At 38.0% G+C, this 64,048-nt stretch overlaps 1 protein-coding gene across 1 annotated transcript; it reads right to left on the bottom strand.

Moving 5' to 3' along the window:
* Positions 1 to 27,844: 27,844 nt before the first annotated feature.
* On the bottom strand, positions 27,845 to 57,367 carry LOC139122945 (substance-P receptor-like). The gene is made up of 4 exons (XM_070688833.1): positions 56,666 to 57,367; positions 38,713 to 39,120; positions 35,588 to 35,803; positions 27,845 to 29,169 (listed from the first exon to the last, which is right to left on the bottom strand). Exons 1-4 carry the CDS (start codon positions 57,092 to 57,094, stop codon positions 28,999 to 29,001), a joined length of 1,224 nt encoding a protein of 407 aa, XP_070544934.1. The 5' UTR covers positions 57,095 to 57,367; the 3' UTR covers positions 27,845 to 28,998.
* Positions 57,368 to 64,048: the final 6,681 nt, after the last annotated feature.

Genomic DNA, 64,048 nt, shown 5'->3' with positions numbered 1-64,048 from the left:
CCGCACTTACAATCTGTAAGCTACGCCCAGCACACGGTTTGCATAGTAAGTAAAACCATTGGACAAGTTAAGTGACTGCACAGTGACATCAAATTTGGCTCAGTAATTCTTAAGACACAGCCCATTTCGCAAACTCATTACTTGTGTTGTGCAAATAGCTGTTAACTATGCAGGTCATGTATACCCACTTAAGGTGAAGTACTACGAATTACGTCAAAATTAAGCTGTGGTGTCATTTTCTTGAAACTTTGCACAAATATTCTGGGAAGTTGTGCAAGTGTAAAAATGAAATAAAAAATGGGGGTCACCACGCTCGTTTCCATGGAAACGGACGTTAAAATGGCGTCGTTAGAAATAAATAAAAATGAAATAATTCACTTAAACTAAAGAAAGCAATTATAAAACGCTTAGCAAATGAGTTAATTTTAATAAATACCAAGAATTAAGATCCATATCTATCGAATGTATAGTTTTCATGATGTTTGAGAAGAAATTTTAACATAAGTATCGATTACAAAATGACGATATCGAAATTATATCACTACATAATTTTCGAACTTTCTTCCTGTCGCTTTGAATGGTGTCATTTTGACCAAACTTGGCGAATAAACTCCTGACATAATACCATTTAGTTTACAATTTTAATAAAAGGGTGTCACCACGCTACTTTTTACAATATCTCCAGGTGAATGGGTAATTTGCGCCATATAAATGGGAGAGAAATGTTAATTTTTCGCTCATATTGAATAAAAACCAGCTTCCTAGGGGTCAAAATATGACAAGGTTATAGATCACATGTATTTCTAAGTCACTGGGTCAAAAAATTAGGTAAAAGCGCAATTTCAACAATGACTGGTGATGTTAAATACATGCGCTACAAAATAACCCATTTGCGGCAGGCTGGAGTTAAATCTGCGCAGAAACGTTCTAAAGCGTGTGCGCGTCCGAATTCGTCGCCCTTTACACCCACCACTTAAAATCTTACCATATCTAGTTCTTACCATGATAATGCTATTGGCCAAATTTCCTGACGTACTGCCCTTCGATTTTCAAGTTCTGATTACGGATAGGCCAAATGACACGTATAGGCAAACACGCGAAGCTTGTGGCAACATTTGACAACTTTCTGCAACGACCTACTGTGTACAAAATGACACTTAATACTTCCATAAGATTAATATCCTTGCATGCCCTAATATATGTACTAAGACTCACCAAAATTGTGCAGCTTATGACCTTATTAATTGATGTAATTCCTTATTGGCAAAAGTTTCTGAAATATACGCAGCACTATGGTGCTTTAAATAAAATTCTTTTGTTTGCCGTCCGCGTGCTGGTAGGTTTTCAGATAAAATTAAGACGATGTTAACACTAAATCGGATGAAAATATCATTTTTCCAAAGAAAACCGAATAAAAATTGAATGTACGTTAACACACTTGTATATTTTGTCTGTGTTCGTTTTTCTCCCTGGCTGGCTGGTAGGTTTTTCAAAAATCCAAGACGGCAAACAAAGAATTTTCTTTAAATGGCCTAAAAAGTTATTCACAGTCATTGCGTATTCGTAGGAGCCAGATTACAGAATTTCACTGATTTTTCTTTACTGCTTTCGAAAACAAATGCAATGCTTTTAATTTCAGTATGCTTAGAATGGGCACTACACCTTTGAAAGGGTACATACATCGTCAGTTATCACGATACTACCAGAAGAGTCGGTAAATCAATGCATAACGCGCCAGTGAAACTGACATTTTCTAAAAATTGAGTGAGAAAAGCTTGTCATAGTCCGGGACAGAAGCGTGTGAATATCTACGAAAAACACGGCCGTGACGATTGGAAATAATTTGGGACAATTGGATCTTCATATTTTTCAAATTTGTCAAAAAGTGTTAGGTGCCCTATATCTGAATGTTGCAATATTGCAAATCATGAGACTACGTTTGCAGATTAAATCGACATTACTTTACGATCAAATTATCCCAAATTAATTCCAATCGTGTTTGAAATTGATTTTTAAATTTTACTGAGGAGAAAAATCATCGCTACACATTTTTTCGACCATGAGAAACTATCATAATGCCATTTCTGGCCTGCGTTGTCAATATTAGCTTCCTTCAATTAGCTTTATTCAGAGGCGTATTCAATCAAATGATCAATACTTCCGTTATGAATAGAGATGAGTGATAAAGATTGCCAAAAGCTTACCTTACATTCATAGAATACTACTAATCACACATTGCGTTGAGCCTTTAGACGTTTGTTCATTTATTTTCATATTGCATGCACTGAAGTCTGAAGTAGAAGCATAGCTATGCAGTTTTATGCAGTGTTTTGCTATTTAATGGTGTGGATATCGAGGCACAAGCTAAGTAAAGTTGTCTTTCAGATCCTACAACATTCCCTGCTTGCACGATGCAAACATTTGATGTATTTTAACTGAATAAAACGAGGGATAGTGTCACCTTACCATCGAAGACAAAAATGAATTAAAAGAGGTGAAATAATAACTTGTACAGATGGACGTGATGTCTTTCACGTAGTGTGCTGTGTGGGGCGTATCGGCTCTCGAGTTCTCGAGTATTCTTTCCCCAAGAAAGGCATTTTGAAGCTTCCAACCGACACAGAAAGCTGTCTAAACTGACAATGGTACCAAGCTATCATCTGTGTCATGAAGAAGAAAAGCACAGTTGCGAGAAATAAGGGAAAGAGGTTGAGCAAAATCACAGACTTCACAGTGGGGTCCAAGATGGCTGCCGGAAACGGCGACGGACAGATAAAGGACACGATACCTGAACTTGGTGAAAGTGAAAGTGTAAATGAGTTATCTGAAGATATTACTTTGGCATCCTTGTATCGGTTGATTGGAAAAATGGAGGAAAAGATGGACAGAGGTTTCCAAAGCGTAACTAGTATGCTTCATCGGGTCGAGGTGGTGGAAAAGAAACAGTCTGAACTGGAAAATTCCATTGAGTTCACAGCTGCCACGTGCGAGCAGAATAAATCCACCATTGAAACGTTGAGAAGTGAAGTTGAAAAGTTGAAGAAAGAGTCTGATGCCAACAAAGAAGAAAATCTACGGTTACAAAGATTTTACCGAAGTTTTAATCTCAGAGTTTATGGTATTCCAGAAGACGGAGATGAAAAGGAGGGCGAATCACCTATTCAAAAGGTCAGAAAACTTTTCAAGGAGAAATTTGATGTTGACCACGTGTTGATAGAGAACGCGCACCGTGTGCCAGCACGTCGTCCTCCGGGTCAGACGAGAAACCTTCGCAGTACTAAGCCCCGACCTATTCTAGTGAAACTGATGCACCGTCCAGTCAAGTATAAAATCCTGATGTCTGCTCGTCATATTTTAGAAGGGTCTGGTATCCAGATAAAACAAGATCTGTGTCCACAGGACTATGAGAAAAAGAAAACTTTGTTGCCGATAATGAATAAAGCCTATAGCGAAGGAAAACGCGTCAGATTTCAAAATGGTACCGTGTTTATCAACGGCCGAAGATATAGCAACCACGGAAGTGACGGACAATACAGAGACGGCTGAAGGTGAAGGCGATAGGTGTTTTTCTCAGTGTGTTGTGAGACAGTTTTCGGATTCCTGTGGCTTTGTCTCTACGGACAACCTCGTCTCGTAGTATTGAAAACTGTATTTCAAAAACCAAGCGCACGGATACTGTGCAGTGCATAGTCGGGACTGTACATGTCAAGATGGACACGACCCATTCTTTGAGTTTGGAGAAACATTTTGAAAACTGGTAGGGTAAAACATGGAACATTGTTTAATGAGATAATGGGGAAGAGAATCTTGATTTCAACTTTTCATATTTATATGTTTTGAGAACCCGAAGCCGGTATGCCCACGGTGGGTTTTGCTGTGGCTGTGTTTGATGGCCTCGAGTTTGATGGGCTTCTGTGTTTTTGTTTGTCCATTTGTATTTGTTTTTGTGTTTTTGTACTTTGTGTACGTGTATATTATATATAATGCAGTCAGTGTAAGTTTAATTTTATTTAATTGCTGGAAGGTGGAATTTTCGATAAGTTTTTTTGTTTGTTTGTTTGTTTGTTTTTTGTTTTATAAGACAGTATAGATGGCAAACTCCCATGTCAAATTTTTATCATTGAATGTGAGAGGGTTAGGTCTTCCCAGAAAAAGGAAAAACATCTTTCAGTGGATTTCAAAACAGAATTCCAATGTGGTGATGCTACAGGAAACACACTGTACCAGAAATGTAGAACATTTCTGGGCTAATCAAATTAGAGGCACTATGTACTTTGCTCATGGTACGTCCAATAGTAGAGGAGTCATTACAATATTGCGTAATATAGATGCTAACATTCATAAAGTTATTTCTGATGTTAATGGGAGATATTTGATTGTAGATTTACAGTTGAAAGGTAAACATTTTATGATCGTCAATTCTTATGCCCCTACAAATGAAGAACACCATAGAATTTTTTTGAAAAATCTTCTTTCTGACATTTCAAAAAACATTTCAGATCCTGAAGTTTCAATAATTTGGGGTGGTGACCATAATTTTGTTTTAGATGTTAATAAGGATAGGTTTGGTGGTAATCCAAAAGTGTGGAGGCATTCTTTAAATATGATGTTGGAAAGTATGGAATCTTTAGATTTATGTGATGTATGGAGGATACTCCATCCTGATGACTCTGCCTTTACTTGGAAACGTTTTAACCCCTCTCTTGTTCAGAGCAGGATTGATTATTTTTTGACGTCAAATTCTCTACTGAACAGTATTAGTGAAACAAGTATCATTCCTTGTGTTTTGTCAGACCACTGTGCAATTTTATTATCAGTGAGTTTCGAAGATACTGCAAGAGGTCCTTCCTATTGGAAATTTAACACAAGTTTATTGTATGATGTAAAATATAACGATTTAATTTATAATTCTTTTCCAGATTGGGTTTCTGAGGGCTCTTCTTTATCTGATCCATCTAATCTTTGGGATTGGATTAAGTATAAGATAAAGCAAGTTACAATCCAGTACAGTAAAGAAAAAAGTAGGAACCACAAAAATAAGATTTTAGAGCTAGAAAAAAAGATTCATACTTTGGAGAATAATTTGGCAACTTGCCCTTCCCAAGATGTTATTAACCAGTTTGAGAAGTGTAAGCAAGAGCTTCAGTCAGAATATGATTATGTTACTGAAGGTGCCATCATTCGGTCTAGAGCAAATTGGACAGAGTATGGGGAGAAAAATTCAAAGTATTTTTTCCAGTTAGAAAAAGCTAATGCGGCAAGGTCACATATTTTTTTTGTATTAAAAGCAGATGGGAATATGGTATCCTCACCAAAAGGTATTAATTCAGAGATTAAGTCATTTTACCAGTCTCTGTATTCTTCTTCTCTCGAAAGTATACAAGTAGATGATCATTTGCAATATTTACACAATAGTTTTTTAGATAATTCAAATATCCCAAAATTAGATGGTGAAAAGGCTGGACTTTGTGAAGGGTTGATTACTATGAATGAAGCTTATGAAGCTGTTAAGTCTTTCCCATCAAATAAGACACCAGGAAATGATGGGTTGCCAGTTGATTTTTATAAGCATTTTTGGCCCCTTATTAGTGACCAAGTTCTTAATTCATTAAATTATGCTTGTGAGTCTGGTCAGTTTTCTATATCTCAAAGACAAGGTGTCATAACTTTGTTGGAAAAGCCAGGTAAAGATCGTAGGTATATTCAAAATTGGAGACCTATTTCTTTGCTAAATTCAGATTATAAAATTGCTACAAAGTGTTTAGCTAGAAGGTTGGAAAAAGTTCTTCCTTTGATTATAAATGAAACTCAAACTGCTTTTGTTAAAAATAGGTCTATTGGTGATACAGTTAAGTTGGTTGAAGGCATTTTAGATTATACAGATGATAATGATATCCCAGGTATTTTATTGACTATTGATTTTGAAAAAGCATTTGATAAGCTTGAATGGATTTTTTGATATCAGCCCTTGACGCCTTTAATTTTGGTCCCACTTTTATTCAATGGATAAAATCCTTATACTGTAATATTTCAAGCTGTGTAATGAATAATGGTATTAGTACTGGATATTTTAATCTTTCTAGAGGGGTTAGACAAGGTGATCCAATCTCACCTTTGTTATTTATCATTGCATTGGAAATTTTACTTGTTTCTATGAGAACAAATCAGCATATAAATGGAATAATGTGTGATGAGATTGAGTTGAAAAATGCCTCATATGCCGACGATTTAACATGTTTTCTGAAGGATGTCTTGTCTATGGAATATTTATTCGGGCTTTTAAAACATTTTCAATGATTTCTGGTTTAACAGTAAATAAGAATAAATGTGAGGCTATGTGGCTTGGAAGGCTTAAGAATAATACTTCCAAACCATTAGGGTTGAAATGGCCTGATGGTCCAATTAAGATTGTTGGTATTTATATTTCCTATGATAAAAAAATTGCTGCACGTCTGAATATGGCTAGGCCGATTGAAAAGTTAAAAACCTCTCTTAATTTTTGGAAGATGAGAGGACTTTCACTTTTAGGGAAAGTACAGATCATTAAAACTTTAGGTATTTCACGTTTTCTATATGTTCTTAATTTGTCTGAGCCACATACTGATCACTTAAAGCAGGTTAATAAGTTACTTTTCTCCTTTTTGTGGAATGGCCCAGATAAGGTAGCACGCAATACTGTTATTGGAACTATTAAAGATGGTGGAATAGGTATGCCAGACATTTATGCTATTTATAAAGCACAAAGAATCAATTGGCTTCGTCGATTCTGTGATGATGATGTGTCCCACCCATGGAAATTGTTTTTGTCAAAAAAATTAAAGGTTATTGGGGGTATTCACTTTCTTTTGAAATGTAATTTTGACATTAAGTTTTTGCCTATTAACTTGTCTGAATTTGAGCAAAGCATGCTTCAAACTTGGAGAGAGATTACTTTAGTCTGTAATTCCCAAAAGAATTTTATCAATCAGTTTGTCTGGAACAACAGTCAGATTCTCATTGAAGGTAAAAGTGTTTTCTATAAAGAATTTTATGAAGCTGGTTTTGTTTATGTCAGAGATTTTTTTGACAGATCCGGTAAAGTCCGGGATTGGAATTCTGTAAAAAATAGTATTTCACAGTGTAATTTTATGAAATGGTGTAGTATAATTTATTCTATTCCGAGGCAATGGAAAGTTAATGTAGATTTTTCTAATATCATAGAACTTGACACTGAAGAGGATACAATCTGTATCACGTTCTCAGGAGTCTCTTATAGTATAAAAGATTGTAAAACAAAACTGTTAACGCAGGTTTTTGTTTCAAGATATTTTATTCGGCCAAAAGCACAATATTACTTCGATCATGTTCTTCAGGCCAGACATGAAAATTGGGATTACATCTACAATCTTCCCTTTAAGCTTACTTTAGATTGTAAATTGAGGAGTTTTCAATGGAAATTGACTCATAATGTTCTTATGACTAATAGTCGTTTGACTAAGATGATTCTTTCGAAATTTCCATCTGCTGCATGTAAATTTTGTGGAAAGGAAGATGAAACAATAGTGCATTTGTTTTATAACTGTGAAATCATTTCAAACTTCTGGCAAACTTTCTTGATGAGTGGGGTGATTATTTTCATCTTTATGCCATGCTCACTTTGGAACAGATACTTTTTGGTGATAGCTCCTTAACTAAATTATTGAATTTTATGTTGCTTGTTGGAAAACGTTTTATTTATATTTGCAGATGTCAAACAAAAAAAACTAGTATTGTACACTTTAAAATTTTTTTGTGTGATATTTACAAGACAGAAAAGTATATTGCTACACGTTCAGGTAAATTAGATAATCATGTTAAAAAATGGGGAGATATTTTGAGCTTTCATGAAAACTCTAGAATGGGAACATAACTGCCATTTTTGGTAATTTTTTTGTGTAATTAAATTAATGTGTTTAAATATGATTTTCCACCTTCCAGCATCCCCCGAAAGGAATGTCGTGGGGACGATTTGTATGTGGATGTTTACATTAAAGTTATGACTGCAATAAAAAAAAAAAAAAAAAAAAAGAGGTGAAATAATAACTTGTACAGATGATGCAGCAAAACATTAAAACAATAAACACAAAGTTGTAGAGTGTTTAGGAGGTGTAATAAAAGCAGTAAAGCTGTCTTTCAACTTTTCCAATATTATATCCTGCAGCATTCCCTGCCTATCTAAAATAACACCAGAAGCAGCCGTTAACTAAAAACTTGGTAAAACATTCCATGAAAACGCGTTCCCAGCGTATGGTTCACCCGTATGGCCCTTTTGTTTTGTTGCATTTCTACCCAATCGATGGTAGCCGTAGATTCATTTTCCCCTTTTCAATATATACCTGCCTGTCTCTTCGCTGTTATGAAACCTGCTGCTATTTATATTGAGGTTAACGATGTCATCCAATGTAGAAAGTACACGACCATTAATATGCAAAAGATGGACGTATTGTGTGATAGTGAATTTGGAAACATTTCTTTCTATGATGATTGAAAGCTTAGAGGAAGAAGTGCTTGTTGAATTGAAACACATATCGTAACAGACAATAAAACCAGAATGTTTGTAGATGTGCAAAAATCACAGATTTAAAAGGACAAAGTCGGCCATTTTATCATTAATTTTGTTTGATACGAGATACTAATTATATTGTTTGATATGTTGAAAGATACTGCATGAATGGGTGACCATGCATATATTTGACCCCGGTTTTAGACATGATACTTGAAACCATTGCGAAAGTGTCATGGCCATTAATTCATACCGCAAAGGTCAGTCAGCAATTTCGTACACGGGTGCTTAATTGTGAAACTCATTGCCTATGTAATCAAAGCACATACTTCAAGGTGTAGCTTCACAAAAGCACTGAGACGCCTTATTATGAACTAATTAAGTCACAATAGTCGTTATGTAATTTAGTAATCGATCATTAAAGCAATTACAGGTGTAATACCTCAGAATATGAAATTTGTTTTACAGGAATACCTTACGCTATCAAACCTGCAGTGATCTATACTCTGATTCCGACTAAGGTTGAATGATTCAAATGATAACTCAATTAGTCACCTTCCAAATGATCACAATATTAAAAGATTCACAGTTTTGCCAGTCGCTCTGCCTCTCCTTCATTGATCTGATTCTTAAACGTAGAAGACGACATTTTTACAAACAGTATACACTTGTCCGCTGTTTTTGATACATTTTTCCATAATTTGCCGTGAAAATACTGAGAAGTTAAAGAATGGATACATGAATAAATCGCATACTTATTTCATTTCATGATGTTTGAAATTCCCCTTCACTTTATAAGTATACTTTGACCTTACAGTTTTTTTATTATATATTTGACAATGTTAAGGAAAACTAAGGAGGTATACGTAACATACATCTTGGAAAAATTGAATTTTGAAAGAAATTATTTTCTGCTCTTACACATTAATGAAAGGCAATGCCAATTTATTTAGTGGCGCATTACAGAATAATCTGCAGTGCATATGTAATACAACACTGTAATACAAGACAGTACAATGAAATAAAAATATTGAAGTACTAAATTGGTTTGCGCTTACCTTAGGAAATGTGAGTTCACTTATCTGTCTGGTTTGTTATGCTACTGAAGCTGACTCATAAGTTGTCTGGTGTAAGCACAACTTTAGATCTTTGTTACAAGATGGCATTGTCGTGATGGTCCAATTCTCGTTTCTTCTTCCACACTGCTGCCAAGACATGCAGATGCAGATCTAATGTGGCCATCTGACGATCCTTTGTTTTAATGTTGTCTGTCCAGGACCATTACTCAGAAATTCGTGGACCAATTCAATAAACTTGGCACAAGAGGATAGTGCCATAATGTACTGATGCAACGTCAATTTCTTTATGTGATATGATCCAGTATGGCCACCCGGCGGCCACTTTGTTTTAATTTTGGTCCTGCTGGCCCCCTTAACTCGGACATGCAGAGATCAATTTCATTTAAACTTGGCACTCAGACATTGAGATGTGACATATAGCAATGACTATGATCACCAGTCACATATTCGAATTGGTGCATTATTTTTACTCCACTTCAGTTACATTTCATTAAATCACATAAACTACAGGTTAGGACTGTGTCATTTACAATGACATGTTTCTATGAAACTCCTTTATTGAAAGGTCTAAATGTGGTATTCACGAGAAGGAATAAGTAGGGAAATAGTGTAAATGAAAGATAAAATCCGCTTTGAAAAGAAAGTTACTAATAGATTGTGCATATTGTCATTGAAAGAAACGAATATCTTTGAACATACAGCTACAGACATTTTGTGCATATTTTCAATGGCAAGCAAACATGGATATAGTCAATAGTTCTTTATGCGAGAGTCACGCAACTACCAACATAAGCAATTCAAAAACCTTGTAGGCTTACGGAAATGTTGCATCGTATGGTTGTTGTGCCAATACTGTTTGACATTTGAATGAAAAACGATAGGTGATCGTGATCATCCGTGCAATTCTTTGATGATGCAAAATGTGATTGTGTTAGTTTGATTTGAAACTGCCCTGCCTGTGACAGTACGTTTGAGGCACCTTATTTCATTACTGAGAGCAAGTAGGTCTACTTTTGCCAAATGCATGTAGTATTATAGTTTAATTCTAATAAGTAATCCGTAACTTACTCCACCTTGTTCTATCATTTTTCTTTGCACTGCTTATGACTAACTTCAGGCATAAGGCTCTATACCAGAGTTGTAGTCATTGGTACTAGCTACACCCATCGATGGCCTAGCCGGAAAAGAACTAGACAGGCAGTAGACCGAGGTTTTGTTCTTTGCACATCACAACTTACTTTAATACATACAAAATTAACTGGCGTAACTCAAACTGTAAAACAATTTACAGGAATTACACTTCCATTGGTTACAAAGAAGGAAAACTATTGATTGATATAAAAGAAAGAATCTGACATACTTGATTGGATTACAGTTCTTAAGGAAGAACTCGCCTCGCGGACAAATCGTCGGATTCTCAAATTTCTACAATTCTTTTCTGATCTGCCAATTATGAGGGCTCATTTCAAAGCTGTAGGAGAAAGAAAAACTTTCACTGTCTTAATTTTTCAAAAATCCAAAATGTAAAATGTCCCCCGTAGAGTTAAACACAGGAATGGAGGCCATTTTGAATCTTACATATCACTAAATATTGGGTAATTTATTTCGCTAGTTCAAAACTTTGCGCGATGATCCCCGATTTTATTGCTGATCTGGTAAGAGAATGGTTGAAAGTTTCACTCAGGAAATTTTAAGCAAAAGTTTAAGTCTTTCACTTCGAGGCGCATACAACCTTAAATTTACGTATTCATGCTAAAATCATGTATTATCAAGTTACGCTTGTAACGTGCTTGTGTACAGGTGATGGTTACATCTAAAATAATTGCACCGTCAATTTAACAAGAGTGGTACCTCTGATCAAAAGTGACATCATCAAGACTGATGGAGCCAAAAGTTCAGACTATTTTCGCCCTTGTCTAATTGAAGAGCTAAATTGGTTTGCTACCTGAATGTGTGTTCAGTCATATTAGTCTGGTTTTTATTTTAATAACTGAAGCTGACTCACAAGTTGTCTGTTGGAAGCACCACTTAAATCTTTGTTGCAAGAACACACAGCTACCAACATATTGCGCATATTTTCGACTTAAATGAAAAGACAGATGGAAAGACTCTGCAGTTCTTTACGCAAGAGTCACGTGGCAGGTATGGCTCAAACGCCAACAAACTCATTCACAAACCTTATTGACTGACAGAAATGTTGCACTCGATGAGCTAATATTCAGTTTGAGATATGGTGATCGTGATCATCCGTACAATCACGCAATATGTGATTCTGGTGGTTTAATCTGAGATCGCACTGCCTATATCAGTGTGTTTAAGGCACCTTAGTTCATCCAAAAAGATAGAATCTCGCATATCAGATCGGATGAAAAATCTGAATGTTTACGTATTCATACTAAAATAATGTGATATCAAGCGGCGCTTGTAAAACGCTTATGTATATGGAATGACGACATCTATTAAAACAATAGCGCCGCCAAATTCATAAAAGAGCGGTAACGTTGATCGAAAGTTACGTCATAAAGACAGGTGGAGCAAAAGTTTATTTAGGCTATGTTCTGCCTCTGTCTACATGAAGTGCTAAATTGATTTTCTTTTGTTTCTATTACGTTATTGAGACTTCATCCATTGTCAAGTTCAAGTATCACTTCAAGATCTGTAAACACCTTCGTATTCGTCCATGTTCAATCTAGCCTACCATTTATGTTCTCCTGATCTACTTGGTAATTGAAATTCAGGTTGATTTACTTAACTTATTTGCCACTTACAAATGTGTTTTCCACACACACAGTTCACGTAAATTTACCATGACAAGTACAGTCGTAATAGTAAGGGATGTAAATGGCAAAGTGTTCAGGCCATAACATTAACCCTTTGAGTGCTATAATTTTTCCCACCAAAATTAGGGTGTAACATTTTCCAATTTTTATGAAGTTTTCTGTAATTTTGTTGATAATTTTAGACCAAACGGACATCACATTTCATTGGCTACAGTTTTTCATCAAAATTTTAGCAAAAATCTGAAAAAAATTTGACTGGGGTACACTTTACAAAGACGACAAAAATTTACTTTGGCCTCAAGGGTTAATTTGTACAATGGCGAGTTGAACAATTATGTGTAGATCTATTTGATATTTCTTCATATTTTCCCGAACTCTATTTGTCTGAATTTTTTTGTAAATCTACAAGCGTTTTGGTTTTATTGCATCGGATACACCATATCTTCAAGCGCAAAGAGCACTTTCTCCAAGCTTTCAGACCATACGCAGCTCAATATTTTGTCATTTGAATGGCCATTTGAGTTTTACATTTGATAACATCAGTCAGCTGAATATGAATGAGAGTGGCGCGGGTTTGCTGCCTCTATAGAGACAGGCGTGTATTTCGAAAAGGGGAAAGTGAGGCTATGGTTACTGTTGGTGGGCAGAAATGCAACAAAACCAAAGAGCCCTGTGGCTGAACCATATGTTCATGAGGAAGCTCTTTCAGGATATGTATTATCTGGATATGAGTTAATGCAGCTTCTCGTGTTATTTTTTCACTGCTTTTATTATCTCCTCCTAAATACACTCAACGCATTTGTACACTGTTTTCAATCTACTGCTGCATTGTCCGTAAACTTTCCAATGTCACCACTTTAAATCATTTTTCTCTTCGATGGTACGGTCACATCACCCTCACTTCGTTTAGTTTAAATACAGTAAACTTTTGAATTATACAGGAAATGATGTGAAATATAATATTAGAAAAATTGAGAGAATTACTTTTATAAGTGCTAATTTCCTGACAACTTTACTGTTAGCTTTCACCTCGGTATCATATGATATCCACAATATTGAATAGCTAGATAACCACATCTCTATGTTTCACCTCCAGACTTTAGAGCATACAACATGAAAGTGAACGTCAAAAGGCTCAAGGCAGTGTGTGATAAGCCGAGCCTTGAGCATATTATGGACGTAGGTAAGGTAATTTGTGGCAACCGTTTTACTCATACGTTTTGATCTTTTGGATGAACACACCTCTGAATGAAGTTATGCTAATTGGCCAATATTGACAACAAAAATAAGATATGGCATTATCATAATTTCACATCCGAGCAAAACGCATATTGATAAAATTTCTCGCGATAAAATTCGGAGATGTATTTCTTAGACATTCACTGTGGTCTGTGCCAGGATGTGGCGAAGTTTCCCCGTTCGAACTCTAGAAGACTGCAATTTCACTGGCGCGTCATGCATTGAAATACCGACTATTCCGTTGGCAGAGTTAAAAAACGGCGATATGTGTACCCTGCCATAAGTGTGTTGTCCATACTCAGCATGATCAAATTCAAGAAAATCATATTTATTGCATTAATTTTTCGACGCTGAACACAAAGCTTTTAAAGCAATCATCAATTCTGAATATTATCCCACGAAGTCTTAGAAAAACGACCTGTGGAATTCTGGCGGAATCCCTGATCTCAGCGAAGTTAGAGTCGGAGGAATCTCGAACGCTCGTTGGATTTATTCGAAATTTGTTCAGAGATGACTTGCATTAATATGTTTATCAATAAAGGTTGTTCAGAATCTCGACGTTAACAGAGAATAATCCATCTTTACAGAGAAATCAAATAAGCGGCTCACCTTCCAACACTGACAGGCTTTTGTGGATGACATTGTCATTTTTCAGGATAAGTATAGATCAGCCCATGGTAATATAGTTAAGTTGAAAAAATTGTATATCTACAGTTATTGCTAGTACATGATAGACATAATGTATTACATCGGGTTTAGTGAAGGCCGGTGCAAAGTCAGAGAACTCGAGGTAAGCAATTTCGAGGAAAATCCCCGGATTTTGTGAGATAGTAATCAAAAGTGTTTCTTCTTTCTTTACAAAACGAGAGTTGGTCTGGTTTCAGATGACATCATGAGAAAAGCAGAAAGCTTCTTTGCTCGCAAAAGTTGGTTGGCACCATATGGCAGCTGTTAAGGTAGAACGCGCCCCGGGGAAATAAAGACTTGGAAAATTATAACAACTGTCCTTGTTAATGCGTAGTATATCACGGTTGTATGCTGACAAGCACTCACTCATTCCAATGGACGGACGTAGTCTGCTTTCGTGATATCTATGTCAACGTCGTTTCCAACGAAGGTAACGATAAAGATTAATAATATAAAATGAGAGTGAAACAGGTAATGCAATATATTTTATCGGTTGTATTGGCTGGTTTTATTCAAGTAAAGTACATGATTACTCATATTGCATTTCCCGAAGACATATTGAGTTTCCCCGAAGGTTAGGTCAAAAACATTTAAATACCCTTCGTCCACATTATGTTTGTGGAAGAAATTCTATATTACCGTACAAAATGTAAACCTACAGCTCCGCATATATTCCTATTTCTGGGACGTTATTTTCAGTCGAATATCTAACAAAACAAAGTACACTTGATATGATTATGTGCCGACTTGAGTCGCCCGAGGTTCCGTCAAAAGAGATGATATCTTCGACAAATGGGTATGCATGCATTTATTATCATATCGTAAGCGATGATTCGATTCGTCAAAACGATGCTTTTTCGTTTTAATTTTGTATCTCCCCGTGATTTTGGGGAATTGTCAATTTTCGTTCAATAATGTACTTTTCATCTAATGAAATACAAAATCAGCCAGATAAGACATTTCACTTATTATACAGTAAAACGTCCAGCTGTATCTAAAATGTGAAACGAACACACGAATCAGTTTACTCCAGGCAGATTTCATATCAAAGACATCGGCTGCAGTAAGGCTGACGGCTAACATTTTGTGACTGTAGAATATTCGATCAGAACTAATAAAATATGTAATAAAGTTCTGCGTATGAAAATAAGCGAACAACAAAGTTGTCATTTTAGACACGATCCAATGAAGCTGTTGCACACAAGAGCGTTCATGTTAGAGGTCAGTGTTTATTCTTGGCGGTTTTACTTTGAATATACGAACAAATATTAGTACAAATCCGTCAATTTTTTTTAAACAAAATTCTTACTACATGGAGTTTCATTTGTGCTTACTTTTTTCATAAAAATCGAGTCTTGCAGCCAAAGCCTTAATACGTTGACCTACAATTGCTAATTATTATTCAGATAATGGCAGCCCGGAGTGCCATTCATACCTCTTTCTGGAATCTTTGCAATGCCTTCTCTTTGAAAAGATGATATTGTGCTCCCTTTGGCCACTATGAATTGTCAACAAGGGCGTCGGCGGTCCCATGTCGTCTTAGCAAAGATGCCTATGGTAGGATTATGCACCGAACCTGCCCCACATACACAGTGATAGATATGTCGGGACAGAGCACACTTACCAGCAATAATGGTACATTATCCCCCGCCGGTACAATTAGCGAGTGCTAGTTTTAGACTGGCCGTAAGAGGGAGTCGTTCAAGTTCTGTTGAGGGCGCTCGCCAAATGTGCTCATCGTCGTTGGGTGTACACGTATGAAGACAATATCTCACTAAACTCTATGTAAGACTCAAAACCAGGACAGCGTGTCCTCGTCATTGATAGTTAGGACAGACATATTAAAGTCTTACTGAAGTATACTATTGGGCTTGATACACAGGGAAAGACAAGCAAACCAAAAACAGACAAGAACAAAATGTTCCCAGCGCCGTTAGCCGAACGGAAATATAAGCAAGTATAGAAGGTTACGTGTATTATTAATATTTTTATTATTGCCCGATGGAATAAATACCCCAAATTTTTCAACTGACGACAACAGTAAAAGAGCGAGACATAAAGCGTTTGAAGTAGCCAAAATCAAGTGCATACTTTACAAATAAAGGAGTGCCAATCATATATTCAGGATGCAAGGGTGATATTCATCAACGAGGCTTTTTAGTAAAACTTAAATTTAGATTTTCAGAGGTAAGAATTTCCTTGCAATATAACCATCTCTTCCGAATCATGCACGGCTGCTATTCACAGATGATGATAAAACAAGGTCTCCATGGAGCATCTGAATAGTATTATTACTGTATCTTTCCTCAAAAGCGCTGTTGCGACTGTCATCGTACACTGTTACAGAGAAGATAAGACGACTGCGCACATTGTGTATAAAAGTTCATTTCACACACAAGTACGAATGTGTTAATGTTCTTAAGAGGGCGTCGCTGCACAATGAAATCGAAAATCGTGACTTTCTCATCATCTCATATCCTAACACACACACACACACACACACACACACACACACACACATTCTCCTCTCTCTCTCTCTCTCTCTCTCTCTCTCTCTCTCTCTCTCTCCTCTCTCTCTCTCTCTCTCTCTCTCTCTCTTCTCTCTCTCTCTCTCTCTCTCTCTCTCTCTCTCTCTCTCTCTCTCTCTCTCTCTCTCTCTCACACACTGAGAATTATATTCGTTGATATCCGGAAAGACTTAAGTGTTTACTAAATACTGATGAACTATGAATGCGACGAGGAGGCGTAAAAATTCAAACAGCGCCATCACAATTCTTTGAAACGGCAACCAATTACGGAATGATCAGGTCCGTTCGCAGAAGCTTTTCACAACCCATGCATTAAACATGTGAGAGTTGGTTCTATGACACTGAAGAATTACAAACTTGAACTCGGTGCTCATACATTTTACTCACAAGTCCAAATATGTTTACATTTGCCTATACTGCATTTCCATGATATATTTTCAGTGTTCTCTCACTGACGGAACGTGCGGATAACCGACGGTCGTATGTACACAATGCCCTATTGAGTCAAATATTCTTTATTTTTCCCCATAAAGAGCCGGTCAATAGGAAATGTGCGATAACCAGAAACTATAAGGGCATGAAAAATTAAAAATAGCAAGGTCTGCAAAGACGATGGATAAGGCGGGCTTACATACAGAGAATAGATAGAAATGCGAAACGAACAACTGATGGTAGTACGAGTAAGACGTATGCTTCGTTCATTAAATGCCTTGGCATCAAATCACAAAATATTGGTTTGTAAATAAAGGCCAACTTCTGAAAAAGGGCCTCGAGAAAATATTCAGTGTGTTGCTTTGTGTCCACAATCGCTGACTTTACGCTGTGTGCACCATATACCCGCTTATGAATGTGCATCTGATGGCAGTCACGTGCCTATGTTAAAATGAACAGTATACATACATGTTCAATTTACTACACTCGCATTCAAATGAGCTTTACAACCATCTGTCACGTTTATATGATCTCACTTTAGAGTCAATTGTGTGTTATACTCCTTTTCTCACCGTAAAGGCAGCTCTTATAAAGGTAATCCTTTCATGCCAATATGCTATTGACATCCCCATTCACACTTTAGGCCTGATACAATGGACAGCGAGTATTGCAAAGGTTTGCTGCATCACGTCATTGTAAGAAATCCGCGATAGAGTCTCTGTGTCGTTTTCAGTTGACACCCAATTCATGCTAAATACACGTACAATCCTACAATTTTGGAGATTTTCATAAATAATATAATATAGTTGAATGCGCAGGATTTGAAAGATTCGCAGACATTTTCATGCATGTTTGGCGCACTGATTTGGGCTAAATTCAACATGTTTGAGTTTGTATTTCGCCCGTTGTTGTCGTGAAAAATTAGGCAATTGCTGAACACAGTTTGGTGGCTGTGCAGTCACTAGTTCCATTGGCGACAAGAGCAATTACACATGTCGTGTTTCATGGGATCGAAATTTCTCGATAATTGACCAACTTGAATGCAATGAATTCAATCCAGACAAGTGTATCAACAAGCATTGAAGTTGGACCACATCCACAAGAGAAGCGTTGATCCGGTGTAACTGTACTTTTACACTATAATTGAAGACTACAAAACACGTAGTGTTTACTTGTAAAATTTTATCGCAGCCGTGAAGAAAATGGAATTACCTGTAAGAGAGCCATATTCTGACCGCGCGATGTAGATTCCTTTGAAGATCTGCACACGAACACGAGGTGACCATAACGTAAACATGTGACTTATTGAAAATTTTCGGGAAACGGAACGAGTGCGAGTGGTAACCAAACATTGGTCATGTTTCTCAGTAAACGTTAAAGCTCCTCGGAGGCAGACATTTGGCTTCTAAAATTTGTCAATTCCTTTCTGATCTAACAGTTGTGGGTGTTCATTTTAAATCTCTAGGAGTATGAATGTCTTACTTTTTCACAATTCGAAAATTATATTTTTCCCCGTAGACTTAACACAGGGATGGCGGCCATTTTGAATATAAGATATCGGTAAATGTAAGGTGATTTGTTTCTCTAGTGCTAAACTTTGCACGGTGACCCCCTTATTTTTGTTCTTGATTTGGTAAGAGAATGGATGAAAGTTTCATTGAGGAAATTTTGAGCAAAAGTTTAAGTCCTTCATTTTCGGGGCTCATACAACCTTTAGTCATTTCTGCGCTGTGGCATCTTGTTTTCGACGGTTAGCATTAGTCTAAATAACAGGGTAAGCCTAATTCACGTGCCACGTGCCGCGTGTCAGGGACTCGTGAGAAATTATAGGGAGGGAGGGAGGGCCTAATTAAAAAGAGTATACGGAATCTAAGAATTGCGTTACTTTATACATGCCCAGAGTATATTCAGGCAACACCACAATACCCATCTCAACACTACCTTTGTTTCGCCAAACTTACATAAGTCGGGGATTGAAATTAATTAGATGGAATAAAGTCTTTAGAGTTTGACCAATTTCGACACTTCTACATACAGAGAGGCCGACTTTGTCTCGGAGCCGAGTTGTCGCAGAGAAGTTTGCCTACGGCCGTGTTCTCATTGTATTCAAACTTATTGGCATGTAAAGATTGGTACAATTGTGCATTTTGTCGCAAAACCTTCGCGATCTTTGTGACAAACTGATGGTGAATCACAGTGATATTTGGGAAAGGGTGTCAGTAATTGTTTTCATTACCAGAAAGTAAATTGAAGTAATGCGGAACAATAAATGTTACGATAATAACACAGCGTGTTGGTAGAAAAGTTGGCTACAGATAAAGACATACGGGATACGCTATTCGTTCACGTGATCGCTAGGTCGGAAGCAATTCACACTAAAAGTCGATGCCGAAAAGACAAAGTGAAATACTGTTGGCTGATAATTTAGTTTTTCTCTATTTTCCCGCCTTTGGCGCAATGTTGCGAGTTGCGTCACAAAACGCTGCATATTCTGTGGAATACTGCAAACCATCAGCATGGCTTTTTTTTTGAAGCCATGGATTTTCTGTCACAAGCACTAATCTTACCAGCCATGCTAAAATTTAGAACACAAAATAGTCTACTCGAGACAAAAATAGAGTAGAAATATTTCCGGCCTCACAAACCAGAGATACTGAAAATCGTATTCCATAACGTGCAATGGACTGAAAGGGAAGAGAGCAGCATTCATGTAGGAAGACCGCTTGGGGTTGTTATCAACATTCCCCTGTAATTACCGTGATAACTGAAGTTAACGATACGCACTCTATCTTTGTTTACTTAATCCAGTTTGAATTGCAACAACAGTATTCCCCCGAGATCTGATATGCGGCATGTCTGGAGTGGGGAAAATTCACTTTGTTCTATGGGAATGTCCATATGACATTTCTAATTTTAGCGGCTTTTTATTGCAACACATGCTGATTTCTGCCCCTTAACGAATAGTATCGCCCTATGTGTTGGAACGCCACTGCACTGAAAATCGGCTGAGGCAGAGTCCTGATCCTGCAAAATGCATCGAATCGACAGGCTTTTATCACCGTTATGCGATAGTGGGCCCTTCAGTCACATGTATGTTTGTGGAGGGACCGTGGTTCCAGCCTGAAATTCGTTGAACAAGAAAGGAAAGTCTCTGGTTAGCGTCACAGTGGTTAACTGGAAATGCATTTGTTTACGCATGGAGGTATAAAGTGAGAGTCGTCTTTTGCCCGTGATTTAATACGACACCAAGACTGGCCAAGACTGTATCGTGTTTCGAAAATCAATGTTGACCTGGCCTGACACGAGTATGCCTATCGCGTTCATGGTAGGCCTGACACGAGTTTGCCTATCGCGTTCATGGTAGGCCTGCCCGCAGCCTATGTGTTGTGGTGGGACTGTAGTTTACTTGCACGCGTGCGAAATACAGCGTGTTGGTAACATTTTGATTGATACAAGTTGGCAGGATGGTGGACTTGTCCACAAAATAAACCTGTTTGAAAAGTTTTGATTGATACCTGTCAATAGGTTTACACCCATACCAGTCACAGTTCGATAGACACCATAGGACCTAGATATTTGCAATATAGCAACCTTAACATATGGTCTACAAAATCAATGTACAGAATTTTGATTGATCAATTTTTAATGTTACAAATTTACGTGCAGTGTGATTTTGAAAATACTGGCCCTCCCTCCCTATAATTTCTCTCAAGTCCCTTCTTGCATATGCACAAAATTCGCTGGTCATTTGCTGGTCCCCAGTTCATGCATTTAGAAGGCGGCGTTGAAGCCCGAATGTTGATTTATTCATGAAAATGAATCAATGAATTAAATTGGAGTGAAAATGCACCTACTTCTGGCTCGCGGCGCGTGGCACGCGGCACGTGAATTAGGCTTACTCAAATAACAATCTAACTTGAAATATCTAAAATTAGAAATCATTGAGATATTTTGACATTACACCAGTAAAGGCTGAATGTTATTCTTTAAATATTTGTGGTATTTTCAATCTTTCAGCTCACGTTCTATTCTGCACAGACGGGGAACTACAGACTTCAAATTTATTTCCGTCAAATCAGGGACTAGTGGGGCAGCAGGTAGTTAACACTGATGGCCGACTGCCGATAAACCAAATTGTTATTTCAAGAAGAACTTGTATGATGTAAATTGTTAGACCCCTCTGACCTTTTCTTCTCAATCACAGTATTTTATCTAAATAAAGTAAAACAACTTCAAAGTAATAAAGTATACTTCTGTTACAGTTTCCCTTAACCTGAAATAGTGTTTTACGTCTACAGGTCTGGTGGGATTAAATTTTATAGCTTCGGTATACAAAATACCAGGAGACACACTGAAATCAAATTACTGAAAGTTAATTTCCTGAGCTATGGAATTACTGAAACCGATTTCACGGGAAAAACCTGTTATGTGAAAAGCTACTTACGTAATTACTTGTTCAAACTCGATACTCTTGTCGGATACTAATGCTCAAGTCTGGCATTCTTTCATGTGGGTAGGAGTGCCCGCCAGTGGGTTCAGTAAAGTCCTGTCGAGTATTTTGTTTCCAAGAAATATGCACTATTAAAGGGACATAAGCTGTAACTTGTGGCAAGTTTTTCAGTATTCTGCTTCCATATATCAACTACCGTGTCTGACCCTAATTCGTTTGTCATGCTGAAATTTCAAGTATTCTTTTTGTCAACACAGCTTGTATGTGTGTAGTGATAATTGTTTATAGTTTACAAATGAATTCTAGTCCGGACTTGAATACAATTTTCAGCAATAACAATGGAGATTATACTCATATAGGTTGTGTTGATATGCTAAATACTTGGCATTAAATTACAGTTTAGGGATTCAATGCAGAAAGTGTAGGGAAACCACAAAACAAAAGTTCTGAAAAAACAGCCGAAAGACATAGCTAATTGAGCTTTAACTTATTGGTCATGCAGGTAGCGTCATAAATGAATCAAGATAACATATCCGAAATGATTGGTTCAAATGTATACTTGAAGTCGAATGGCTGATCTGTGTCCTTTGCTGAATTTCAAGTATCGATGTCTTTTTAGGTAATAATCAAATGTAATATTTTATCGCAAATGCAACAAGCCCGTTATCGGTAGCCCATTTCGGTCGTTTTTTTTAGGTACTAAATAAAAGAAGAGCAAAACAAGTGAAGCAAAACAACAATTAAGTATCAGACATAACACGATTGGAACTAATTTGGGATAATTGGACGGTGAAGTAATGTCTGTTTAATCTGCAAATGTAATCTCATCCGCTTTTCTTTTTAAGTCGCGCACTTGTTTTTATGAGTAATTAGTAATATTGCAACATTCAGTTATAGGGCACCTAAAATTTTTGAGAAATTTGAAAAATATGAAGATTAAATTATCCCAAATCAGTCCTTATCGTATTAAATAAAGAAGTTGCCATGTGATCTTGCACACGTACAGATGACTTAGGCCAAAGTAATTAATTCTTTGTTTTGCGTCCACTCAAAATGGGAAAAGGTACGAGTCTAGGCGGCTGAAAAACACACACAAGAAAATTAACACAATGTAATTTGATTGCAGCAAATAAAAAAATTGTATTGAAATTTTAGTTCAGAAAAGCTAAGCGGTTATGTTCAAAAATTTCCTATTCAAATACACCGTGTGTGTTTTTCATGAAAACTTTAAAAACCTACGCGGGTGGGGACGCAAAACAAAGAATTTAATTACTTTGGCCTTACGTCATACCGTCGCACTGTAGAAAGCGAACGCCAAACCGTTAATTTGGGTGCGATATCCCCACCGGAGCCGGCCTGCATTTTTACTACCGTCTAGTGTACATTAATAAGCACAATGTGACGAGCTTCCAGTCCAACTCAATTGCTTCATGGTTTTACATAAAACCCATCCGATTGTCATTTTCAGCTTGATCTCACAGGATTTTCTGCCATTGCCAAGTCTCTCTCTCTCTCTCTCTCTCTCTCTCTCTCTCTCTCTCTCTCTCTCTCTCTCTCTCTCTCTCTCTCTCTCTCTCTCTCTCTCTCTCTCTCTCTCTCTCTCATACAACTGGGAGGATCTTTATTTTGAAAAAAACTTGAATGCCATGTGGCTACGTTCATGTAGCTTAGGAGTGTTAAATATGGAATCATTTTCAATTGGTATGAGTAAATTGTGCCTACATGTACAGAACAATCGAGACGGTCACGTATTGACCGAGTGTTCAAAGATGTTTGTATTGAGGCCATGGCAGTAGCGAGATTAACAAAAGCACAAAAGCTGCGTTTTACTAAAATAGACTTTACGAGTCGATATGTCAAAAGATAAGCTTTGAAGTTGATTGACGGCAGATGTATATGAACGTAGCCACTGTTGCGCGTCAATATGACCGTTGTAATTTTTTAAGTGTGTAAGTGCAAGTCCTTGATTGGTCACCCCCTGCACTGTGGTTGTGTGCAGGTGCATATGCACACAGCTGTTGTGCATGCTTCAGTTCATTTCTTACATTCATTTACCACAACTATTCTCCCCGCATACTGTTTCCTGAATGGTCAGTTTTCACATTTTCCAAATAAATACCGTCCAGCAGTTTGAATAATGATCAAGTATAAATTAGACTTGCCAACGTGTACAAAGTCGGTCATTTCTTGGGCTAGCAGTCGGCTTTCTCTCGTACACTCTCCCTGCACTTGCATTTACTGCCCCTGAAGACGTCACCATCTGAGGTAAGACTTACCTGTGTTATTCAACTGGATATTCAACTGAATACCGTACTGTCTCTTCAAGTTTAGTGGAAATTGTTTTCGACGCGGCTATATTGTATGAGGCGAGGCTTGGAATGTTTATAGGACTACAGCTATGCGCCATGAAGTAGTTAGGAATTTTAAAGTTACTTAACTGTGTATTTCTGACACCAATTCGTATGTATGTCGAGTTTTCATTTTTTTGAATTTTATACTGTATTTGCTTTACCCTGAGACTTACCTTCAATTTTTGTATGTTTGCTATTCAGAACCGTATGCGCGTGCGTTGAGTGCATACAGAAGTGAAGTGGAATGTATGCACTTTGCAATTACTAAGTAATGGTGTTGCTACAAGACAGAGTTATTAAAGCACCATTTAAACCGCACACGAGTCTCCAGAGAGTGTAAATCAGGGGCCCAAGCTACGTAGGGGTTATGGATCCTACAAAGTCTAAAAATCATAGACATATAGCTTGAAGATATACATAAATTAGTCTATAGCTTTGACACCCCCGTGTTACGTGTATAGTTCGATACTAGCCTTAAACCACCCCTCGAAATTTGGAACAAAATGGTGAAATGACAGAGAAAACTTACAAGCTTTTTTCTCTCCTCAGAATATCGTGTCGAATATTCAGCGTTATTTTGTCAATGCGATATGTTGTGTATTGTGTTTAAGCTTAATGTTATTGTTGACAGATCGTTTAACAGTCCCGACTAGAATTCATTTGAAAATTTTTACAATATATTGGGGTTTTTTTACATAATGTATTTCAAGATCTCCCAGGGAGAACAATTGGAAAAATGAAGAGTTGTATCGAACGAAAAAAATGAAAACATTACGAATAGTTAAAAATGATGTCCTATTACCGCTATTCGTGAGGAACCCACCGGCAGGATATTAAGAGCGCGAACGTTAGAAAGCCACGTTTTTCATTGTCATCACTAATGAGCCATGAAAATGTAGAGGGATTATTCTTAGCGTGACGGATTGTTTTTCTCTGTCGCGCCAAAGGAATAGGGCATGAAATTCGGGGAATGTGAATCGTTATATCTTCATTTGGATGTTCGTTTCTTCGACATGAAATATTTCGTTGAGTCACGTTCTTACTGCAATCTACTTCTATTTCGTCAAAAATTTTACCTTGCAAATTGAATGTTGGGATAAACATGGTTGAATGGGCGGTTAAATGCCAGACTCTTGAAGAAAAATCGATGAATGCAACAAAATAGCAAAGATATGCCTGTTCGCTGAGGCGGGAGCATTCATCATTTTACAAGAATAAATTTCCCTGAATTATCCTGAGCCAGCGCTTTGAAGTGCCTAATTCCATGCGTATGAAAATTGTTCATGATGCTCCGTCCTACCGGGAAACCCGCAGGTGTCACAAAGAAAATTGTATTCCGTCAGGAATTATGAGCTGGCATACTGAGAAGGGATTTACCGGAAGAAGGAAAATGTTTTTAGTAACATCGAATAACCCTTTGCAGTCGTCGACCAACCTTCGTGTTTCTGTATTTCAATATTCGATATCTTAAAGGGAGGAGTGTCGTCGGAACTGCGTGTGTGCGACTTCCCTGTTTACAGCAATGTATTTCATGTAGTATATCTAAATGCACCACATCTCATAGCTGCAACATTTAAATTTTTCGATATACATGACAACACAATATGTCTTAACCTTCAACGTACCTTACACACTGTGTTTATATTGGTCGTATAGGTCCCAGATAATCTTTGAGAACTGTTCCGAAGAACCCCCTCTTTAAACATAATATATAAAATGATGAATCCTTGAACCTGTCAAATGTATTCCCAGCAACGCCAATCTGAATAGCACCCTGGCAAACTATTCTTTCATTAACCTCAACGGGAAATTCTGCTACAAGCATGCTTGCCGCGAACGAGATCGAGGGCAATAGAAATTCGAATGCAATAATATCCGCCCCTTCGTAACTCCAGACGTTGCTTGAACATGGGGAGCGTGACTTAAATATCGCCTCTCCTGGGAAAACCACAGCCGGGATGGAATAGTGTAAATTATTAGGTAATTAGGAAACTACGGTTTCTATTTACACTACCAAGCCAATAGATGAGACATGTGCAAGATAAATATTGAGTATTATATCATACCAGTATATTGATGGCGCAAATACAGCGATATGATTGGTCGAGACACGAAAAGGACCGTGGTATATTGGCGATATACCACGGCTGGCATACGCGCGAGCTCTCGGCATGAGCTAAAATCCGTTTTTGACGTTCCACGCCAGAAGTTCAATATACTGTTATGATATAATAGCGATAAAGCACACCCAGCGACGGTATACCACTCGATTTTGACCAATACACTTCATATATGCACTCTCGTGAACTGGTCAAAATCTCGTGGTATACCGTTTCTGGGTGTGCTTTATTGCTTAATCATATTCTAGAAAATGTTCTTTGATTGCCTTCAATTGCATAACCCAACCAACCGTCAACCCCAAACCCCTCGACGAGACATTTTTATTGGTATAAATGTTCCAACACTTCCATCAGGAACATGGCCTGTTCATATAAGTGTCCAAAGTGAGCCCTTTGCCCCATCCCTGCCCCTCTCTCCCTTCTCCCTGTCTCTACCCTCCCACATACATACACACACACATACATACATACATACATACATACATACATACATACATACACACATACATACATACATACATACACACATACATACATACAAACATAGTTTATCATTTAGTCCGCAAAAAAAACTGAGATAACAGAAACAGTCAAAACGAATTGTCGAAGAGGCCAATGAGGGCGGTACTATGAGTTGTTACGATGGGACCTAGAGATGAATTCGAAAATATTTTAAGAAATCTTGATTTAGAGTAGAATATAAATATTCATAGTGAACTAAACATTTACGACAAAACTGGGGGTAATCCGATGAACAGAAAGGGTGGAAATTTACTACTGTAGGAAAAGAGATAAGAGAGCCGCGTATGAGCAGAATTGAGAAAAGCTGGGGAAGTGTTGACCTAGAACTGGCAAATGAGCGTACTGTCAAGGAATACAATGTTTTGTATATCAAGGTTATCGCTTAAAGGTGCGTTCGGCTTGGATTCGATTAAAGGTTTAGTGCAGATATGTGAATACCCAGAAGTGAAGCTTCTCGTCTCCCGAGCTTTGAGCAAAGTTTCATTTATGGATGGGTAACGTGTTGAGCTCGAAAAACAACTATATCGCATATTTTTGCTTGGCCTTCGGCAAGAACACCAGGAACACTAATCGACCATGCCTTATCTATGGCTTCGCTTTGAATTTCTTGGAGTTTGAAAAACAAATCGAGCTCTTTGATGACCTTTGACCATCTCATCACGGACGCTGAGGCATTTTGCATTTTCTGATAAGAGTTAATATCTTTTCCCGCCATAATTCGAAAGTCATTCTAGCTTGACGATACTGTGTTGCACGAAACTTTAGCCCTTCGGTTATTATTCGCTCCCTTAAAGAAGCAAATAGTTCGACCAATATGGCAGCGCAAATTATGGTATCGTGTTGCCAGTTGCAAAGTCCACATTGTATATAATTTCATGGATATTTGTCACGAAGCACGCGTTTTGACGTCAGTTAGGTCAGTTTTAAGATATGACCGTTCACTACTTTTCAGGTTTGCGTGTACACGCCTCGATTTCATCGGAGAGAGTGGGCGAGCAAACAAGTCTGCATCTTTGAAAAGGCGACATGTCACAGAGGGAGCGTGCAGAATTGTCGTACACGAGATCCGAAGAAAACTCGATGCGACTTTACATATTGTTAGATACATCGTATATAGAGACGCTATGGACAGATCCAGATTATTATGCAAGCAAAATTTCATTTTAATTCTGGACAAAAGACAATCCGCATAATGGACAGTCACAAAACATCGAAACAAAGAGTTAAAAATTAGGTAGAGGAATCATTCCATTGCATTTGTTTCGATTTTCAATTCTATAGTATAGGCACGTTACTTCACTATTTACACGTTCACGTATTCGATGCATTGCGCAAACGTGACATTTTTCGGCACTTAAGAAATTGAAGGCATAGATGGCAATAATTCATCTTCAGAGACAACGGTATAGACCTTAATCTTCAAAGTACACATAATTCATAATGGCACTGTCCGTTTTTTTCTAATTTTGAAATAATCATTGAACACGTCTCTTCAATTGAACCAAATATAACGCAAGCGTTATACTTATGATGACAGTATGGCTAGTAAAATATTTGAACATTAAAGAAAGTAAATGTTTTACTGTTTCTCTTAAAGATATAAACACCTTTACCACAGTGCAATGTCCCTCGTTGGTAATTCCTTTACGGCCAAGTATCACAACCATATATAAGGGCAAGCGATGTTCGAGTATCCCGAACGTAGCTGTTTCTATCTGTTTCTATCGCGAGATCTCGCGATAGACTATATTAGGCAGCGTTGAAGTGAACTTCAATTAGGCTACATGTAGTTCACTGTCGAGCATGAACTTTAAATTTTAATAATTACGCTGTTAACGGCTACGATATCGAGCCTATCCAATAATTTTTTAAGAATAAACTGTGTTTTAAAATGTTCTGCTTTTTTCTCTTAATGATCTAAACACCTGTACTACAGTACAATGTCTCTCGTTGATAATTCCTTTACGGCCAAGTATCACAACTATATATGTGGGCAAGCGATGTTCTAGTATCCCAAACGAGGCTGTTTCTGTCTGTTTCTATCGCGAGATCTCGCGATAGAACCACACTATTTTAGACAGCGTTGAAGTGAAATGTAATTAATGTAGTTCACTGTCAAGCATGAACTTGAAAGTTTAATAATTACCCTCTTAATGGCTACGATATCAATGCTGTCCTATAAATATTCGAAATTAAACTGGAATGAACGATATACGATAGAATTGTGTATTCTAAATACGTAGACACTTGTTGATATGTATCGTACTAGTAACGATCTTTGTATTAAGCTCAGTCACTTTGCACGGTGAGTCTTTCTCTCTGAAGTGATAGCGTGAAGGGAGTAGTGCTCTTCGAATTTGTAGAATACAGCGAACGCCCACTAAACCTTGATGTCGTCGACCTGACAGATAGGCTGCGATTTGTCTGTGCACAGGATTTGAAGAACTTCTTGAAGTCGGTCTGCAAGAAAAGCAAAGTTGTATAGATTTTGATGTTATACATGTATATATAATCCTATCGTTAGAAGTTCCTACATTGTGCTTAAAGGGCCAGTAGCTGTATCCTTTGATAATATATCTCAATAGTTATTACCCCTCTGAACGCAATGCTTTGCGTATAACCTGAAATGATATTGTTCATTCAGTCAACAGTTTGACAAGATCGTGCATTACAAACTTAAAGCTGCTTTGACAGATTGGACACTCAGTAGTTTCGGTGTAAAACAAGAAACACTTTTTTACAAACAAGAAAAGTCGGAAGGCTTTCATAGAAGCCGTTCGAAAAAATGGTTACAAATGAGTTATTTCTGTACAGTGCTTGTATTTAGGACAGTTGCATTTCCAAATAACAAAACACGTACAGACACTGGTTTAAAAACTTGACAAGATTTCAGTAACTTTTTTTGCGTAAACCACAATCAAAATCACGATGTCTACACTCGATAACTCTTGTTGTGATATTTGGTCATTCTTTACTTTATATGCGGAAGGCTTTTAAGCTTGTATTAGCGTGGCACAATTATGCCTGCAAAATGCCAGTTTTTCCGTAAAGGAACATAGTAAATATGAGCCCAGAGCACATAAAGTCTCACGCAGGTTACTCATAAAAAACGACATGTTGTCCAAAGGGGTAACAGAGGTATTGATAAGAAACTGAAGATGCCATTTCATGCCAATTTATATCACTTTCTTGAGATTCTTACTAGTGACAAGATTCGTGAGACCATTTCTTTCGCTTTTCACCATCTAAAGAATGAACTTAAGATTTTGTAAATTTTCCCTAGTGCAGGATGCATGCTTTGAGCATTTCGCAGTAACGAATATATCCCACTGTGAACGCTTTTATTAAAGAGGCACTCCCACTTGGAAACATTTTTAAAACACATTTTTTTAATGCCAACGGTCGATATTTGACGTGGCGACTGCGCGCGGATCGCGAGATATCGATAAAAACATGTCCTCAAAAAAGTTAAAGTTTGAATTCCGGTGGCCCACCTGAATTCAGCTTCCGAACATAGAACGTTCGGCACTGGGGCCATTGTCAACTAAGCTATGGAGTACGGAGTCTACGCTGACGCCGCTGTACGCCACAGCAGTACCAATCGCGTCGGTGAGCGGTCATGTCCCATGGGAGAAAGCCGAGTCCTACTGACTCGGCAAAAAAAACGAAAAACAAAGTTTGCTGATTCCACCAGAATTCGCATAGGTGACTAGCACAGATAGGTGCGGTTGATACATAGTATGCATAGTGGCCGCCGTGTGGTATGCGCGCATACCACACGCGGCGGCCGCTATGTATCGAACCACGCGTAACTGTGTGGCAGACGACAAAATGTAGTCATCAGAGGCAACTAATATTTTACACGTAAAAACTGATATCTATGTGGTATTGTTTAAAAATTTAATACAACTGATTGAGAATAATGAAAACGACAAAAACTAAGGAGAAGTTTTAAAAAGAATTACCAGAGGTAAAGGCATTGATAATGATGTATATAGGCCTAAAGTCATCGCAGTAGGAGGTAAATTATTTGCGTCATCCGAACGTTTTTGGACTCCTTAGAATATCGTCAATAACAAGAAACGATCGTAAAACTTCGGGATGTGAAAAATACGCTCGGGAAATGACATGTTTTTATCGATATCTCGCGATCCGCGCAGAGTCGCCACGTCAAATATCCACCGTTGGCATTAAAAATGTGTTTTAAAAATGTTAACAAGGTGGGAGTGCCTCTTTAAGTTCGCTTTCGTCTACAAGAAATTACCCAAAGCAGGAGTGTCTTCATGGACGTGTGTACCGTTTACTATGCGGTTTTCACATGACTGCGTTCCAGGTGGCCTATACAAGTGACGCAATTAAGCTCATTTGAGGTATTCAGCAAACACTTTTGGCGTAGGAGATTTCGAACGATGACCGGCGGTTTATCGTAGATAACGGAAGAGCCAATTCAAAAAAAAATAAAATTTAGGACGCGTTCGATTATCAAAATATAATTTAAAATGCTATTAAGACAATTCGTACAAAGATAACGAAATATGGGAAAAAGGTTCAACGGAAAATATAAAATGTGTTACAATTTTGGTGTCACAGCAAGCTTGGAAACAACAGTTGCGAATTTCATGTACTACACACCCCTCATTGATGAATCAACAAGTCACTCTGTAAAATGTTTAGTAAATTGACATGGCTAGCGTGTGTTGCTTATGGCTTTCCATTTGCAATAGCGATAGGTATCTATCAGAGTGGAACTTCTCCCACTGATTGAAAGGCGAATGATACGACAGCTCTCACGCGATAACACAGAGCAGTAACCGTGCAGGAACGCAGTGACTATTGGCGACGAGAAGACGTTACGTATAATAATTAACTCTCCAATCACTTTGAGACGAGATATGCAAATGTGACGGCTACAGACCAATGGCTCGTCGTTTTAGTGAAACATCGCTCGTTTATTTAAACCACTAAAAGCGCCATAATTGTTTTGTATAAAATAACTCTAAATCCTACGGCATAGAATTAATGGAATTCTGACGAACACACTGCTTCCTTCAGTGTTTCCTTTACAATCTTGGCACCATGGTATAAATAGACGCATTGCCGGGTCTTCATGGATCTTTCGCTGCAATGGGCAAACGGCAAAGCAAAGAAAATTGCAAGAATCTCGCCGTCATCATTTTGCATCTATTGAATAGAAAGGGTAGTCCACCAGCCGAGTTCGCAAATTATGTCTAGAGGCTTATTCAATTGAAATATACTATTGAAAGGTATTTTAAACAAGGTTAGAGTTTTAAAGGAAAGTGAAAGATGTTCAAGCTTGTCCTCCCGGCAATATTCAAAAGAGTCGCCCCATTGCCCACTTGCATACCCCACGGGCCAGGAAAGACTCCCAGTAGGCCTTCCCCTCTACAGCGCTCCTGACATGACAGTAGCCTCCCATCGTCACAACTACAAAACCATTAGCATCTCTACCTCTTGCCATCCTACTTGGTTTTTATTTTAATTTTCACTCTGCTCAGCGAAAGGATATATTTCTCAGCCATCATGATAAAAAGAACTGCCCAAGAGCCCTTCCACCACCCACTGAGGGAACGGATATCAGCTCCCACCTGCCATGAATCACCTTGTATTTTTTTCACAAACAGATTTACTGTCAGCCCCTGAAAATGTAGACAACTTTATCTTTCTCTAAGGATTTGAGGCAAGTAGGTAAGCGATGAGAATATTTCCAGACCAGCATTGACCTTGGAACTATCGTCAAATTGATTGTCAACGCCTCCGAGAAAATATAAATGAACACAGGTTCCCACTGATACAAAAGGTCGGCGCGATCCATTAGATGACGGATTACCTAAGACATCTATTATTGCCCCTTAAAAACTATCTACTGTTGATTGACCAATCAGATTGCTCAATTCAGGTGTTTTTATTTACTCGTAAAGCTTGGTCACCAAATTCCAGAAACGAATGACAGCGCCGTAGTAAAGTACTGTCCAATCAAAAGTGAACATGTCATATTCTGTAGACATCTGGTACGTTTTAATATTCAAATTTGGTAACACAGCGGAAACCAGCTGCAACACAAAATCTGCTGTGCCCTAGGGCATTTATATAATGTGCCCTAGGGCATTTATAGGATGTTCCATTACATTGGAAGGCTATTTCACAAATAAAAGTTTTAATTCATATCCTAAACATGTTACATTGACAAAGGGGACGGTTGACGTAAACACATTAAAAACGAAAAGATATCAGTTAGGGGCGATAGTTTTTAAGTCGGATAAAACCCTCGTACTCTGGCTCTTCTGGTATATAAAGTCCAACCCTACGATAAATGTCTGGGCCGGCGGCCTCGACATTTTATCGTTGGGTTGGACTTTATATACCAGAAGAGCCCTCGTACTGGGGCTTTATCCTATACTTTTTAAATCAAAAAGCCTTCAAGAGAGTTTAGCATGAATCGTTTCATCGAATCCTCCTCTTGTCCAGAACTTGTTGAAGTTTGAGCAATCGTTCAGATCAAACAGCTTCGCCATGTGTCCGTGTCTTTGGTTTCTCAAGCACTTGCTAGGTATAGGCGACATAAGTTTTCCACCCGATTATTATAACAATATTTTAAAAGCAAATTTCATTGCGTTTTGGGGGAGGGATTTGCTCCATTTAAGTTGTCATGCCAAATGTCGCACTGTGTGCCACAGTTGACCATGGAAATTACTGAAATTTTCAATTGTCACTTCGCACCTGTCACGTTCCAGTCATTTTCAAAACATCAATAATAATCCCAGTACCAAAACGCACACCAGTCATTAGCATGAATGATTATCGCCCGGTTGCTCTAACCTCAATAGTAATGAAGTGTTTTCGAAAAGCTTGTTGCAAGATTCATGAAATCTTTTATTCCAGATAGATTCGATCCATATCAGTTTGCTTATAAGTCAAAACGTTCGGTTGAAGATGCAGTTTCACTTGCTTTAGAATATATCTTACAACATCTCGATAAGAAAGGCCAACGTATGCTCGCATGTTATTCATCGACTTTAGCTCAGCGTTCAACACTATCTTGCCATTTTGGCTCCATGGTAAGTTAGTAAGTATTTGTATGGACCGCAACATTTCAAACTGGATTCTCGACTTTCTTACAGGCAGACCACAGATGGTGAAAATAGGTTCACGATTTTCTAAAACATTGGTTTTGAATACAGGTGCACCACAAGGCTGCGCCCTGTCCCCGTTGCTTTATTCTTTAATGACTTCCGATTGCATATCGTGGTATGACGACTGCCCTACTATTAAATTTGCAGATGATACAACTGTTGCTGGGCTGATTGACGAAAATGAGATCAATTATCGCAGCCAGGTTGATGAATTGGTGATGTGGTGTACCGCTAATAACTTAGAATTAAATGTTAGCAAGACAAAAGAGGTCATTATTGATTTTCGAAGGAATAAGACTCCTCTCACACCATTGTCTATCAATGCACAGATGTCGAGATAGTTGACACCTTTAAATTCCTCAGCATCTCCAGTGATTTAACCTGGCACGCGCACGTCGAGCATTGTGTTAAGAAAGCTCAGCGACGATTGTTCTTTTTACGAAGGCTGGCGGGCTTCGGTCTTAGCAGGGATCTCCTGATAAAATTTTATCGGGTAGTTGTCGAGAGTGTGTTGACAGTCTCCATTGTTGTCTGGTACGGGAGTTCTACTGTTGCGGATCATCGCCTATTAAACAGAGTGATACATTCTGCCGAGCGCATTATTGGTGTAAATCTGCCTCAATTAGATGACGTTTATAGATCTAGGATGCAAAAGAAAACAAATTCTATTCTTTCCGATTCTTCCCATCCTGCCTTGGTCAGTTTTCGCTTTTGCAATCAGGGAAACGTTACCGCTCTATTGCAGCAAAATCAGAACGTCATAGGAAAAGTTTTTACCCTTCAGCAGTCCGTCAACTGAATGGGATGGACCCTTTAGCCAGACGTTCGTAACTTTTTTATTGAGTGTTGTATCTTATCGGTGTTTGCTGATCCTGTTTTTATATTGTAAATGTTTTAATTGTATTATTCGTGGTTTAGAGCACGAGCCAATGAGATTTCAGGTGTATTTTTATTTTTAAACATACATTAGCGAATAAACTATGATGATGATGATGATGATGAAAATGTATCGGTACGTATGCAGGACACTCAATCACCATTACGATTATTTTTTGAAATATTTATTCTTAAAAACGCTTTTCAGAAGTTGAAACTTCTAACGACCTATTTCAGCAATTTGTGTGAATACTGTTATTTTCCGTGCCAAAATTACGGCGCGATTCGTGTCATAACAAACTACTGAAAAGAGAAAACCAGACTTTCACCTAGGACAGCACCGTGTAGCTTATTACATATGATTTGTTCAAAATTAAACATAGAAACGGCCTAAACTTGCCGTATAATTGTCTGCGATCGTGCATCAGAAGTTGTGCCTACTGTATTTTAGGTAAAAGGCCTGTACATGTGTACTTTCACTGATACACCATAGTTATATTGCTCTTACCGGTTCCATGATGCAGGATATACAAAAGCGTACGTTAGAACTCTTTAGCAGAGTGGTATATACACACAGGGTATGTTACTCATGGCAAGTTACACTCTGAACTTCGTACCGACGAATACAACTACGCGAGACATTTTTTGGCATTTTTGTATAATATCAGTTTTACAACACAAATTAAGTGTGATTTTGTTGTTTTGAGTGGGTATACGTTGTTTGGTACAGCCATAGCAATGCATTGTTGGATAAAAGGGAAAAGTCCCCTATGGTGGGATGGAACCAATTGCATAATTATCGAAATGCCAAAACGACGCGGTGACGTGAGAGCATCAGTACGCTTTCTCACCTTAAAATTGTCGTTATAAATTCCATATATGATGGGATTCACAAAGCTGTTGGACATGGCCAACCAAAGCACGCATGCGTTGATGATCCTCATCCTGTCCTGGCTTTCGTCAGAGTCATAAAGGTGCGGATTGTAAAGACCGACCAGTTTGAAAACGTGTAACGGTAGCCAACAGAGAGCGAACATCACTACTATTACAACCAGCATTTTGATGACCTGTAAAGCAAGCAAACAAAATCTTTACGACGATAGTGGTAAAAGCAATGATATCATTCTTCTACGGAAACCGATCACAAACAAATAACTTATCTCATACAATGCAAGTCGGTGAATACTTCTACGTTTTAAACAAATCGAAAACAATAATGCCCGCTTCTGTTTAATTCCTTTATTTGGAAAAACTTAAAACTACGTTTTGAATTTTATATCTTTGAAAAGTGAAATATCTTATGGCATATAGGACACGGTGCTCCGGCCCATTGCACGACGTTAAAACTTGACAATGATACATTTCGACAGCCATACGGTTTGGTCTTTTGGATCGCCTATTTTACGCTGTATTGTATACTTGTCACTTTTTTATTAGTTTTCTCATTGAACTTGCAAAAAAGCTAAAGTGACTATTGTACGTAGTGAATAGGAAAACGAGAATTTCCAAGCAAGTAAATCTGACAGACCTGTTGACCAGGTTAAGTGTTCCATGACGCCAATCATTTTATTTATCAGAGATACTAGTCTATACTAACAGTTTTACGACACAAAATGATCCAAACAGTGTCCTGTAGAGTCCTTGGCTTGACTCCAATTGTATATTATTTCAACAGTAACTATTTTTCCAAAAGAAACCTATAATATCATCCTATATAGACTTTTTGTACTGATCAATCAAGTGAATTATCTTTGTTCTGTGCTATTAATCCTAAATTTTACTGTTTGGCAAATTAAAAGTAAATATTACTCGCTATGTTTATTCTGCCAAAGAGTAAATATGAGGATTAATAGCACAGAACAAAAATCATTCATTTGATTGATCAGTACGTTAAGTCTGTAAATTGATGATGATTGGTTTTACATGCAAACATATTAGGTTTCAATTTTGCTTGAAATGTATAAAATATTTAATTTAATGCATTCAATAAATCAATTTGTCGTTGGATACTTGTCATGACTTGCGTGGAAACTTGGGTTGGACCACTTGTATTTGCTCAATTGAGTAAAATGAAATTTACGCTCTTTTCGTATGTGTATTTTACAAATGCACATGGTATAATAAACACACTCTTATTTAAGGTACACATTTTACACAATATTTGTACTTTACAATTGCACATGCTGTAATAAACGCACACTCATTTAAGGATACTTTGTCTCATTGACTATAATGTGATACTAGCTCGAAAAGTCATGCAATAAAATGTCATGAACTAACCTAATTTGGTTCAAATTTTGCTTGAAATGTATAGAATATCTAATTGAATGTATTCAATAAATCATTTGCTCGCATGCGCAGTATACTTGTCATAACTTGTGTGGAAACTAGTTGGGTTGGACCACTTGTATATGCTCAATGGTGTGAAATGAAAATTTACGCAATGTTTGTATTTGTATTTTACAATTGCACATGGTATTGCAACCCGGATTCTCCACCATGTCACGAGGGGGTTTTTGAGCGGGGGAATATTATGGGGGAATTTCACTCATTTGCTAGAGCTAACTCGCTTGGCTAAGACTGGGCTGAGAGGTACCTACATAGAATCGTGCTGACATCCGAATAGATCGACACGAACACTGGGAATTTACGGTGCAAATTGAAATGTATAAAATTTAATAAAATAAGCCAACTCGAGCACTTACGTAAACTACTGCCTAAATAAAAAGTGCCTAGTTAACAAATTAGTGCAGGGGCGGCGGGAAGCAAGATGTCTAAACCTTGGAGGAGAGGAGTACCGAGCAGTTGTCTCGTCTTGCGTGGTTTTCAGGTCGTCAAGGGTTCTCCTCAAACGTCGATTTTCCAAACTCTCTTTTTCTCAGTCCTTTTTATTCTTATCCTAACCTATTGTTTACACCCGCACGTTTGCGCCAGCCATGTTATGGATACTTAAATGGTGTAGGCTATGGCGTCAGCGTCGTTTATCACCAGCTTGTGGATTATTATGTATGTGGAAGTTAGAATTTGGCTTGAATTTTGATATAGCCACAGTCCCTATTCAATGTCAGATTGATATCATAACAGTATAATAAACACACACTTCCGCCTGGAAAGTGAAAGACTAAAACTTTTGCTCAAACTTTCCTAAATAAATATTTCAACAATTCTATTTCAAAATCAACAATGAAATTGGGCGGGGGTCACTGTGCAAATTATGGTACTAGAGAAACAAACAAATTACTAAAGATTTCCCGAGATTTAAAATTTTCGATTTTCGAACAACTAAGACGGCGAAAGGTTTTTTTACGCCAAGAGCTTTAAAATGAACCCCCCAAGTGGTTTATCAGAAAAGAATTGTAAATATTTGAGAGTCCGAATATCTGTTCCCGAGGCGCATTTTACCTTAAGATACATATTAAATGAAACTTTGCCTCATTGAATATGATGTGATATTAGCTGGAAAAAATGATGCTTAAAATGTCACGAACGAACCTAAAAAATGTGGGTCCTCGCAATAAGAGACCCTCGTTTCATCAATAGATTGGGCAAAAACTTCCTGTACAGGGGAATTGTGGTATAAAGTCTTAGTTTTTCGAAAATTCAAAATTTAATTTTCCCCCACAGGGATGGCGGCCATTTTGAATTTCAAAATGTTGGGTGATTTAAGTGCCAAACTTTGCACTTTGACCCCTGATTTATATTGTTGATTTGCCATTTGGTAAGAAAATGGTGGAAAGTTTCATTTAGCAAATTTTGAGCAAAAGTTTACGCCTTTCACTTTCAAGGCGCATAATACCTTCCTTAAGAACTATGTTGGCATGTACATTTATAGCGATCTAACAAATTTACTGTATTCGAGTTAAACAGAAAGTTGTTTTCCTCATGATTGAAAAATACCGAAAATATTATTGACATTGTCTGTGGACAAACACTTTGTACCCTCACTCGCTCATTCATGCATGCACAGATTCATTACCTTTTGTTTTGATCTTCTTTGATTGAGGTCCCGTTCCTGATTGGCATTTCCAGGGCAGTGCCTTCCCCAGAGGCGCACCCCGACTCGCGTGTACGTGTATGACAGTACAGAGAGGGGTACGAAGTATGTTGCCACAAGCATAGATATCTCCCAGTACTTAGTGAACGTCTTGCTTGGATACCACTCCGTGCAGAAGGAGATCGTTTGGCCGCTGTAAGAGATAGTCGGCGTCCGCGTGAAGACAACCTGCACTGAAGACACGGCGATGGCCGAGAACCATATAATGGCGAAAGTGATGAGTATCTTTCGGCCACCTTTGGTGAAACGGGCCTTCATCGGGTTCATGACGGCCGAGTACCTATCTATTCCTACCGCGGTGAGAGTACCAATACTGACTATTACTGACACCTGCAACCGAAATAAAGAAGTAATGAACCATAAAGTACATTCATTGCTTATAATGTATGAACAACTTTCGCAATTCTTACCCGCCTGTTCCAGATCAAGTCTTATGATCTGATGCAAATGTAAATATTTCGCAACGTTTTGTACAATTCAAAGTTTATGATAAATTGGACATACGATTTTTACTTGTTATTTGCTATGTTATGACGTCTAAAATATTCGCTTGCCTGCAATTATATCCGACAAAGTGACAGCCATATTCGTGAAAACAAATGATGTCATATACAATTGCTATCTGATTCAGCGAAACCCTCAGTCCCGCAGAACATTCTGGTGAGAATTTCCCGCAAAAGACACTTTATGACGAATTACCATTCTGAATTCATACAATTACGCAAAGACTTGGTTACATGTAAAATCGGCACTCTTTAAATTTAAATGATTTAAATGATAGGCAGTGTAATTTGATAAGCCTTCGATAAATCTGGAAAGACAATACTAATCAAACTTCTTTAAGAGAAGAGAAGTCAACATTTATGAAGTAGGCCTATATTAACTTGTTCATCCCAATTCTCTGTAAACAGGTCCACAATTACCATTGATAACAATGGGTTTGTGAAAACCCATGGTAGTGAAAGGGTTAATCGAATTGGTAACACCATGACATATTTCCATGAAATAATAACACGTTTTTATCAAATCAACAGGCCTGGATATTAAAGGTAAACCGTCGTCGGAACTGCGCCTGTACGACTTTCTTGTTTACATACAGTGTATTTCGTTCAAAATATGTAGATGCACCTCATCATCATAGCAATATTTCAATTATAGTATGCAGACTATGACAGACATGTTTTTACTTACATCAGTCACCATCGTACCTTGGATACAGTGTTTGAATTGGTCGTATGGGTCCCATACGACCTTGATATTGAGCGCAATTCCGACGACTGTACCCCTTTAACTATATGGCAATATCCCGGTATTGGTCGTATCTTTGACTTTAATCATATTTTATCACCTTTCGGTCGAAGAACGTCTGCGACGAGGACTAAGTAATGTGATGGAATAGACACTTGCAATCATTTTGAGTAACTAGGCTCTGTACCTGATTCAGATAAATTTCAAGTGGAGGCATTATGCCTCTTTCAAGTAATGGACAAACAAGTTGGAAATCTCGAAAAGACGGTAAAGGTAACATTTGAAAATTCAGGGAATGTACTGTAACATGTACATTTTCGTGAAAGTCGCCTGTTAAATGAATTTAAAACCACGTTGTAAACTGAGCTAAAATTATAGATAACCAAATATTCTTGAGGGTACGGTGATGAAATTACTCATCGGGGACATGAACTTGGCCATTCCCGCCAGATTGCCTTCGTGGTGGAAGCCAGCTGTTATCTGATATCATATCTCATTGTCTCAATCAATTTTAATCAAGAAAATGTATTATGTCGCTGATTTATAGAGATGTTAAAGGGAATTATATTAGACAAGGGATTACCCATGAATTTCAAGAGGTTTGTCGAAATTCCCTTGCGCCAATAAGAATGCATGAAGTCAATAGATTTATTGTCTCGAAGTTGATACTAAATAAAAGGTCCATCGCTGATCTTATGCATCACCATCAATTTTATCTATTAATTCACCCTTGCGGCTATCAATCAGGAAAAAAGTGTCGAGAGAAAATTAATCGATTACTCAGTTGACTTCTCTGCTGTATAAACCACAACGGGTCGCATGTGTGCTCGGTGCAACCCTTGTACGAGACAACAATTTACGTCATTTCCAGTGACATATCGTCTCTGCACCGCACTGCTTTTGGCGTATACTCAAATTTGCAGAGACTTTTACGAACACCAGCCTCGAGGGAGGGGAACCATGGATACATATAATATTCTGTTTGTCGGAATAAACTGTCAAAGAGTCCTTTCAAATGCTGTCCGGCGAAGATGCGATACCCGATCTTTCTACCGGGTACCGGTGATCTGAAGGTGCAAATTCAATACACAGCGTGTCTTCACGCTGGGCAAGATAATTCTTCGACAATCGAATTCAATTCATATTTGAGGAAGATCCTTGACTTCAAAATTTTTGTCCCTTGTGGTGAAGCTTTATCGTCAAAGGGTTTAACTGTGCTAGCCTCATTTCTCAGCACTATAGTAAAGTATGTATGTATGTGTGTATGTATGTATGTATGTATGTATGTATGTATGTATGTATGTACGTATGTATGTATGTATGTATGTATGTATGTATGTATGTTGTATGTTGTATGTATGTATGTATGTATGTATGTATGTATTGTATGTATGTATCTATCTATCTACGTATGTTGTATGTATGTATGTATGTATGTATGTATGTATGTATGTATGTATGTATGTATCTATCTATCTATCTATCTATCTATCTACGTACGTACGGTGAGATGACTGGCAAATGGTGAGTAACACTGTCGTTACATTGTGTTGAAGCGCCTGCATGCTTTTGAACACATATGTAAACATTGGGTCTGGATTTGAATTCACTTAGCATAAAAATGATTCGAAACAATAGTTCAACTTAGCGATAAATTGAAGAAGACATTCAGGTACCTATTATTTGTTGCAGGTGTTCATTATCAGAAGTGCAAATGTCTTTTTTGGGCCACCGACTGCAACCTGGACGGCTAGCAAATTGCATGGAGCTTCACTGAATAACGTGCACAATCGTTCCCAGTCGGACTATTAGAAATATAGGTATGTGTTCAAGTACCTATTCTGTGCGGTGATTTTTCAGCACTACTCTCTTTCCAGGCGCTGAACATAAACCAGTTTATATTAGGCATGCTTCATAGGGCGCTTGTCGTCGTAAATAAATGTAGTTCGGTATATCTTGTTGAAGGGCGCTGTTCACACGCACACACTCAATTTATATAGTCAATGTATCAAGGGACTTCAAATAGTCAATTTATCAAGGCACTTCTGCGACTGCTTGTCTGGGGCGCAGTAAATTTCCTATCTCGGATTTAACTCGCCATTTTTTTACTTAATCTCGAAACATGCTTTCAAAGGAAAACTGTCTGTCTGTCTGTCTGTCTGTCTGTCTGTCTGTCTGTCTGTCTCTCTCTCTCTCTCTCTCTCTCTCTCTCTCTCTCTCTCTCTCTCTCTCTCTCTCTCTCTCTCTCTCTCTCTCTCAATGATATCAAACTTTGAGGTGACGAGATTTTGTACTGTTTTCTTCAATAGACCGTAAAATCATGCTTAGAATTCCTCGAGTAAAAATACTCAATAATTCAGATAACCCATGAATTGTGGCATTTAATTTTCAATAGGTAACCATTGGGTGACATTCCAAGATCTTGCCAACGGCACTTTTATACTTAGCATAATTTACTTGGTACGAGTAGATCAGGCCACAGTCAAAATTGCATTAGACGTAAACACAAGAGTTTGGAATTTCATCGAAATTTGAAGTTTTGCCTAATATACCTGACTGGATTTCGACTAAATAATCTGGTTTACCTCTACTTTGAACCATTATCATCTGTAGCAGAAATTCAGCAATAACCGAGAAGATTAAACTTAGTTTTTATAGTCGCATCTTGACGTTGGTTCAGGAATTGGAAGCTTTGGATTTTTGAGAGTATTTCAATGATATTGTGCATGTAAAAATTTATACAGGTCAAGTGTTATCCCTTCCTAAATGATTGAATCTATAGCGGTGGTATTAATCATAATGACCCAAAATACTGTCAACTAATTAAAACCGAAGAGAGATACAGCTGATGAATAGGTGTGTGTCCAAGAATCATATCTTTTAAAAGGTCATTCCCATCTCGAGGGATCCACAGTGTGATATTTGGTAATTATAAGAAGTCAACATTATATATAACTTTGATGAAATTTCAAAAAAAAATTTTTGATAAAAGAAGAACAATTTATTTTTCTTGTCCTTTTTGTAGACTGACATACGGAGCGCTGTCTTTTCAAAGACTTAGCATTATTTACGATGGCGATGTTGGTGTCAACAATTGTACTGAGGTCTGTACTCACATTAAATTTGGTCATTAGCGATAATATCGGGCATTATACACATACAGGTTGCATTGAGCTGTCCAATACAAGTTTTTCAACATGATTTTGGAAGCACACCAATGAATTAATTTGTAGGCAGGATGAAAAGCTACTGCGAAACACAACAAAAGCTGCAGCAGCTTATTGACTTTCACAATTGACGATCACGAGTCGATATTTTCAGATTACTGTCTATGCCAAATTTTCCGTTTCATGATCGAATGCATGTTGTTACCGGGAGCTGTTTCCCCATAAACTTTGCAGTCCCCAGAACATAGCGAATACTGCTTTAGTCGAGATCACCAACAGAACTCGAAGCTCAAGGCTTACGAGACACGGCATTCGGAAATGATTACTTTTCATCGGTCGTCAACGGTGCATGAGCAGAGACACTTCAGCCTGAGACTGCTTACAGTCTCCCACGGTGCCGTGAGTGTTATCGGCAGTGTCCGTAGCGATTTGGTTTACGCAACGAAGTGGAAAGACAATGTTAAAGTGGTGATCGCAATGAAAGCTTACCCCTGTTGGCCAAACAAAACATGTCTGTGGTAATCCATTATCTTTGCTTCAAATTGTCGATACAACAGTGCCCCAGCCAAATATGCAAACATACATGCGTTCTTTATTTTAGTACTCTGAAAGATATGTTAGCCCGCATATTCATATCGTGTCCGTTTACTCAGTGGCCTAATAACGAATTCAACATGCCTTGCTTTTAATATAACTTAGGACATTTAGCCCTCTACTTACGGCTACTTCAGTATTTTTATAATTAGTTTTACATTTATAAACGGGTACCCAATAACACCAATAAATTCCCCATTGTAACACAGAAGGTCAGTAAATAAAATTCTGCAGAGCGGTTTCTTCATTCTGCATTCTTTGCTTTAAGCCAGACATTTAGCGTAATGGCTTAAACACGATATTCCGGCTAGATTTCCGATTCAGTGAATTATGCGCCAGCGGGTTGCCTAGGTTACCCGTACGATGGCATGACCAATCGTGCAGAAAGCGGAACTACGTGAATTATTGACGTCGAACATGTTAGAACACAGTAGATTTTCGATCGGATTCGAACTCACAACGTACGACACCCACTCACCTAGTAAGAAGACATTACAGTCAAAACCGCTCGGCTAAATCCCAGCCCTTAAAAAAGTGGGTCAATAAGTTGTTTACAATTTTTCTTACTGCGACCCCTCCACACGCCGTAGAGTTCATGAAGCACTCGCACTTACTTACTCGCTATCACACAGAAGAATGAGAAGAATATTAGAAGAATTTTCATGAATACATACATATGTTCACTTGACATTAGGCAGGTGAAAAATTCTATTTTCCAAAAGGAAAGCAATTCCGAGGCATTCAGAAGCATCCCAACTTCGTGATATTAATCGTAGGCCAGTCATACCTAACGATTGGCAAATGAAGGAATTTCACTTAAGACTTAGCTCACTGAAATAGGGCCAAATATGAACAGTGGGTAATTGCAACAACTCTGATCGAAACCCTATATTCTTGTGAATTTCCTCTCTCGGAAAAAAGTCATTATTTGATATCATTTCAAATGTGCTGCAATACTCAAACTTGCTACTAAGGGTTTTCAGATCACCAAGCGAGTTACCGGTAAGATTTCAACGTGCAAAATAAGTAACTACATCGAAACATCGAAAGCATACTAAAAACATGTTTCTCCGATAGGTCCATCAGAAATAGTGGACAGAAGGAGACATTTTTAGCTTTCGAGGATAATATCATGGCCTTATCTGCGTGCTAATGGTGTAAGCACTTACAGTTTTTCAGGTAGATGATCTCAAGCTTAACTAGTTACCGGAACTGAGTTCGTTAAGATGAAAGTACCAAGTTAGATTTGCGTGATGTCATCGAAATCTTGTGTGACCCATTAAACCCTTGCCACATCTTTCTTATAGAGAAAGTAATATGCTTGGTGGTTTTGAAATGGAAACGCACAAATTGTTTCATAGGCGTAAGGTTACAATTACAAGGGGCCTAAGCGATGACTCTCTCCTTTCAATCTGTGATATTTCCAATACAGACATGGATGTGTTACTAACGGTATCCTTTCCATTGATATATGAACGCGGTAGCCTTATATAGGATGAAATCAACCGGTTAACATCATGCGACATATAGCGACCTCTTGTAAAAGAACCTGGAAATATGTGCATTTTGTTCATCGATCAGTTTCGACATCTGCTTGTTATGGCGCAGATATTTTACACACATCGACTGGCCATAAAGGTAAAGGCACGAGGCAGCAGGCAAATGAAAACGCGGACTGTTCTGGGCAACTCTCAGGCCCGAGGGACCACAAACGCGTGGTTTTACTAGAATATGGCCAGTCAATGTATGTTTTGAAGAACATCTCATCCAATTTACTGACCGAAAAATCGAGATGTTCCTCTGTCACCATCACTCGGCTTGGTCGGAGACGACACTGTTTTCGCGTTCTACAATGTGCGCATGCGGTGCTCCGAATTGCCAAGTTTTTTTTTGAAGATGTTGAAAATTGTTACATAAATATTCGTCGTGGTAAATAGACGGTAGAATATGTCGAAAAATTTGGTCTGTGATGTCCTATAGAGAATTAAAGCTGCTGCCAAAGTGATTTGCGAACTAAAACACCAAATGTTTTGATTGGTGAGCATCTTTTTTATAGAGTTTGGTACTATTAATAATTTATGGGAAACTAGTAAACCGAATGTATTGGTGTGTTCAGTCTTGCGATTGACCCTGTTCTCTTTAAGCCAGGCTGCCTGGCGTCTTCATGAAACAGACAAATGGGTTAATTTGACTAGGAAGTCAATTGACGACCGGAGTTTAATTACGCGACAGTAGAATTGTACAGAATGACTAACTATGCTTTCATCAGGAACAAACTTCACGCATGGCGGTCATTTCTGATTATCCAACGGTCCCTGCATTGTTCTGTTGTCTCATACCATGAAGTACCCTCACTTGTTTTCCAAGTTCAGAGATATATTCTAATCAACCTTTTCGCCCAGCTATGGGAATATGTGGCACTACTGCGATTACCAATAATTAATCCCATGACCTTATGTCGACAGAGACAGATCGGTAAATGGACTTTCTTTGGTTAAATTCACTGTCCTGTGCGAGCACTTAATTGAAATACATAACACATAGAAAAAAGGTAATTTGTACGGTTAAACTCATTAGCCTATTTGCCCGCCCCGATTGTTCGTGTTTTCTGGATACATGTAGCAACAGGGCATACAAAATCCAATTAAAACCTTCAAATATTGGCTTAATAATCATTCTTTTTATTAGGTGACAAGTATCATGGGAACTTTAATGAGGCCTATGGTGAAGTCATTGTGTGCAGGTATCAATATTCCCCGTGTTTTCATTACAAATAAATGAGATCACTGAAATATTTCACACATTTTAGTTATTTTATTTAAAAGCGAACGATCAATAGTGAAGTAACTGTATGGGTTTCCTGTGTGTTTGATTTAATTAATGTCAACGATTGATATCATTTGTTGTTGTATTCAATAAGAAAACAACTGGTCCCAGTTTCTACAAGCAACAATGCAATGTGCATTATTACAGAAATAAAAGGCGACGTCCTGACCATTTCCGTTTATTTAAGGGCAAAGGCGAGGGAAAAGCCAAAAGGGGCGAGGCTTTCCGCTCGCCCGCGCCCATAAATAAATGTTCATTGTCTGGGCGGGGTCTGTTATTTTCGTTATATCATCGACGAACGCAGGAAAACCGTCATAATTTACGAACATTTACCTCGCGAAAGACAAGGGCCCCAGAACTTGTATTACCCAAATGTTGTATTCACTGAACACTGACGTGCTGTGCTGTATGCAAGCAAAGTGTAAAAATAGTACACGCGCTGTAAAAATTTTGTAAAGCTAGGGATTTTTGGAAAAAACTGTGTCTAAACTTTGCACACGAGTGCTCCATTTTATTTTGTGATTGATTACGATCTTTGTACAAATCACAATTTACGTTTTGGCTCTAAAGTTACGATGTTTACGATACTGTGAGTTGTTAATATCATTATTCATATTCTGGGGCATGTAAACAAACCAATTACTGTGTATTTGTAGTCAGTTACATGGTTCAGCTCGACCAATGAAAATGCGACGGAAAGGACATGGTATATAATGTAATATAAAGCTGATCTGTGTAAACGCTCACACGTTTTCTTATATCCTTACTTTCTATGTTACTTTATACGATCCACTCGCATCCAGTATGCAACAAAAGAGGCCAATCTCACGACAATGCATGGACTGTCTATTCTCACATTCCTGGCCGCTGGGAGTGTAGGATCGACAGTGTGGGAATAATAGAATCTCACACCCCTAAGGACCTGGGATTAGATTTCTCACACGAGCCGCAGGCGAGTGTGAGACAAAATATAATAATAATAATAATAATAATAATTTATTTATAAAGCGTCAGTATCCACAAAAATTGTGATCAAGGACGCTGAAAAATAAAAATACATTACACAAAATAGTTAAAAAGCAAAGTTACACCACAAAAAGTTGTTAAAAATGGTTAAAAAGCAGTTTTAAAAAGTAAAGTTTTCACATTTGATTTAAAAACAGATAGGTTTAGTGACTGGCGGATGCTAAACGGGAGATTATTCCAGAGAATAGGAGCTGCAACACTAAAAGCACGATCACCATAGCTCTTAGTACGTGATCGAACAGGACAGAGTTTAAACTGATCAGCTGACCTCAAGTTGCGATTTGGAACATATAATGTGGTCATATCAGAAAGATAAATTGGTCCAAGCCTATGAATGGATTTAAAAATAAGAACTAAAATCTTAAAAACAATGCGTTCTGAAACAGGTAACCAATGCAACTGATACAAAATTGGAGTGATGTGAGAGGTGGTTTTGGAACGAGTTACAATTCTGGCGGCAATATTTTGAATCCGTTGAATACGGCTGATTTGGTACTTAGGGAGCCCCAGTAAAAGTGAATTACACGAATCTATTCGAGATGTAATAAATGCATGAACCAATTGCTCTGTAGCGGGTTGAGATAAATATTTACGGACAAGTGCAATACGACGCAAATGAAAAGTGGCTGAACGGCAGATCTGTCCGATATGCGGTTTCATTGTCAGACAAGAGTCAAGGAGGACTCCCAGGCTCTTAGCCTGACAATGGACGGGAATCAGAGCATCGCCAACACGAATTTCTGTAATCCCTCTGGCAGACAGATCACCCGAAGTAGCAGAAAAAATAACAAATTCAGTTTTATCATCATTTAAACACAAGAAATTTGCAGACATCCAAGACCTGACGTCAGAAATACAAAGTTCAAGATTTGAAAGCATCCTAGCAGCATTATCTTTGGTAAAAGACAGATACAATGAAGAGTCATCTGCGTAAAAACTATACAGACATCCATGGCTAGAAACTAATTCGCCCAATGGAGAGGTGTACATATTAAAAAGTATCCCCAACTCGTGTGAGAAATCTGATCCCTGGTCCTTGGTGTGTGAGATTCTTTTTCTCACATGACCACAAAATGCGTTTAATTCATACTGGAAACATTGAATGTTTAACTGTATCAGCGACTATCCTACTTCGTGGCCATCTAATATTCCATGTCACTAACGAAAACTCCGTTGCGAGTTCCACTGCCGATACTTCGACTTCTGCTACGGACGAGATGTCCAACAAAAATTGGCTATATGTTCCAAGTGGCCTATGTTCAGCAGTTATTCGTAAAATTCGGCTGTTTTTTGTGAGTCTGTCACCGACGATGTACAACATTATCCAAAATCGCGACAACGCTGTCGTCTGCCCCCGTACTCTGATCCGCTTACTTTTATAGTTCCGGTCAGTGTGTTACTCATCGTGCTATTGGATGATATTTTGGGTGTGCAATTAAAGGCTGTTTATCATCCAATCAGAGCTCGTGTAATATTTCTGAGATTCTGATTTCTGCAAAATCGATTCCAAACTAGAGTGTGGGGTCGATTTTTCCCACATTTCAAGTGGTCAGGAATGTGAGAAAAATTGATCCCACACTCTCAGAAACCGTCCCACACTCAGCAGTATATACTCTGTTTGGATGATAACAGTGAACACGATTGGAACTAAATTGGGATAATTGGATTGGCAGAATTTCTCAAGAATTTTAGAAATTTCTCTAATTTTACACCATTTTTTCTTACCATCTTTAAAATTTTATACACAATTTACGATGCTGTTGAAATCTTATGAGTAAGAATCAGTGCATGATAGTATCTAATGCAATATTGTTCAAAACATATGAACAATATTCACATTTGAATGAAAATATGAGAGTTTGTCTGTAGTTTCTTCATTACTGAGAGACTAGTAATAATGTCAGTTTGTCATTTTTCCTCGGCCAAAATGAAGCTTTTCGATTGATTTACAGTTAAGTCAGTCAAGGTCTTTTAAATGTGCCCTGACTCAATTTTATGTTTATGAAGCCTTAAATTCACGAAAAAGTCAGGGGCATTTCAAAAGTGCCCTGACTCAAAATTCGTCAATTAGAGAAATTTTAAGCATTTTGTCTCGTTTCGTCAGTACATTTACACAAAAATGAACTTATTTTCATAAAAATGAATCCGATTAAATAGGTATGCAATAATCGTTGTGTTTTCGTTGTTTTGTCCGATGAGAACAATATTTCAAATTTTACACTATTCTATCTTTTTGTAAAATTTCAGCTGTAAAAATTTCGATTTCGTTATTTTTTTCCTAATAATTACTCTCATCCAATTTTCCCAAATTAGTTCCAATCGTGTTAGTGACAGACTCACAAAAAAAACCAGCCGAATTTTACGAATAACTGCTGAACATAGGCCACTTGGAACGTGTAGCCAATATTTGTTGGACATCTCGTCCGTAGCAGAAGTCGAAGTATCGGCAAAATATCCCCAACTCGTGTGAGAAATCTGATCCCAGGTCCTTAGGGGTGTGAGATTCTATTAGACTCACGAAATTAATGACGTTTTGTCGTGTTTCGTGGCATGAGACGAGGCATAGAATTTTCAACAGAAAATTAAAGTATCTAAGACAAGTTGGCATGTTACACTAACAGAATGATAAGGTAACGAATATTTTAGTGACTACACAAAATTCAGGTTACGGAGAGCTTGTTGTATATCCACATATCCATAAAAAAATATTTGCCATAGTATCCTACGGCTTCTATCCAATAAAGCTGCAATAAGAGCTGATCGCTTTCTAATTATTGTCCTAGAATCCCCAGATCTTCTCTGCCGACTCGTCGACACCGGTAGATCCCAACTGATACTCCAACACATGCATACGTGTACACATACGACGAGTACGCACAAATGGTTCGAAGAACCTCCAATCTCTTGGTATTCTTCGAAGTAATGAGGTAATGAATCATGCGTGAAATAGCAAATAGTTGTAGACCCACACTGAGCGAGTGAAACTTTTTTCATTGCAATAGTCTGTAACCGTTATGACATCATAGTCTAGGGAGACCCAATATATCACATAATATCGCGGTAGGGCTGAGCCCATAAGCTCAGGGAGAGTAAGATCGGAAATATAATTTCAATCGAAATTGACAGTTCACTGTTCATAGTAGATGGGGTTTTTGATAAAACAATTTTTCAGATTCTCTTCGTTGTCATAGATGTTAGTGGCCACGCTGGCTACGCTTTCGGCAGCTCCCTAAGCCCGGCTACCCAACGCGTACTTTGTGCAAGGTCGGTGGTCCTTGACTTGGCTGCCGGCCATATCGTTCGTTTGGGACCGGACTGTATCTAGGTGTTTTAAATTATCTTGCTCGTACAAAATTGATGACGATACATTCCAAGTGGAGGGATTTTAGTGTTACCAAGTATCATTGGCATACACCCGCGGCAAATGACAGCGTCCAACGTGTATGTCATGTAGTGTGTCCATGTTCAGGAGCAATTCGACAGCGGTCTCTTGCACATCGATTGTTCGTAAAGCAAATTTGGTTTTCTTCTTGCATATTTTTCTGGGAATTACGATGGCAAAAAACGGCCGATACACTCACCATTTAATGCATTTGTATAGGCTCAAGCTATTAGAAAGTCGGATTGGTGTGATCAGCAACGCCTCTCCTTACCCCATCAATCAAAGTTAATGGTCAGGGCGTCGCCTTTTACTCCATTAGCCTTTGACTGTTAATTAATACATCTCACGTTTTACCCGGCAATCGAGATCGGCAGCAACTTGTTGGTCACTGAGGACAGGTGATATCACTTTCCCAATAAGAATCTTATCTGCTCGATGTAGTGATATTGTCCTCTTGGGACGCATTTGACTTAGTTCATCCCTTTCCCGCGCACAACAAATTGCTTTGCACTGATTGCGTACTGGTTGTATATATCCATGACATCAAAAAAGCACCAGGCGTTATTGTTTGCTTAATAAAATCAGTTTTGGAAAATTTTACAGCGAGTAGTGTACAAGAATATCTAAAATTATGTAAAACATACTATTGGGATGTTTTACATGCAAGTGTTTTATTCTTGCGTTTGAGGGTAACATATGACCTTCCGCTCACTCATCCCTATCCTACAAGAAATCAAAAAATTCCCCTTCCCTTCTAAAACTCATATTACCCTCTCCTCGTTACAAAAACACCATCTCTGGCCCCCTCTTTCCAAATGTTTGCTCATGCATGTGGCAAACATACGAAGACAACCGAACCTTACTTCTGCCTACCTGGCTTTTGCAAGGTCACTCTTTCAATAAATTGATGAACATTGCCCGACAGCTGATAGGAAAAGCAAATTCATGCCCACCCGTTCAGAGTGATCCCTGCCCGCTGACAACAAAAACTCCACCACACACATAGTGTGATAAACGCGGTGAACTTCCCATCCGCTGACAGTATGAACAGTCTAGCAATAATTCATACTTTTGAAACATCAATATAATGTTACAAACGTTGATAAACTTGTCACCAAAACCACAAGTTAATTTCATAACGAAATGCATAATTAAAGTAAAAAAATACATGTAGCCTATATACCGTATCAAAAGTAAAACTTACAATTTTAGATAAGCAAAGACAAAACAAGACAAATGATTACCATTTGTATGAATCAGCACAAATTGATTTACATAATATACATCTGACATTGTTGAACTTGTCAACAATACCTACATGTAAAGTTCGATTGTAAAAAAGTATTAAAATTCAACTTCGCAATGGAAAAATGTAATTTTCAATTTCGTACGTGAAGACGCAGATCTAAAATACAGTGCACGGAGCAAAGCTTTTGGGAAAACATATAAATTAATCTCTGCCAGTACGTCGGATATGCTTGGACTCAATTAGAAGATTTCACACAGGATTACATTGTTTACGAATATTCACTGGTGTAATCTTTAAATCTTCTGCAAAGGTTGTCTTATGTTTCCTTAATGAACAGGAGAAGAGATTAAATTCACCTTGACTATGTTTCCTAATCGATACTTAAGTTTGAGAAAACAAACCGGAGAATTAATTTCTGAAAGTACAACATGCTTCAAACGAGGTTAGCCACTGTATTCTTGATTTCATCTTATTCCATCATTTTATTCTCGCTTTTTCCGATTTTGATATCAACCCTTGTTATCTGCCTTAGCCTGTAATATGAATTCCACGCGTTCCAGATGAGTAATCATTGGTTTATACCGTCACCGCGCCACGCCTTAGAAGTACCAGAGAAAAAAAAGAATTTATTGGATTAAACAAGTTTTGACAGGTTTGAATCATGCATGTCACCAGAAAACAATAGGCAACAGATATTGTTAGGGGTCAAGCGAAAAAATTTCAAACCTGCTCTTGTTTACAATCGCATTATATCAATACCACAATGCAAAAACGTAATGGACAAATCATTACATGTGTAAAGGTTTTAGTCAGCGTTGACGGCAGACTCCTTGCAAGCATTGCGTCATAACTGAAAATCTGAGTAAAGTGTGGCATTCTGGCATCGAGAATGAATAGTGGGAAAAATACATCAAATCTTTCAAGGTAGACTAAATTTGTACGTCTCTTATTATCATACCGACCAAATGCTCAATGGCAGCTTGTCTGATCCATTCCTGACAAGTATGATATTTGTCCCTAACGGTAATCCATAGCCGAGAATCAAAGCTATTTCAATTACACGGCGTTTTATACTTTTGTTGGCAAACTAACTTTCGAATCCAAGAAATTTCAATTACACGGCGTTTTATACTTTTGTTGGCAAACTAACTTTCGAAACAAGAAATGGATGCCAAGGCGATCCCACTAGTGTTCGACTGTACTCTTTTTGTAAAGTTCTATAGCTCTTAATTTAATAACATTTGAATTCTCTGTGTCCAATGAAACAGGCATTAATGTCATACTTAGCCCTTACTAATATTGGCGGGAAAAGAATTCGTTTTTCGCGATATTTAAACGTCAAAGCTGACAAGACGTGAGTATACAAGTTTAATATTGCACCGTTAGCGATGGCAAGTGTATTTTATTTTAGCTTGAAATTCATTTTTAATGTTAAAAAGAAAGGCAAAGATCACACACACTGAATTGACTGGCCAAACAATTACTCCTGGTGTCCGACAAAAACGTTGCTTTACAAACGCAACAAAATACTTAATAATATATGCAGTTAATGTTTCTATGAAAATGCGACGTCAGCTACAAGACCTGAAGTTTGGCATTCCTCAGTAAAGGAGAGGAACATATTTACTGTATTTACTTACATATACCGGGAAGATACAAACAATTGACAATGTCTAAAGACTGGTAATATAAGCCAGTTAACTCTACGGAGAAAAAATGATGCAGAAATTTTGGCTCAGGCAACATTTTATGCAGTACTGTCTAAGCTCTGCTCGCACACGAGATGAAAAAGCCCAATCTTGAAGCCCTTGAAGGGGCATGGCATCTTTGGCTTGTCGTGTGGTTTCCAATCTCCATGATTGCGTTGAAACAATCAGACGGCGAACCTCGCCCCCTGAATGTAAGATCAAAGCGCACGGAACGCAAAAAGACTCGGCTAACTTTGATGAACAATAAAAGTCCTCTCTGTGAATGCATTTCTTCCATTGCTTCGGTACCATGAAACAAGTAGCTTAGAATATAAAACTTTAAATGACTCCATATTCTCTCGATAGCAGTTGAAGCATAGGAGGAAATAAACACATCTGTTTTTCGGAAAACTACTGTTAAAATATCTGTAATACACTGTTATAACTATACCTACGCTATGTGTGGTTTAAAATGTTAAACCTGGATAACGGCGCGTGTCAGGACCGTACATAGGGTGTCACTCACAGCACAGGAAGATAATATTAAATTCTAGGTTGTGCTGTCTTAATTGAACTTGATTATGTTTGTTATTGGAGATCATTCGTGTTTGAACAAGATGAAATAAAATCATGCGGGGAAGCGTGAATTTAATTTTCAATAATATACGCCATTATTTGAGCCTCAGCTGCTGGCAGTTGAGGCAGGCTTATTTTAATTACAGCGATTCGTGATTATAGTGATGCGAGAATGCCTTCACAACGCCGATTGTTTCGCACGTTCTGTCTCAGAGCACAGACGATCTGACAAAACACTAAATCGGTTCAGTAACCATGGCAGTCATTTCTAACAATCGAATGCGACGAGGTTGAGCTGATATTCCTATATATTCGAGGAAAGAATTATTTCTCGAGTCTTGCCCAGTTTTCAAACAGAAAGCAGCAAGTGTTCTATATCCCCGGAGGCAATAATCGCACGCTTCCTTTGAGGGAAAAATGCAATTTCAGGGGCCTGCAAATTAACGGAGACGATTTATAAGTTTCTGTTACGTCTTGCTGATAACCATACATGTTTCAAATAACCAGCGTAAGCGTTAGTTAGGAATTTAGCGGCAATTCCGGGCAACGCCAATTTTCTTATCTATGGTTTACTTTAACACATGAAAAACAATATTCTGCGAGACTTAAGTTTTCATGTTGCAGAAGCGAATAGCGATTAATGTTGAGTTTTCTAGTTCGCACAGAGCGAACCTATCTTTCATGTGCACTTTTGCGGCTTAGCATAAAAGTATGATAAAAGTATAATGGAAATTGCAATGATAACGAAAATTGTATATATATTTTTTCATATTTCGTCGTGACTCTCGTCATTTCAACATGCACTCATGCCGAATGCTCGCTGGAAGGGGTAACATCTTGCTTACATCTGTACCGTGATATGTTCGGAAACAACGCTTACTAGACAAAGTATTGCATCCAGTTGATGTACCACATAGGAACTGTGGCTATAACCTTTGATTAATTTTGTTGAGAGTTGCTGGTCTGCTTAAAAAGTATACGTTTTCTTGGTCTACTTTCAAATCGTGTTACAACATTCACCGATCCACTTTTAATCGCAGCCTTTATAGTGCAATCTCAAACTATATATAAGTTCATGGTTCAAAATTGAATTTTAATCCAGACCTGAATTCATTTGATGACAATTAAATTGGCTATTGTACAAACTGCGTCATGTTAAAATGGCTAAAAAAATTTCAACTTTCGCGTAAAGAGTTATGTGCAGTAGTATTTACAACAAATTAAAAATAATTTTGATTTGAATTTTCAATTTCATTACTTTAAGTCCATGCAGCCATAATGGATTTTTATGAATTGAACAAAGCACAAAAATACAATGAAGTACAAAAGCGCATTATTGAAATAAGACAGAGTAACGCAAAACGATGAAACAGTTGTAAACTGATGAACTGTCTTTAAAACACACCAGGCAATAAAAACAAACATACGTAAAGAACAGAGTTTAAAATAAGTACAAACGATAACATTCTAAAAAAGTACAGCCATTGTTAATTCTAAGTTCTCAACCTTTGTTACAGCACGGCTTTGGTCCATGCCACGTCATGTGACGGGATGTGTGTTCCTGTTCTACCGTCTGCTCCAACCCTCACACCAGCCTTCACTCTTGCATCTTGTCGCTGCCGCTACCGTACCGTAGGCATTTCCCACCTATTTCTGTCTTTGCGTTTTGTTCTATACCCTCCTTGATGGGGAGGGATTGCGATAAAGTACTGGCACGTTTGCCAATCATATGGACATGTTTAAATAATTAGAGAAATTACATGTTGAAATGATGATGCCTTTTTGTGTTGTTGCCCGGGGAAACGTGCAAATTTCATGATAATGTTGATGCGAATCATAAGGCCATGAAACGAATTACCAGACTAGCCGCCGATCACATCCAACTTTGTCGATAACGGCAAACACTTCCCATTGTAACCTTACAAGTGTTCATGCAGATATGGGATGCAAAAATGTATTTTTTCCCAATAAATTGACCCCGCGGGATATATATGACATTCTAAAACTCACGCCTACGCTATTTGCACAAATCCGCTTTAATTGGATAGGAACACAAACGCTGAACCCAGTAAAATCAAAGATTCTCTGATAAAATGGGAATCAGATGAATTCAACTTACATGTTGCATGAAGATTACGATGTAGCACATTTCAGATCCGAACAACCAGCGACCAAACATTAGCGTTGGAAAGGTGAAAGGCATACAGAATATGGCCATTGCCAGATCACTTATCGCCAAGTTGACCAAGGAGGCGGTGAGGTCGGTGTTGGGGCGCCGCCCGCACGACAAAACGAATATGACCACCAAGTTGCCCAGGATGGATAGTATCATGTTCAATGTGAACGCGATGATAAGGATTATTTGACACTTTGCTGGTAAATCCAACGGCCGCAGGGCTTCCGTCGTCACCGTCGTCACCGCCGTCGTCATCGGGTCTCCGTCATAATAGTCGTAAATCTTCTGAATGAGCGAAGCCGCGTGGTCGCTGTCATTGGTGACATTCTCGATCCAAGCCCTTATGTCGTCGGACAGCACGAAACCCTTCATAGCGGATAACGCTTTGACGCGCGCCGTTCGTTTACGGTGCTCTCGTCAGCTGAACACTGCTCACGCGGCTGTTCATCGAAACGGCGCCTGTGAACTGTTTTACATTGTGGTATAGAGTATTGTATTTACATTGTGGTATAGAGTACTCGTGGAACAAAAACCAGCCTCGATGGTGACTCGAGTCACGTGGCTATGACGTAAATAGCGTGAACTTGCCAACTCGTGTGTGTATGTGTGTTCAACCAGCTTTTGGCATCCAGTATACGCCAGTGCGTTTTATGACGCACGACCAGATATTATAGAAATAAAGACTCCCTTACCATTAACGTTTATTTATGGGCAAGTGCGAGAGGAAAGCCAAAAATTAATGAGTTAGGCTGTCGAGCCCGGCGTTAATTTTTGACTTTCCTCGAGCCCGTGCCGATAAATAAACGTTGATGGTCAGGGCGGAGTCTGTTATTTCCATAATATTATCAACGAGCCCAAGAAACCCGTCAAAATTTACGAAAATTTCCCTCGCGAAAGACAACGGGGCCCCAGAACTTGTACAATACGCGACGTACTATCACTCGCGCTGTTCAAACTTTGCAAATCTAGAGATTTTTCTGGAAAAAAGTGTCTAAACTTGGCCCACAAGTGTTTTTGTGATTGATTATGATCTTTGTACAAATCACACGTTTCGTTTTAGCTGTCAAATTAGGATGTTAATATTATTATTCATATTCACGCGCATGTAAACAATACATCATTGTGTATTTGTGGTTAGTCATGTGGTTCAGCTCGACCATAAAATGCGACAGACAGAGCATGGTAATATAACTGTTATTAGTTGCATGTAAAATGTATAAACGCCACAGAAAGATTTTATGTGCATACGATTATTTTTAAAATGGCGATGTCAGCAAAATACCATGCACGGTCCTGCTGGCATTTGCCATTGGCGATACATGTGTCCAATAGGGCTGGCGTTTACACCCATTATTAACTGTAGACTTTGCCAACAGCAAACGCTCCCGTCTTCATAAAATTCAACCACAGTCGCTCGTTTGCTCCGATTCTGCTCTGCGCCTACGCGCCCCATAAATGTGTGTATATAGGCGTAAAACAAACCTACGTGTATATACACACATTCTACAGCAGGGCGCGTAGGCGCAGAGCGGAATTGGAGCAAACGAGCGACCGTGACTGTGAATTCAACTGAAATCTAACGAGCAGGTTTATTATACTAAATTGTCCGGCTTGCACGCAGCATGAATCTGTATGAAGAAAAATATCACCGAAACAAGCTTGCGCGTTGCGCATCAGCTGTTACCGTGACAACAGCAAGATAATGGAAAGGTTCTGAGTCGGATTGCTTTTCCTTTGTAACAACCTGATATCGTGAACAACACTATCTTTACACATAATGTACATAGTAAGGGCTAACATCACACTGGTTAAATTTTGTTGTGTATTTTGTATCGCATACGTGTATAATAAATAAAACTGGAGAACGAGTTTTCGAACTTCGTTCATCTGTTTTCGCAGGTGTGTCAGTCTGAATGCATTACATATTAGACTTCCTTTAGCGCACGCTCTCGATCAATTGTGATAGAATTTGTCGGGCGATAAGGTAGAACGCGCCTCGGGGACAGATATTCGGGCTGTCAAATTTTATCAATTCTCTTATCATCTAGCACTTGCGGGGCTTCATTTTAAAGCTCTTGGAAAGAAAAAAAATTCACCGTCTTAGTTTTTCGAAAATCGAAAATTTCATTTTCCCATAGAGTTAACACACGGATGGCGGCCATTTTGAATTTCAAATATCGTGAAATTTTAGGTAATTTGTCTCTCTAATACCAAATTTTGCAAGGTGACTCCTGATTTTTGTTCTTGTTTTGGTTTGGGAATTGTCGAAAGTTTCATTCAGGAAAGTTTGAGCAAAAGTTTGTGTATTTCACTTTCGAGGCGCATACTACCTTAGAGTAGTCATATTCGGAGCATGCAAATCACATAACTTTCCTATAAATAACTCCGCTGAGAACCAAACATGTTGAAAAATTAGTACTCATATTATAAATAGTATTATCTTTTCAAATTATGAAATTTATCTTACGTCATTCCAAAATTACACAACCTATCATGTTGCTACGCCCTATAGGGCCCCCTACAGCCCTCATCGGGAAATAAGTTTAATTATATTGTTTTGCACTCATGCAATGAATATATGAAGAAGTTTGAAAGCCATCACGGTTTTTGGACGTAACCTAAAAGAATGCACAAAGTACCGTGTCACATTTAATCTGCAGAGGACATGATATGTGTGCAGCGAAAGATGACACGTGTATAAAGTGAGGCTATCCCACGATATCAGCGCTTGGTTGGGACGTATTGCCACGAGTGAGGGTGCGAGCCGCATCACGCGAGTCGAAGACGAGTGTGTGATGCGGCGCGCACCCTCACGAGTGGCAATACGTCCCAACCAAGCGCTGATATCGTGGGATAACCGATTCATCATATGCCCATGACCGTATATTTATGTAAAAGGTAATTAAAAATAAAGAAATTTTATTAGTTTTTGTCAGTCTTTCGAAGGGACTACGTTTTTATATTCTGCAGCTGGTCTGAACGCATTGATACATGTTTGTTACAACAGCTGATCAAGTCGTCGATCGCATCGTGTCGAGTGTATACAGTCTAAACAGGATTATTCAGCGCAATTTACCGCAGTTCAGAAAAGGAATGGAGCCAATTTACTTATTCTGGTCACCGTCCCGGTGTTCTGGTGGATAATTATTACACGGACAATATTGTAAGTTTGAATTCACTGTAATAACTCTTGTTGAAACATGGCTGACGTGAACAGGAACGACGAAGTAGCGCGAAATACAACAGATTGTAAACATCAACTTTTAATTTTCTACAACAACCTGTCCTGTAACTCTCTTTAGATCTGAAATAAAGGAACGTTAAATTCATATGTACTAGTAATATGTTTCGTTTTATATTGGTAAATTTTGATTGAAGTGAAAAAGATGGATTTGATCGTTAAATGCAAGATGAACATCATAACATCAAAATCGGAAATAAACAACAATTGATGACGTATAACGTGCCGTATCAGACTGATGTTTTACGTTCCACGTCACGACGCATCAGAGGAGACACGGATACGGTCATGGGCATATGACACGTGTATAAAGTGACGCATCTGTAACAACAAACATGTTATCAGGTAAATACTGCGACTTGTTTTCGGAGGCTGCTACCCTAAAAATATTGTCATAGTACAGCAACCGAGGATGCTAAAATTTAGAGTAACTATTAAAAAGGGATTTAAGGAGGCTCCTTGATTGCCGTAGAGTGGTAGAGAGTTTGTGACCTTAGTCTTCTGAGGTGACGTGGCCATCGTTTGCTGAGCAGATAAATGGTTCACGAAGCGAAGACGCGAGTCACCGTGGAATCGTAGCCAGCGTAAAAGCTTTGAAGGGAGAGAGCTTAAATTCGATGGTTTTTTTTGGATACAAAGTTTGACAAAATGCCGTTGTTAGAGCTGTAAACACTTTGTCCTTGAGCAATATTTTACTTTAATGAACTATTTTGCCCCGCGCTACGGTAAAGTAATACGGCGTAAGGCAACAAAAGATCGTTTTCAATGGCCCAGCGGTGTCATGTTTAATAGTGTGAAATACAGTCGACCAGGGTTTTTCATCACTTTGTACCCTTTTTGTCCAAATAAGATCATTAGTGATGTTAAATTTAAAACTCAGCGCCTTTCAAAACTCTGTGTACTCCTTGTATAGTGTATTTAAATATATCAAAGCAAACTATCGGCTTGACTGTCGGAATGTTACTATTTACAATATCGGGCATGCAGAAAGCAAAAGTCGAAGATTTTCAAGCGCGCGCTAAATCTTGAAATTTGGATCTTTTTTTTTTTAAATCAGAGATTATGAGGTATTGAGCCCTATTCATTTTTTTAAATCAGTAAATAAATTCCCACACGTAAGCTCAGATCATACGTGGAGTGGCAGCCACTAAATTAATTTAAAGACATCGGTACCCTTTCCTGATGTTTTTGCTTCGCTAAAAATAATACAAGGCGACCCTTGCTGTTTCTGAACTTCGTTGTGAGAGAGAACGGTCTTGAGTTTTCCTTAACAAATGTTCATATTGACGAGGCATGTTACCCTGAGGTGAAATTCTCCAAAGTGCTGAGAGACCTTAGCAAAAGCGGAATGCAAGATCCGTTCGCAATTACGTTCGTTGATCAAAAAGTTCAAGGCCATATTTTCGTGAGACCTCCGTGCCTTTCTTATTCTTCATTTCCACTAACAACCGTTCAAATTTCGTGGAAGTTATTGTATTTAGACCCAGAGGCCTGGTTTAGTTTGAACCCCAGATTCGTGTACATTTATTTAAAGAGGTTCGTGTGTAGCGGGTCTTCTATGACCAGCGTTCTATATATTTAATTAAATTAAGAGAGACAAACAGCCTTCGTGTCCTGTACCCGGAGTATTGTTCGTCGCCTTAGGCTTCACTGGTGATGGTAAGACAATATTAGTATTAGGTGAATGTCCATGTAAGTTCATCTTTAGATTTTCAAGCATATCAAGATATTCTACAGAAAATTCCCCTCTAATTTTAGCTTTGCGTTAGGCTTGAATACAGTATGACAAATTGCACATATTTAGTTGCACTACGAAATGGTACCCGCATGTGACCGCGCATCGGCTATGGATCGCCTTTGACATTTTAATGGCCATATTTTGTTTTTTCCCCACTTTGCTTTCGAAACTGTTATTTATATGTTTGTTTTAATGTAAAGTGTGCGGTGTTGAAAAGAATTGAACAAACTGACGCACGGTTGAGGATCTCTTCTCGTGTGCGAAACGCGCATCGGCGGGATTAGTCATGACCATTAAAACACCCGAAAGTCAAACAGTCGCATGTGCTTTCATAAAGGATTTTCCCTTGTACACTTGAAAAACTATACAGCGTGGTGTAATAAGGAGACTTTGACGTAATAGGCGAAGGAAAACTGATTCCTCACATAGGTTCGAATCCAAAATCTTAAACCTGCGACATCAGAGTTTATGATCCAGAGTAGAAATCATTTTGGGTTAAGATTCTCTTTTTTTTCCAAAATATCATGCAATTCAGTAGAGGTTTACATCGTATGAAGACCCATATCAAAGTATGTGAAACATGAATAATGACTCTTAATCAGCGGGAAAGATTACACACTCGTAAATAAACTTGAAGGTGTGTTTAAATTCGCAATTTACCAAATCTCTTCATATCGATCGCCGACGGATCGTGAACACGAACCGACATTTAGAAGTAGCCAAAGGCTAGCAGTGAAATTTTCATTTTGAGATCACAAATCGTTTGCAATGATGGTTTGGTCAAACAACCTTGAGCTGAAAAGCGAAAGTAGTAAAAAAGAAGCTGACATATTCCGTATGAGATTTAACACATTTCAAGTGAAGACAAAAGTATGAAGATGCCAAACAGTTAACAAGACTTGACTCGTAAGCGTACATCATCAGATAAGAAATCTTCTTTAAAAACCGAGTCTTCCTAATGCGCATGTGTCGAACCTTTGTGCTGGTGACCTTACCACTAAGTGTCTTTCAAACGAAGGTTACAAGGTGGTTTCATTTTTATCGCTGCTACAACAATCATATGTTTTGTTCGTTTTTATTTTATCACAGGGAAATGCGACATATGTTTCGAAATCGATGACACAGACAGAAACATTCTTTGGTTTGCTAGTGATATATGAGACAGTATCGCATACTTTGGCAAAAACATATGGTGAACAGATAATTTCTTCAGAAATCCCGATATAACTATTTTTTTTCTAAAACGAACAAACTTTATCGAATTGTAAGATGGTATAGGCCTAATCGTTGCTGTTCGTAATTTTCCTGAAATTAGTTTATCTATTTAATTTTTTTTACGTCATCGATCGTCATACAGGTATAAGGTCAGCAGCTTGTATGAGTGAATTTGAAGAGGATAGAATGTGCGAATGGTAACAAAGTATGAAGTTGAAATGAACGTCCTTCTGTCGACATTTTCAGATATCGTCTGCGAAAGACTTGGGGGGAAATTATTTAGCTACGAGGCTAAATGATTTTTCTAACTTGGTGAAATCGACCATTGGATGATGGAAACACATAATATTCAATTACACTAATGTGGAACTTGGTAAATATGGGTTTTAATGTTGGTCTTAAATAAAATAGAAACGGGCAAGGAGTAAATCACTAAGCATATAAAACATTTTAATGTAGATCGAAAGTGAGGACAAAGTTCGATTGTGGTGGGGATGACAACAAAATAACAGTTAAGTCATTAACTAAAGAACCGAACACAATTTTGAACACAATTAAATCGGAAATTATGCCAGTTATGAGGGATATATTTGAGTCAAATAATAGTTTCTATTAAGTAGAGTAATAACACATTATTAATTTAAAACGTCACTTAAGCGGTCATTTTATTGAGTTATTTTTAACAAAGCACGGCAGCTGTTATGAGCAAACCGTCGTCAAATGAAGACATAAGATTATTTTTTTCATACACAGCAGACAAAATTATATAATCTTTTAAAAGGTCGCGAAAATGACAAATGTTTGAGCTACAAAGCACTTCTAGTTAAACACAACAGCTGTTTTATGCAAATTGTCGTCAAATATACACACACGACATGAGCACTCAGACCACTAAGGCAAAAACGTTTTACTGTTCAATATTCATTATGACATAAATTTGTTGACATTTTATTACAATCATCGGGCAATGAAGCATTTAAACCCATTAAGATTATAATGCTCACAAACTGCAGCAAAAATTATAACATTTAAAATGAACTAACGCTTTGATATTATAATCTTAGATGTATGAAACCCATAGTTCAATGCTACAGCCTGTAAACATAATATCGAACAAAACTTTTCCTGTAAT

Source organism: Ptychodera flava, chromosome 22 (assembly GCF_041260155.1).
Source record: "Ptychodera flava strain L36383 chromosome 22, AS_Pfla_20210202, whole genome shotgun sequence".
Classification (NCBI taxonomy): domain Eukaryota; kingdom Metazoa; phylum Hemichordata; class Enteropneusta; family Ptychoderidae; genus Ptychodera; species Ptychodera flava.
The sequence above is the reverse complement of the archived record's forward strand: the minus strand, read 5'-3'. Positions and strand labels throughout refer to the sequence as shown.

What these genes read in the sequence shown, in the direction of transcription:
- LOC139122945 (XM_070688833.1), bottom strand. Translation starts at nt 57,094, where the DNA reads ATGAAGGGTTTCGTGCTGTCCGACGACATAAGGGCTTGGATCGAGAAT. An exon ending in TCGTAATCTTCATGCAACAT is followed by an intron (nt 39,121 to 56,665) that starts GTAAGTTGAATT and finishes TTTCGGTTGCAG; the next exon opens with GTGTCAGTAATAGTCAGTAT. An exon ending in AAAGAAGATCAAAACAAAAG is followed by an intron (nt 35,804 to 38,712) that starts GTAATGAATCTG and finishes CTTGCTTTACAG; the next exon opens with GTCATCAAAATGCTGGTTGT.